Here is a 61636-nt window from a genome sequence, read left to right as displayed (position 1 = left end):
AGGCGGCTCCGTCACGTTTTAGATTCTGTTCGATATACAAGATTAGCCTGTTTCTTCAAGGCAACAGTAGGCAAGTTTAGATCCTGTTCGATATACAAGATTAGCCTGTTTCTTCAAGGCAACAGTAGGCAAGGGAAGAGAGTTGGTAACCTACGGCAAGGGTCTTGGCCTGCTTGCATCAAGGTCATCACCATGGGATGTATGCATAGTCGTGGCAATGGAGGACACTAGATTGCGTGGCGACTCTCTTTGCAGCAAGTATTGATTGCCAGTGAAATCTAAGGTGGAGACTGCCTTAGCTTTCAAGGCGACTTCGATATTCTTGGGCCCCAGAAGTAGGCTGGGAGAGAGCAGCAGAGGGAGCATGGGCTGAGAAGAAAGGGGTAGGACGGGGCTGGTCGCGGACAGCAGTGAGAAGGCAAAGAAGTAGTAGAAGGCAGGGAGCAAGGTGACAAGGGAGATGGAGAAGAGACTGGTCATGCAGAGGGGGAGCAGCAGCAGTCCGCAATAATTTTCTGGGACTCTACAAACTTTATCCAGGATGACCAGGAAATGACTGCAATTTAAACCTCTTAATTGCTAAGATCAAAAGATTATATTTAAACGTTGCATGTGATCGGCCGGTGATAGGGACCCATATGGTGATGTGTGTGGAATTGGGCTCATTTATCAAATAGAAGTAGTGCAGAAAGTTGATTTATCTCCAAGATAAGCTTTGTCTTAAGGCTTCAATCCATGAAGATAATCACAAAGCAAAGTAAAAGAGTGGATGTAAAGGTCCAAGGTCCCATTCAATCTCATTGGCATCCAATCGGTCTTTGGAAGCAAGGTTCTATCTGGTTCTATCTGCGAGTTGATGGTTGCTTGGAGGTTGTGATATCTACACATTTTATTGTTGTATTTTCTATAGTTATTGGTGGCTATCAGCATATGGTATTTCTCAGTCTTTCCCAGTTCATGGTGTTTTGAGTTCATCTTAGGATTGTGTTTCCTCTCGATGTGTTTGCAAACGTGACTGTTCATCTAGCTATAAAGGCATTTCAGTGTAGCTCTGCCAGTCTATCACCGTGGAGATTGATAGATGGGCCCAGGAATTACACGTAAGAGGGTTTTGCTATGGAATCAGGCTTCATCAACATGTGTGTACTTTACAACCATTCATGTGTGGCCACAATATGTAAATACCAAAATGTTCTCCTACTATATGCCTTGCACCTCTAGATCTTTGAGCCCGCATGCTCCACTGAGCTTATGTAGACTCTCTTTTAAAAGGATCCCTTCCACCTTACTGTCTAGAAAGCCACCCTAGGTAGATAGCACTTTTAGCTAAGTCTGCAACCCTTGTAGGTCTCCTTTGCCTCCTGTGTATAGGCCCAAAGATGTCCTCCTATTGCTCCTTCATGCTCTTGTTTGATGCCCCAAGTGATGATCAAATGGGGTCAAATGCCCCTCCTTTTATAGGCCCCAAGGGCCTTAACGTAGATCGGCCCCCAGGGTAAAATAGCCGACTCTAGGAGCTGACTTATATGTCCATCCAGCTAACCATGTTGGTCAACTTAGTTGGCTGGCTCTATAGCCCTTCCATGGGCTATTGTTGCTAGCCCTGCTTGCCAGATGGCTGAGACACACTAGTATTGGTTGGTCCAGTTTATATCAAGGGCCCAAACCTACCCCATATACTACCCAAAGTCTTGCCCTATGCTACACATATCCTCATCCCCCATCAGCCCTTACACTTGCACCCTCCCTTTTGGCCTAGGATCATATGTGGATACATCCATATAGCCTTTCGTTCCTTTTGACATCAGTGCTGAGTCATACGCCTCTAGAATGCTTGTGCAACCTGGCCCCTGCTCCATTCACGGATAGTTTCACCTCAATTTTGCCCTCTTGGAGATGTGGCAACACCACATAGCCACTCTCTTGTGCTGCTTTCATGGTGGACCATGTGCTACCCATGTGATAGCCCAATGCCTATTCCTATTCTATGGTCCACCCCCCGATGTACTACTCATATAGGGGCTCACAAGTAGGGAGGTGACCAATCCTATTCCAACATCCTCTCTCACCTACCCACATTGGCCTAATCCAAACCCATCGATGAAGATGCTCCAGTAGCTCTTGTGTCATAGCCCTCTAGAACACTTTGGCATCGTCATAGTATTCTCTTGGCTTTTCAACTAGTGGCTCCTTCTCCATCAGGTTTGGTTCCACTCTTGCACACAAGTCTGGTACACAAGTCCATACTTGGCAGCACCTCATGGCACCACCACCTTCAGTCATGAACCCACCTTCAAACTTGAGTACTCTAGGTACCAACATCCTCCAATTGTCCCCCTCATGTTAGGTGAATAGCTTGAAGCCCTCCAGGGTTTGTTTCAACCTATCCTTCATCTGGCTAGGTCTACAACCAAACAACATACTCGAGACATCATATTCCAAGCATAAGTCCAAATTTCCTAGACTGTCAAGCTCCCACTGTGGTTGTGTATTGTTGTCCCCCTCCAAGTCACAACCTCCATCTAACCCTGAGTCCTCAGGTCCCGTCGAAGTATCCCCCTCTACTTTAGTAATACCATCCAAGCATCCATATGACTCTAGGCACTCATCATTATCCATGACCTTCACAATGGATCCCAACTCCTCCCCTAACCAATCCTCAATTTCATACATCTCAATAGTAATATCAAGGTCCATATACTTGATCTTAGCAACACTCGGAGTAGTAGCCACCCAAAAAAGTTACTATGTCACACCACCAGCTAAGCTGATTCCTCTAACTATGAGCTGGCCCCCTTCTTCTTCTAATTAGCCTTCTTTCTTTAGCAATCCTTAATAAAATGTCCTAGCTCATCACAATAGAAGCACTTTTTCTCTTTCTTTCTCTTTTTCATGTTGTCTTCATCTTAAGAGTTTGCTCCTTTATAAATATTTGGGCTTGCCTTTGATAGGCTTACTCTTGCCCTTGCTTGCTCTTGTCCTAAGCTATTAGGGTACCATCGTACTTCTTTTCTCAAGCTTCTTGTTGTAGTAGCAATGGAACCAAGGTCCTTAAAAAGTCACAGGTGCCATCCTTTGCCTTGTAATTATAGTACTCACAAAACTACCATAGCTTAGTATCAGCGTTGAGTCATCCACCTCTAGAATGCATGCGCAATACGGCCCTCTTCATTCATGGATAGCCACGTGATACTTCAGCCTCAGTTTTTCCCTCTTGGAGATTCCACAATTTCCAAGTACCCATGCTCTTGTGCTGCCCATGTGGCAACCCCATGCCTATTCCTATTTTATGATTCACCTCCCATATACACTCCCCATATCGGGGCTCACAAGTGGGAAGGTGACCAATCCTATTCCAACATATCGTTCATCATTCACATTGGAAGGTCTTTGTGTGACTCCCACCACGTTTGGCATGGTTAGTGTGATAGGTCCTTGTGTAGATGCCGAAAATGTCACTAAGGAAGCTCTTGTGTAGCTCCCAACCAAAGTAGATTCTATGCTCCTTTTAGCAGGTTCTTGTGTTATTGCCTTCGTATTTGAGATATGTTCATGTGTAAGTGTCATTTGCCTTGAAGATGATGTTGTAGAATTTTGATAGAATTTTGATAAAATTTTGGTCAAGTAAGTTATTGTGTTACTCTCTTTTTGAGACAGGTTCTTGTGTAACTACGCAATAGGATGTCCTTTGTGGGTGATCCTCCTTTATTGACACTTTTCTCTTGTCCTTGGCAAGCAGGTTCTTGTCGTTCTACTTTTTTACAGGTAGGTTCTTATGGTTCTTCTCTGCAATGTTTGCCTTGATTTTTCATAGTCGATAGGCGTGAATTTGATGGTTGCCTCTCATTTGTTGATGATGATGATTTTAGAGGCTTTGGTCTCCATTCATTCTCTTTCTCTTTATTGAGCACATTGTCATTATTGCTTGAAGATGATGGAGTTAATCATGTTACACATAGTACCTTGGCACCCAAATATAAGAATTTCTGAGGTAATCTCCCTAGGCCTCTAGTATTGTTGTGGGAACCCAACACTATTATACCTTTCTTGTTGGATTGCATCCTTTTGTTCTTCAATGTCAACATTTGTTGTTTACATGATGGGTGGCTTTTGATGTTGTCGTTTCGTCAGAACCCAAATATACGATTCACCTTCAAAGTACCCTTGGGCATGTAGTATATCCTTTCGAACCCATGCTTGGTTGCTCTTCAGTCTTTGTCTTCTTTGTTGGTGAGGTGCTTGCAAAGGTCAAGTGGTGCGAGTAGATGTCGATGTCAATGCTTGAATGTTGGCTCGACTGGCAGTGATCAAGACATCTTGATGGGTTGATTCGTCACCAAACAACCCTTTATAAGTGGCTTGGATCCAGCTTTTTCCAAGGAGTGCTACGACTGTTAAGGTGCCTACAAGAGTTATAAAAAACTTGCAAGGCACAACGTGGTGTTGCTTGCTCAAGCATTTGCCACAACTTGTCTTGGGCATGTTGCACTACTCTCTAGACAAAGTTGATAAGAAGTTATACTTGTCTCCCTCGTATCATGGAATTATCAATGGCAATTTCAATTTCATTAGGTAGTACCACCCTTATGGTGTAAAAAGGTGCAATGGCGGTAGATTTATCATTGTCAAGGTCTTAATCTAAGTTCCTTTAGCAGTTGGCATATTTATTGTGGCAAGTGTATGCATACAATTTAGTGAGTCTTCTATCTCGGGTAAAGGAGCAAACTAAGAGTCTTTAGGACTCTTCTTGGTGTCCTAATATCTATAACCTCTAAACAAATTTACCGACGTTGACTTATTGGTGGTGTCAAACTCAACTGCAAATAGATTTTGGGACATGGGGTGAGCCTTTCAACTTTAGAGATCCACCCTCATGACTTGCCCATCCTTTCATAGGTAAATAGTACTAGAGCGCCTGGACCAATCTCGCAGTACACATGAATGATCAGTCCAATATGATGTCATTGCCGTCCAATTGATTGTGGAAGTCCATTACAACAAACTCCACTCAGTAGGTCATACCCAAGGTCTCAATCTCGATGTCCCTGATAACTCCTACTGATTGGGTTGTTGCTCCATCAGCCAATTTGACTACGATGTTTGTGCTACTTGAAGAGGTGAGTGGGATAGAAGAAGTGCACACAATGACACAAAGGGAGAGCTTAAGTGAAGGCAAAATCAAAGTGTATTGAGATGAAGGGAGAACCTCCCTTATATACAGTGGAGAGGAAGGTGTCCTAGATCATAGGCACCTCCCCTACATCAATGGCAATCAGCCCCTACATCATAGGAATTGGCTAAATCAAAGGAACCTCCCATGTGGGGGACTTTGCACTTACATCATCACTTATGTCATGGTCTAGACACGTCATAGCACTAGGTGTGCTTCTACTACACATGTACACATACACACATATGACTCCCCTAGATGCACACATGCCCCTTAGAGCAAGCCCTTGATCACATTTATCCCAACATACCTCCCCTCAAGGGTTTGCCTCTTGCTATGTCAAGGATACATCTAGTCACATAGTTTCTCATGCCATCTCATGGTGGTCAAGGATAAATCTATGGCTAGGATCTCATGCTAACAAATGTGCCCAAGGGTCTAGGTTTACAAAAATGGGATAGACCAAACACATATCACATGGCCTACATCATATGCGTAGCCATGAGAGGGTCTTACCTTTATCAGACAGTGTTTACTCTCTTACAAAATGACTAATCTTGCTAAACAAAGAAATCTCCCTCACCATATAAATGTAGATTGCTAGAGAGAAACTCAGAAAAGCCTAGTTGTTTAGCATATGCATACCCAGTTGGCTTCTCCCAAAGCTTCTTAGCCGGGGCCTTCTTTACCTTGTACTTTGTCCTTCTTGTAGTCTTCTTCAAGTGCTTAGCATTGGAAGAGCATTGAGAGCTTGGCATTTTGACAAGATATCAATGCCAACTTAACTTCAAACTGAAAGAGCATTCTCTGAACTGTAGTTTAGCACCACTTCATATCTCAACACACATTTGCACTTATTTCAAGCATGAAACCTCTCAAACGGTTTTCTTCTTCTTGATGTAGTTAGAGTTTCATTCAATTCCAACAAGAATTGGGCATATTTCCTTCAACTATCACTTCAAATTAGTCAATTACTTGCAAATTAATAAAATTCTTGAACTTCCAACACTTGCTCAAAGTCAATGCAATGGATTCTTCAACAAAAACTATCAAAATTGGAAGTTGGAGACCGAAAATCGCACAGCTCATAGCTCTATCCAAGGGGATTTTTATGCAAAAATGTAGGCCGCATACCAGAGATTATCTTCAATGACTCTTAATGTATAGGGTTTATGTAACACCCGCAAATAGAAGGTTGTGTGGGCATATGTCAAATGATTTTGCAGCTTGATATTGTGACCTTGCAAGAGCACAATCAACATATGTATGCATGCGGGACAGTAGGAGAGTACACACACACACATATTTTTTGGGGAGGATCACCAAAGACATAGTGGAGTCCTTCCATAGGCTCAGGAGATATCCGTGGGCTTGAAGACTCCAGAAAACCTCACCCACACGCACGCGCGCGCACGCACACACACGTGCCATCCCTAGGAACGGCATCTCGTTGTATGGCGATTTAAGATACGCCTGCGTTTTCTTGGCTCGCGGGTTGCGTCCTCTTCTCGCATGTCCTTGTAGTGTATTTCACGTCTCTGTCGTTGGAGTGAAATTGGGGAGGAGAAACAGGACGAGGAGCGGCGGGGAAGAAGGAGATGCATGCCTCTCAGTTCGGCATCTGGGAGAGTACTCAGTGTGGACTTCAGCTGGCAACTTTCCAGGATTTGTCTGGTATGAGAGGCTCTCTTTAACAACGAGCCCTACTTTCTCCTCAAGCTAGAAAGGGAACGTGAGCGAGGAGCTACCTTTGGAAAGAGGACGTTAACAGTCTGTGATTTGTTAAGCTTACGCTGAAGTTCTTGCTTAACTGCGGCCGCGTTTTTATCACGTTTTGTGCAGTGATTTGTACAGGTGTCTAAAACTGTAACATTCTAGTATAAAAGCATTGAATCAAGATGAACAGGAAACCGGGGGACTGGAATTGCTCTTCCTGTGATCATCTAAACTTTAGCCGGCGGGATTCCTGCCAGCGTTGTGGTGACCCAAGGCCAGGAGGTGGATTTGGAGGTAGATCGGAAGATGGGGGTGAATACGGGAGCTTTAGCAGAGGTGGGGGATCTTATGGTTTTGGATCTGGTTACACAAGTAGAGGGTTTGGGTCTGGTGGTGATTACAGGGGAAACTATGGAGGCGGTGGTGATTATGGGAGAGACTATGGAGGGAGTTTCGGATATGGAGGGTCTGAAGTCAGACCTGGGGATTGGTATTGTCCCGCCAGGAGTTGCGGTGCTCACAATTTTGCAAGCAGGAGCAGCTGTTTCAAGTGTGGAGAAGCTAAGGAAGAAGGTGTAAATGTTAGAGGTCGTAATTATGATTCAGGAAGGGGTGGTGGATATGACTCGGAAAACCGTGGCTCAAGAGGAAGCTTTGGTTTTGGATCTTCTTATAGTTCTGGAGGAGGAGGTGGTCGTTCGGAATGGAAGTCAGGGGACTGGATTTGTCGCAGGTACTGTCACATTGAAAGGCCTTATTTTGTCCCATTTCAGTTTGTAAAATTAATAACAGGACAGTATTTTGGCTTGATTTAATTGGTAGGTAGGCTAACTTTAAGGCCCGAAGCCAGCTCTTCCAATGTCATTAGTGTCCAAAACATCCCGCCTTGTGCACGTGCGCATGTGTTGTAGAGTTGTACTTTGGACTCTTTTGTGTTTTTATTGGTTAGTGCACATAGGTTCACCCTCTCATATTTGTTGTCTCATACGCCATTTTGGTTTTTGAAGTTGTTAACAAACCTACCCTCCTCCCTCTTAAGGAATATTTTACGTTTACATGAAGATAGATTTTTGCATTTGGTGTGCCCGGTGTCTTGGTGCTTACAAAGGGGAACATACTTTTCCTAAGCGAGTAATGTGCCAGGTGTGTTGGTTGTTACTAAGCGGATTATGCTTTTCCTATGCGAGTCTCATGGTTTGTCAAAACTGCAGAGAGAGAGAGAGAGAGAGAGAGAGAGAGAGAGAGTCATATTAATGTCCGCAGGAGACCTCACGGGTCTATGGGACAAAGTACAAAATAGACTTACAACATTTGGATAGGCCAAAGGGTCGAGGAGTGCACATGGCATCTCAGCTCGATTATTATATCACACCGATACATACTAGGACTATAAAACTAATAGAAGTGGCCTTCATAACATCAGTTTAAGACTGAGAGTCTTTAGGTTTAGATTTGAAATCCCTAATTAATGTTGTTCCATCTTGATATACAGCCCATTTTCCAGCGTTACGTGCATCCTTCATTTTGGTGAGCTCGATACTCCTTTGTTTGAGCTGAGTTAAAGTGAGTTCCTCGGAGATCCAAATCCTTGTGCTCTTCAGCTTGTTTGTTTGTTGAAGAATCTTAATTCTCCCTGCTCTCTCCTTGAAAAACACTTGTACTTGCATTCCTGTTTCCTTCTTGAGACATGCAATCCTCTCGTCTGCTGTGTAATCCTCTTCTTTATTAAAAAGGCCAAGGCAATCCTTGGGCAGCCCTCCAATGCGTAGTATCTTCTTATTATGTGCTATAGCCTGCTGCTCTTTTACTTCTGTGTACAGATCTGCTTCATTAAGTTTGCTGTCTGCAACAATGGCCATCTCTTCCTTGGCTGAACTCACCTGAGTGTTAATAATTTCCTTGACCTTGGAGACAAGAGTTGGTGCTGGTGGAAATGTGCTGAACTTCTCCATAGCTTCTGCAATAATTTCCTGCTTGCCTTTGTTCTCCATCTCGTTCAGCTTTTTGCCAAGAGCTGCAACGAACAGCCTGAGCTCTCTGATTGCATGCTCCAAGTGGTAAATGTGCTCCAATCCTCTTCCTAAAGCATAGGGGCTGGGTGTTGCTACAATGTCGGAGTAAGAGGGCTTGCTGATTGGGGTCGTGGCGAAAGGCTTCACCTTCGGGAAATCCATGGTGGCCTTGCAGTTTCTCCAAGCCCTTTGCTGACGCTAACCCCCCAGTGCTGAGCCAAGGGCTCAGCTCAGCCGGGGGCGTTGTTCTTGTTAGACTGTACGGAGGAGGTGGTACGGGCTAGCTGTACGGGACCTTGTTGTACGGTGAGGTACGGGTGAGGTATGGCACGGCGGCTTGTTGTTGTACGACAAGGTACGGCAACCTGCTATATGGCGACGTGTGAGAGAGAGCTATGACCTGACGGGCTGTACGGCTGACGGGAGGGAGAGTTATGACGGGGAGAGAGAGAGAGAGAGAGAGAGAGAGAGAGAGAGAGAGAGTGTGCGCACACTGAAGACCTAAAAGGGGTAGTGGAAGACAAGTACATCTGACACCAGATAGTAATGGAAAAACAGGCCCCACGAAGACAAACCTACAATTGTATTAGACTATGTGATATTTTGTATTCGACAAGAAAGGTTGAACTTGAGATCGGGCAAGTTCACTTCATAAGTCTATATTACATGGATAATGAAACGTGTAGAGAAATTGTGAGTTTCATTGTGAAAGAAGTGGTTTTTTTTTGAACTATGAGCCAATTTCAGTAGAAAAGACTCTTGGTCTTTAAACTTAGCAGATCTGCAAGTTCTGTATGTTTGTTGGTCATGCTTTTTTAACTCTTGCAACACCACTTTGAGAAAGTTTCGCCTTGGATTGTTCAACCTGGGCCTTCTTAATATGTTCTTTTACCTGCTAATTAACCTGTGACATATCCTCAGCAAACTGGTCAGCAGCAAAAATTCGCTCCCCCGAGTGTGTTATTGGAGTGGGTAAACATTGCCCATAGATGATTTCAAATGGGGCTTTCTTGGTGGAAGTATGTACAGTGTTATTATAACATGGGTAAGAACTCTGGCCACCTTCTAGGTTGGTCATGGACATAAGCTCAAAGTAAAGTAATTATGGTTTGATTGGCATTCTCACTTTGTCCATCTCCTTGAGGATGGAAGGCTGTAGTAAATTTCAGTTTGGTTCCGAGATTCTCTAATAGGGCTGTCCAAAAGTTGCTAATGAAACGGCCGTCATTATCGGATACAAAAGATTTTGGCAACCCATGTAACCTAATGAATAACCTTGCTCTCTCAGGAGCAGACAACTCTTTTTTATAGGGATTAAAGTGTGTCTGTTTACTCAGCCTATCTATAACAGTGAAAATCTGCTCAAACTGACTAACCTTGGGAAAACCTGACACAAAGTCCATTGTAATGTGTTCCCACCTTTTAGAGGGAATAGGCAAAGGCTGCAAAAAGACCAGCAGTCTTACTTGTGTCAGATCTAATGCGTTGACATACGTCACATTGTTGAACAAAGGTTGAAGCTTCTTTGCTAAGGTTAGGCCAATGGAAGTCTCTCTCGATATTGTCAATGGTCCTTTTAATGCCTCTATGTCCAGAATATGGACTCGCATGTAACTCACTCATGACTAGATACTGAAATATTTTGGGTACACATATGGCACGTCCCAACAATAAGTATCCATCCACGATGGAATAAGCCTCTAAACCCCCAATCTTCCCATAAATGTCAGCAAAGTCCTCATCTAAAGGATAAGCTTCAACCATTGCTCCTAATGATTTCTCCTTAATCACAGAAATGTGATTAACTTGGGGCCGTCTGTTGAAAGCATCAGCTACTAAATTCTTCTTTCTTGGCTGATATTCAATATTTGGTTGCCCAAAGGATTGAATATATTCAGCCCATTTGATTTACCTTGAAGAAACAACGGGTTGAGAAAACAAGTGCTTAATACTTTGATGGTTAGTCTTAATCTTGAAAGCAGAACCATATAAATAATGCTTACATAACTTTAAAGCATGAATGACTGCCAGTAACTCCTTCTCATACTTGATATATTTCAATTCAGCCTTTTGAAGTTTTCTACTCTCATAAGCAATGGGATGCCCTCCTTGCATGTAAACTACTCGGTGCTTTGCCAGCTCAGATTCCAAGTAGTTTGCCACGTGTCAGCTGCCATGTGTCACTCCCCAAAAATCCTAAAATTTCAAAGTTGTCAGAATTCAATTCTGATCATACCCACGGGTTCCTAACAACTTAGACTATCTATTGACGTACTCTAAGGTCATAATTGAGCCATACTGAGCTCATTTGTTTGTTGTCTTATCTTGTATCTCCATTACTCTTGGCATGCTGCCACGCCCACACCCAAAGCTCAGGGAACATTCTCTTGAATGGTTCCTAGGTCGGTATGCAAACTGTTCATTTGATTGGTCCCATGTTTGGGTACTGAGGTGGGGTGTGGTTTCCAGATGTCTGTTTAAAGAGAGGCCATCACTCTTGTGGGTCACTAATGCTCATAATCCCAAGCAAGGGGGTCCACCCTCAAATGCTAGACCTAGTCCCCATTGTCCGTAACTGAACAATAGGAAAACATTTTATTTCTGAATAAGCATACTATTGAAAAACAAAAAGAAATAGTACCAAGCAAGTGGATACATGTTGAAGCAGGATGACATTGCATCAACACTTCCCCAATCGTGGTACCACTCGCATCCATACATACAACAAAGAACTCTTTGTCCATGTTCGGAAGTGTTACACTGGTGCAGTGACCAATGTTCTCTTAAGCTCCTCAAAAGCTACGTGGTGAACCTCTCCCCACTCATACAAATTTGTTAGTGGAGAAGCAAGACGTGCAAAATTCTTAATGAATCTGCGATAATAACTACACATCTTTAGGAAGGATCTCAGCTCATGTATATTTTTGGGTATTGGCCATTCAATTATGGCCTTGACCTTTTTAGGGTGAACCTGAATTCCCTTAGTTAGACACAATGTATCCCAAATAGTCTATTTCTGTCTTGAAGAACTCACTCTTCTTGGTATTTAGGAACAATCGATCCTTCCTTAGGAGCTCCATCACCTTAGCAAGGTGATCCTTATGGTTCTCTTGAGTCTGGCTGAAAACTAAAATGTCGTCAAAGAAGACTATGACAAATTTCTTAAGTAGGGTCGCAAAACCCTTCTCATCAGCCTACTAAATTGGATACCTGTTCTTAGTCGTAACAATAAATCATCCACTCTTAGAATCGGATACCGGTTCTTATTCAAAGCACGGTAATCTATACACATATAATATGATGCATGCTTCTTCTTGACTTATAATATACGTGGTCCAAATGGAGAATTGCTTGGTCGAATCAGGCCTTTTTGCAAAAGATCTTCAATTTGTTTTTCTACCTCCTCTATTTCTATCTTGTTCATCTTGTATGGGGATCTACATGGAGGAGAAGCTTCTGGGTCTAGGTCTATGGCACGATCGTCTTCTCTCTCCATAGGCAATTCGAATGAGTCATCTGTTGAAAATCGATCCTCACAAGCTCTAAGAAACTCATTTCTCTCTCGATCTTTTTTTGAGATATGAAGATCTCGTGAATCCCGTATATACACAAGATTACAATCTATCCCTCTTTTTACCAATCTTTTCGCTTGGGCAGGAGTAATCAATGGAATTGTGTACATGTCTCGATCCCCTACGATCCTTATGTAAGAAGCAATAATGATGAGTGTGAGGATGAATAGCAGGGTTAAAATCATACCGCCATGGTTTACCTAGAATCATGTCAATCTCTATATTTTTGTATACGAAAAGGAATATTCCGTACTATGGATGTGTCTTCTTCATTGTGTCCCCTAAAAGCTCGTGAGAGTGACATGTTTTTTATAGGTTTTGGTTTAAGATGGAGTAATTTTACCAATTTATCACTCACTAAGTCATAATTACATCCATCGTCTATGAGAACCACTATTCTCTGATCATTCACGAATCCATACATCTTAAAAAGATCATGAGGCCCAAAGGTATTGGCTGAATGCATAGCATTCACTATTGGCTCAATAGTCACGGTAGATTTCGAGGGTGACAAGGTAGAAGCCTCACCCTCCTGCTTGGATGCCTTGGCTTTCCCTTTTACTGAATTTGTCTTGGCAATCTTAGCTAAGAGAACGGGACACTTATGCCATACGTGCCCTGGCTTATGTTTCTTACACTCCAAACATTTTCCTTCCTTAATCAACGTCTTCTCTTCGTCCGTCATAGAAGGAAATGGCACCCATCCAGGACGTGATTGGCTGTTCACATTCCTTACAAGGGCTTTACCCTTCCCTTTATTATTCTTAAACCGGTTTGGTTTCCTTAAAGTGGGTATATTGTTGGTCTTAGATGTCGACCGACCCTCTTTATTGAAGGGTTTAAGAGGATTCAATTTCCTCTCGGCTATTTCAGCTAGCTTGGTCCTTAAGTGTGGTCGGGTTAAACATTTCAACCTCGTACCTTACTTTTGGGCTTAAGGCTGCTAAATACTTTTTTCTCCTATCTTCCTCACTCTTTTCGGGTAACTCTAGAGAGAGTTTCCAAAACCTGGCTGCAAAATCTGCATTACTCTCATTATCGAACTGCCTAAACCTCTCCCAATGAAAGATTAGGTTCTCTTCATGCCTCGGTGGCATGAAAGTGGCTTTCAGTTGCTCCACAAACTTAGTCCATTCATGAATAGGCTCTTTTTCTGTTGGTGACAAAGACCACCACATTAGAGCATCCTTTTGCAGATGCAATGTGGCAAGAGCAAGGTTCTCTTGTTGGGTCTTCTCTTGATGGGCAAAGTATAGTAAAAAATGGCGAATCCAATTGAGGATTTTGGCAGCGTCCCTTGCCCCATCATATTTGGGGAACTCGATTCTCTCTTGTGGTGCGAATTTGGACCTCTTAGAATTAGAAGTGGTACTCAACCCTTCATCCCCAAAGTTTAGAGTTCTCTTAGTCCCTAATGAACTGCTCAATCATATTGTTAAGCTGGAAAATCAGCTTATCAACAGGAGTCTCCTCTCTTCCTCTTGCACTTGGATTATAATCCATGTGTGCTCGGTTTGGAGTTGAAGGTGTAAACTCATCACCTTGTTCTTGGCTGGTCTCATTTCTTCTTTCATTATGAAATGAGAACTCCATATCAAGAGCTTCTTGAAGGAGAGATAGCAGGTAAATCTATTTCTGGGTTATCATACTCGAGATGTGCGTGACTCTCACCTAATCCATTGTCTTCAGGAGGGGGTGAAGGTGTTCTTTCTCTCTCTCCTTCGGGTAATGGAGGAAAAGGAAAAAGTTCATGGTTATATCTTCCTTCCCCTTCCATTCTTTCCTTTTAGTAATACAAGAGAGAAAATGACTTGCTGTAATTTCTAAAAAAAAGGGTTTATTTTACAGCAAAAGTCAAGTGTTGTAGAGTTGGTGGTACTTATCCGACTCCCGCTTCGCTTGTGTCCAAAACCTCTTCACTGGAAAGGCTTCAATAAACTCACATGAAAGGCATTGTGTATGGTCCAAGTGGCAGGTAGCTTCAGCCTGTAAGCTACATCATTGATGCATTCAAAAATCTGAAAAGGACCATAATACCGCATTTTCAGCTTTGTGTACACTTTCGTCTTGCCTTTCATCTTTCTGAGTCATGCTTTTTGAAAAGGCAGCAGCACCCAATCGTCCTCTTTCGAGAGCAACTCGTGGTGATGCTTATCGGCTGCCCGTTTGTGCTTCTCTTGGCTTTTCTAAGGGCTGTTTTGACCTTCTGGTAAGCAACATCCAAACTTTCCACAAATCTGTCCGCTTCTAAAATCTTCTCTTTCGTATGCAGAATGGGAGGTACCTTCCGTTCTCCTGCCACAATTTCAAAGGGGGCTTTCCCCGTGGATGAGTGTACAGTGTTGTTGTACGCGAACTCAACAAGTGGCAAAAATTGCTCCCATTTCGATTGTTGATCCGAAACATAGCATTTGAGAAGATGAAGGGCAGTGGAATTGGCTTCTTCGGACTGCCCATCAGATTGAGGATGGAAAGAGGATGAGAAATTCAGCGTGGTACCCATATTCTCAAAGATACCTCTCTAGAAAAGACTTGTCATCTGCGGGTCTCTATCACTGACAATTGATTGAGGCATCCCGTGATGTTTAAACACATGAGACATAAAGAGTCTCGCCATTTGGTATGTTGTAATTTTCTTTCTGACGGGAATGAAGTGGGCCTGCTTGCTGAATCTGCAATTAATGGTCCATATCCCATCCTGTCCAGATGGTGTAGGAGGAAGATCAAAGCTAAAATCCTTGGCAATGCTCTGCCAAGGTCGATCGGGAATAGGTAGAGGCTGTAGCAGTCCAGACGGCTTCTGCCTGTCATATTTCACCTTTTGGCAGGTGATGCGTGTCCTGACATATGCCTTGACATCTTTCCTCAATGATGGCAAAAAGAAATAGTGCTCCACAGCTTTGATGGTGGCATCAATGCCTCTGTGTCCTGCATAGGGTGGAGCATGACTCACTGTCAACACTTTGGGCCTCAACTGTTTCGTGACACACAATCTACCATGCATCATCAGAAATCCGTCTTTGAGAGTATAGTGCTCATGCCTCTGTCCATCAACCAACTGATCATAAATCCGTGAAATCAGCGCTGGAAGAATTTCTAATAGTTTGGAAGACCCCTTGGTTACCCATAGTCTCAGTTGGACCCAAAATCTGCAAAAGTTGAAAAGTGCAGTACACCCACAAGAGCACATCTTAGATAGGTCATCAACCACAATTTTCTGAACCAAACTGAACGACTAGGCCTCTACCAAGGTGTAAACCAAGAGTAAAGGGCAGCAGCTAGAACAGAGAGCAAGCCGCTTACCTTTCACCATTGCCAAAAAGGAGCTCTTTTGAAGAGATTCCAGCCAACAGAAGAGAGAGAGAGAGAGAGAGAGAGAGAGAAAGAGAGAATCCATGTGTTGATCCTTCATGGCATCGAGCTCATCATGATATGCAATGGTCACTGCTGAAACTTGTGGCTTAACAGACACTGCATCTGGAGTGGGCTTGCGTGACAGTGCATCTGCAACAACATTCTTCTTCCCAGGCACATGCACAGTCTAAAAATGAAATTGCCTACCTCATATGCTTCTTAGACAACTTTCTCCGAGTGAGAAAGTACCACAGTGATTGATGATCGGTTTGAACATGAAAATCAGCACCCAAAAGATAATGCTTCCAGGTTGAAAGAGCATGTATGCCAGCCAACATCTCTTTCTCATAGATGCCAAAATTCATTTCAGCATCCTGGGGCACTCTACTCTCGTATGCCACGACTCTTCCATCCTGCATAAGTACCCCTCCTACGCTGTTCCCACATGCATCTGCTTGGACAGCGAAGGGTTTGCGAAGATCTGGCAAAATAATCACAGGATTTGAGCAGAGTCGCTCCTTCAGTAGGTCAAAAGCTGCAATTTCTATGGGACCCCATCTGAAAGTGACCCCTTTCTTCTGTAAGGCATGTAAAGAAGATGCAATCTTTGCAAAATACCGAATGAACCTCCTGTAGTAGGAGCACAAGCCCAGAAAGCTACGTACTTCATGGATGTTCTTCAGGTGTGGCCAATTCGCGATGGCCTCTACCTTGGTAGGGTCCATCCTAACTCCATCCTTGGAAACAATGTGCCTGAGAAAATGGATCTCATGCATGAAGAATTCACTTTTCTTGACATTAACAAGCAGCTTATGCTTCCGTAGGTCCTCGAGAACAATTGTCAGGTGCTTCCTATGTTCAGCCTCATCCTGAGAGAACACGATGATATCATCGACGAAGAAAGTGCCAACAAAGGTGCGGTGCTCTCTAAAAATCTTGTTCATCATTCTGTTGAAGGTGGCAGGTGCATTAGTTAACCCAAATGGCATGACAAGAAACTCGTACAGACGAAATGTGGTATGAAATGCTGTTTTGTGAACATCCTTTGGCTGAATTCTGATTTGGTGATAACCACTCTTCAGATCAATGCAGTTGAACATTCCATACCCCTGTAACCTATCCAAAATATCATCTATCCGAGGTATAGGGGATCTGTTCTTAATGGTAATCTTATTGAGGGCTTTATAGTCAATGCACATCCGCCAGGATCCATCCTTCTTCTGGACCAAGAGCACGGGTGAGCAGTAAGGTGAAGAGCTGGGCTGAATCAGCCCCTTCTCCAGCAGGTCCTTGATCTGGTTCATAATTTCCTCTTGTTGGGCTGCACTGACCCTGTAAGGAGGTCGGTTAGGAGGACTGCTACCAGGGATTATATCTATCGTGTGGTAGAGGTCGGTTAGGAGGACTGCTACCAGGGGATTTTGTCTTGCTGCCCTTTGACCTTGATGTCTCCTGTGAGCTTCCTTTGAACCTAGAAACTTTCCCTTGCATTAGTGCATAAGCTGTAGTGGCTTTCGCAACCAAGTGAGGCATATTGGAAACCCTTGTCTTCGTGCAGTAGTCCTGAATCTCCTTTGGCAACCCGCAGCAATATCTTTCAATTTGCTTGGACAGCGGTACATGTCTGTAAGAATTCATTTGGCAGTAGGGCTTCCCAAAACTTCTTATTGTAGTCCTCCAAATTTTTGCAATTTGCAGCATCGAACTTGTACCAGGCGGTCATGATATCCACCTCAAAAGTGGTAGTGAGCCATGTTGCTGAGAAGACTTGCTTGAATTTGACCCAAGTGGTAGGTGCTCTGCCTTGCAAGAGGAGGTTGGTCCACCATTGGAGCGCATTGCCCTTCAAAAAAGTGGCTGCCTTTCGGACTTTGGAGGATTCTGTGAAGTGTCCACCTGAGTAGGCAGCATCAAACCGTTGTACGAATGTCAAAGCCTTCAATCTGTCTTGCATCCCATTGAAAGTCTCAAACTTGACAGTTGCCCCTCCCTCCTTGTAATCTTTCAATTTGCCTTTAGAGGTGAGATTGTCATAAACGGGGGCTTGTAAAAACGGTGGGGGCATCACTGCTCCCGCATTCTGAGCCATTCCAACCGTACCCATGGTGGGGTTTGGCATTCCAGGTCCCACTCCTTGCATCTGTTGCATATTCCAAGTATTGCCCATTGTCCTAGGCGTTCCTGTCTGCATTCTAGGCTGCATCCCAATGTTTGAGTACATCATATTGGCATTTGCAAGGGGCATTCCACCCATCATAGGTTGCTGGAAATTTTGCATTCCCGGCTGATTGCTGCCCATAAAGCTACCTTGCATTCCGGGTGCCTGTGCGGATGGTGCCACCATTGCCTGAAAAACTGATCCCCCTCCGAAATATCCTGGATGCATCGTGGGCTGAGGAAGGGCTTGCTGTCCCTGATTGACTGAATCGAAGTTATTGGCATTATTTGCTATAGGGGTGATCGAGGGCATCTCTGACAGCTGTCCACCGAAAGAAACATGCCTAGGGGTCTTCTTATGCTTCTTATGTTTCTTCTGAGATGACTTTTTGCTTCTAGGGGAAGCAACCATAGGGGGAGGAGCTTGCATAATCTCCGTGACAACATGTTGCAACTGCCACAGGGTTCCCACTACACTTGGCAATCGTAGCTGAAAAAGTGCATTGGGATCAAGCTCCTCTGCCTCATCTACCTCATCCTGTGAGTCCTTTGTGGCATGCTTAGGAGAGACTGGATGAGCCCCACTGTCCTGTTGGTCATCACCCCCGCTGGTACTGTGCTCCTCTTCAAAGCTCTCTGATGCTTTGTCTTTGTCCTGCCCCTCTTGCTCTGAAATGGTCAATGACCTCTCACGGTGTGACATGCTTGCTAAGATTGATGGCTATAGCAACAATTGCACTGAAGGTGTCCTTCACCCAACACTACCAGGGCCCACCTCTGTAGGAAGATGGTGACGATCCCGGCAATGGAACCACTGAAACCGGCCTTCGATAAACAAAAGGGCAGTGATCTTCTTCTACTTAGTCATAAACTTCATAAATAGCCACAATGCAAGCTTCAGTCACTTAAATCACTTAGCACAACTTAGATGTAGGCCATGCTCTGGTGGTTCTAGTGATGCTCTATAGGCCATGGTATGTGCCTTGTAGGCATAAATAAAAACACTTATAGTGTTAGTGTCTTTTAGGCCACATAGGACACTTAATCCTATGTGACACCTAGGACACTTAGTCCTAGGTCTAGGTACTGTACCTTGTATTCTTTTGTTTTGGATAATCCAAGTTTGACGTGACGGGTGTTCTTCTGCGACCCTTTGCTACCTGCACTCTCTCTCTTCTATACGATCCTACAGTGGTATCAGAGCTCAAGGCTTGACTCGTCTTCCTGCTGCAACTATCCGTACTTCTTCCGTACATCTGCCCGTACATTTGACGCCGTACAACAGTACTTGTGCCATCGTACGTCCGTACCTTCACTCGTACAAGACTGTTCTTGCATCGTCATACGTACGTACATACCTGCTCACGGAAGGTGGTGTAACTGGTCCGTACACTCATCGTACAAGGCTGTACCTGTGCCGTATAGTGGTCCATACTGTACTTGTGACGTACAGTCACGTATCTGCGTTGCTGTACATTCGTACAGATCTGCACCAACACTCCGTACTTGCCCGTACAGGACATTGGGTCAGTTTACAGGACATTGAGTAACTTTTGCAGGACTTTGAGTTAGATTTACTTCAAGGGTGTGCTCATCCTTGTCTACATACATTGGGTCACATTTGCAAAAATTTCAGCAAAATTTGGGGCTTTTTTGTATTTGCCCTCTTTTTGGCCTATTTGCCCTCAATAAATTTGGGGCTTTTGCTAGATTTGCTGTTTTTGCAGTGAACATTGCTTGTCACAGTCACATTTGGGTCAGATCTGCATTTGCCCTTTGATTTGGGTCAGAAATTTGCAGATATTTGCTGTCATTTTTGGACAGCCAGCTTTTTGCAATGATAGCCTTGAGGCTTTTGGGTTTTCGGGTCTTTTTCAGGGTATCACATTTGCTATGGCTGGGAACAATCAAGATTTATTTGGAGTTCTTCGTGAAGATGATAAGTTGGATGGCACCAACTATCCGATGTGGTCTTATCTCATGAAACATATTCTTGTTGCAAAGCATTTGTGGAATATTGTTTCTGGGGCTGATCTGAGGCCAGCCAATGCTACAGTGGTTGCCTCTATTGCTGGTCCTTCTGCAAGGGGTACTCCTCCTGATGCCTCTTCCTCTAGCACTCTTGTTGCGGCTCTTCCAAGTGAAGAACAGTCAAGATGGGATGCCAGAGATGCAAATGCACATTCATGCATTGCTTTATTATGCAAGAGAATCATTATTCCACACATCCGGTCTTGCAGCACAGCAAAGGATGCTTGGGATATATTGGCTTCTCTCTATCAGATTCGCAATGAAGCTCGTGTTGCATATTTGAGAAGGCAATTACAGGAAGTTAGTATGAATGAAGGTGAGTCTATGGATGCATACCTGACAAAGGTCAAGGATCTCATGGAATAGCTTGCCAACATTGATGAGGTGGTGCCAAATTCACAGCTTGTCAGTACCACATTGAATGGATTGCCAGATACATATCAAGGGTTTGCTACAACCCTTCGATTAGTGGCCATGGGTAATCGAGACCACTACTCTTTTGATCAGCTAGTGACTTTGCTTTTGCAAAAAGAGCAAAGTAGAGCTAATAGACAAGCCATTATTCCTGATCATGCATTTGCTTCACAGCAGACAGGAAGAGGCAAGGCTTCCATGCCTATGGGCAAGCCAAAATCTGCGTATAGCAGCTGCAATTCCTCCCATGCATCTAAAAATACAGCAGATAAGTCAAAGAAGAAAAGATGCAACTATTGTCGCAAGCTTGGACATGACATTTCAGAATGTAGGAAGCGCATTGCTTCGGAGAAAAAGGAATCAGGATTGACAGTTAATGCCTCACATGCTATTGAATCCCATGAGCCAGAAGATGCTTCACATGCACATGCTCTTCAGGATGATTGGGCATGGGCTGTCCATTGCTCATTTGATCCCTCCAAAGCTGATGCATTCTTTACTGCTAATGATGCTCAGTCCTACTTTGATAGTGGTGCTTCCAAGCATGTCACATCTTGTAGACAGTTGTTTCATTCTTTAGCTGATGCACCTCGAGGGGGAACTGTTACATGTGCTAATAATGCTTCATATGCTGTAAAAAGAGTTGGAGATGTGCAGCTCGCATCCATTTCAAGCCATCCTGTCACTTTGACAAATGTTCTTTTTGTGCCTATAATTGAAGTCAACTTGATTTGAATTTCAGCAATTGCCACTTCAGGTTTCAGAGTGATTTTTGATGGCTACAGATGCCTAGTTTATGATCTTCGTGATGACAATGCCATAGTTCTCACTGGCACTTTGCAAAAAGGGTTTTATCACCTTGATCATCATTTAGCTGCACTTTCTATTGAAGCATTGGCTATTTCAGATTCACAGCTTGCTGAAACTCATCTTTGGCATGAGAGAATGGGCCATCTCAACTATAGAGCTCTTGCAAAGCTACATTCACAGCAGAGGGCAAATGATGTACCTCAGACTCACACAGTTTCCAAACATGTGTGTGAGGGTTGTCTTTTGGTAAGATGCATCGATTTCCTTTTCAAAAGAATTGTCCAAAACTCTCACAAAGGAAATTGCAGTACACAGTGATGTTTGTGGCCCAATGAGGACAAATGCCATTAGGGGGTATAAGTATTTCATGACTCTCATTGATAATTTCACAAGATATTGTTGGGTATATCCTTTAAAAGCCAAATCTGAAGTTTTCTTATGCTTTCAGAGATGGCTGAATATGGTTGAGAATGAATCAGGATGCAAGCTTGTCACCCTCAACACAGATAGGGGGGGAGAGTATATGTCAAAGGAGTTTTATGCATTTCTGTCTTCATGGGGCATTATTCACTCATGCACTACTCCTTACACTCCTCAACAGAATCCTATTTCTGAAAGGAAAAACAGGTCCACAATGGAGATGGCCAGATGCATGCTTAAGGCCAAGTCTTTGCCCAATAAATTTTGGCTTGATGCAGTAATGTGTGCCAACTATGCGCTGAATAGATCATCTACACGGGCATTGAAGACTGTTACACCTTATGAAGCATGGAAAGGCAGGAAGCCCTCACTTTCACACATGAGAGTTTTTGGGTCTCTTGCATATGTTCAAGTACCATCTCAGTTGAGACATAAGCTTGATGACAAGGCAATCAAATGCATATTTATTGGTTACAGCCAGGAGAGCAGAGGGTATCGGTTATATCAACCAAATACTGGGAAGATTATTGTCAGTAGAGATGTAATCTTTGCTGAACATTCAGCTTCTCCTCTTGTGGACTGCAAAGCAAAGCCAGATGTTGACATGTTTGATGCCTTTGAATCTTGGTTACCTCTGCCATCATTAGAAGAGGATTTTGACCAGCAACATGAGCCTCCTGCAGGCCCTCCACTAAGCAATAATCAGGCACAACCTCATGCTGATTTGCAGGTTTCCCTTCTGGCACAAAATGATCCCACTATTCATGATGCAGTCATTGAAGAAAGAGCTGTCAATAGACAGCAAAGGCAAGTTCCCAGATGGCTTCTTGATACATTGAGGGACAGCAAACAAGATCAACCTTTTGCTGCCCGGACAAGATCAGGGAATAGACAGCATGGTCACTTTCTTGAGTTTGCACTCCTCGCTACAGCTTGCAATGAAGAGCCTTTGTGCCATAAAGATGCTTTTGACAGCAAAGAGTGGATGGATGCAAGATCTGAGTTACAATCTATTGCCAAAAATGACACATGGGAATTAGTAGATCTCCCTCCCGGCAAGCATGCCATTGGAACGCGGTGGGTCTACAAATTAAAAAGGAAATCTGATGGCAGCATAGATTGATACAAAGCCCGTCTTGTTGCAAAAGGGTATGCCCAACAACAAGGCATTGACTTTGAGGAGACCTTTGATCCCACATCCAGGATTACTACCATTAGATATGTCATTGCCATTGCAGCCCATCATCATTGGCAAGTGTACCAGCTTGACATCAAAATTGCTTTTCTTCATGGGGATCTGCAGGAAGAAGTCTATGTCACACAACCTCCTGGCTTTGAGGTTGTTAATTCTGAAAATATATGCTTGCTTAGAAAAGCCCTTAATGGTTTGAAGTAGGCACCCAGGGCATGGTATGCCAAAATTCATGCACACTTACTATCCCTTGGTTTTTAGAATAGTTCCACAGAACCCACTCTTTATGTCCGTGGGAGTGGATCTGGTGCTGATTTTATACGTGGATGAGATGCGCATCACGGGCCCAGATACTCAGCAAATTGCAGCTTTCAAAGCTGATTTGCAGCAGATTCTTGACATGTTAGACATGGGATGGCTCCATTATTATTTGCGCATTCAGTTTGCTATGTTGAGGGGGGTATCATGATGTCTCAGTCCAAGTATATTGGACAGCTCCTTGATCGTTTTCAGTTTGATGATTGCAAGCCAATCTCTACTCCAGTGGACCTTGGCTTCAAATTCTCAGCTCTTGATGGGAGCCCACCATGCGATATCACTCTTTATCAGCAGGCTGTTGGATGTCTTATTTATTTATGTCACACCAGACCTGACTTGCAGTATGCAGTATCTCAGCTCAGCAGATTCATGCACATGCCCAGTTCACAGCATTGGCAGGCAGTGAAGAGAGTCTTCAGATATCTCAGAGGCACTCAGGATTTATTAGCCCTCTTCTATGGTGATCAGGGTTCACTTACCATGCATGCTTACACGGATAGTGACTGGGCAGGATGTTCCAACACCAGAGTATCACATACTGGCAATTGTTTTTTGCTTGGCAATTCATGTATCTCTTGGCTCAGCAAGAAGCAACCAACAGTTGCCACATCTAGCTGTGAGGCTGAGTATAGGGCAGCTTTCAACGCTACAATAGAGTGTGTTTGGCTTCGACAGTTACTTACAGATCTTGGTATTCACCAGACATCCTCCACTATGGTCTACACTGACAGCCAGAGTGCTTTTGCCATTGCGTTTAAGCCTGTGTTTCATGCGCGTACCAAGCATATTGAAGTTCACTATCATTATGTTTGGGAGCGGTTATTAGCAGGAGACATAGAGTTGTCCTATGTTCCCACAGAGGACAACATAGCAGATATGTTTACAAAGGCACTTCCTCGTCCCAAGTTCGAAGTCTTTCGACAGGCTTTACACTTGGTTCCCTTTGTTACGTGATTTGACATCCTTTGTACATTCATAGGTGGCTATATCCTTTTGGATGAACATGTGCCACCATGACTAGAGAATACCAGGTATTCTGAGATGTTTCCAGAGTACTTCATCCCATCCCAAGGAGGGGTTTGTAGGCCATCATCTGGTGGTTCTAGTGATGCCCTATAGGCCATGGTATGTGCCTTGTAGGCATAAATAAAGACACTTATAGTGTTAGTGTCTTTTAGGCCACATAGGACACTTAGTCCTATGTGACACCTAGGACACTTAGTCCTAGGTCTAGGTACTTGTACCTTGTATTCTTTTGTTTTGAATAATCTAAGTTTGACGTGACGGGTGTTCTTTTGCAACCCTTTGCTGCCTGCACTCTCTCTCTTCTATACGATCCTACATTAGAAACAAGCTTCAACAACAACAAAGGTGAGGCCTAGAATGCCCCTGCCCAATGAAAATAGTACATAGTGCACCCACTGGCCCCAAATGCCTTGGCGCCCCTTACGGTATTCATTTAATGCTTCTGAATGGCAATGCTTTACAACTAGGGTTCAACCCTGCACTGTTCCTCTTTGCAAATCCTCTACTTGTCTTCAAGGCATCTAATCCCAGTGCACGACTAGAATTCCCACTGGCAAGGCATACTCTGATCTGACACAACTTAGAGGCATTCAGGCATCCAAACCAATGGCAAACTGAGTTCAAGGCAGCCTCAAGGCTATCACATGCATCCACCACCAGGTTTGTATGCTGCACTCTCTGCTACATTGTCCTTAGGCCTTTCACAGGATCACCCTTGCCTTTAGGTGCTTCCTAGAACATGTTGGAGTCCTGAAAGGACTGCACACAACACGCATGCACTGCAAAAAGCTGCAACGCAAGAAAGAACAAGGAAAAACCGAACCTGGAACCAACTCCTGCTGTCTGTGGCAGAGGGGCGAGCTCCTTCCTCGCACCTATCCTCTGTCCAGGTTCGCCGCAAGGTGCAGGTGTCTTCCAGCAATCAGGAGAAGAGAGAAATGAAGGTAGAGAGTGGAGGGTGAACAAGAAAGAGCTGTAGAGGAAAGATGGTTCACAGATCTGTCCCGAAATGATTGCCTCGGGATCTGTGCCTGAGTCCTCCTAAGAGAAGGTGCCAAAAGCAATAGGGAAAGTCCTCCTGCAGCCTGCACTGGTCCAAAACAGCTCCAAAACAGCTCCAGAAGCCACCGCGCAGACAAAAACATGTGCACAAAGGTCTAGCATAGCAAAAGACAACCCCAGGTACCTGCTGGAGGCAGTTGAACACGTTTGTACGGACGTCCGTACAGTTCGTACGAAAATTTTCAGAAAGTTCAGAAATGACTTGTGGCACTTCCTAGAAGTGCGTACTAGCCATGGAACAGTCAAAAGAGTTAAAACGGCTGAAAACAGGCTTGAAACAGCTCAACAGCTCAAATATTGCACACGAACAACTGAAAACGTCCAACACCTCCGGGAGAGTGAGGGGAGAGAGATGGAAGGTGGGAGAAGGGCATGCATACACATGCATGACAAATGGCATCTCCTCCTTGCGATTTGCCCCTTCATTAAAGTCCTAACCCCCATACCAAGGACAACGTTGGTAGTCCTTGGGCCCAACTTTTAGACCCCTCTTTTAAAGCCTTTGCCTTGCCCCTAGGACCTAGTGGTGCACCTAGACTTTGCCCTTAGGAACTTCTAGGAAGTGTGCACTTCCTCTAGCCAGTCCCTCACAGCCAAACCATTACAACACTTAACCATGGTTAACCTTGGGTTAAGAGTAGGTTGAGTTACGAAGATACTTTACATCTCTTTTCACGTCCTCGTGACATCTTCATCATGCCTTTGGTGGAGATATTGAGTGTGGGCTCTTTATTGAGTGTGATGAGGGTTTAAACACTTATCTTGGTTGAACTGAGTGTGCAAAAGAGCCTTTCAAGGCATTTATGACAAATGTATGTTGATGAGGTTAATTGGTTGAAGAAACTATGCATATACAGGATTAGGCTCTTATACTATGCTAGAGTCCAGGATCTAGCTTTTTGAGAGCCTAAGCCGAAGTGGGAGATTTGCTACTCTTGAAGGTGTGCACAGAAGAATAACACACACAGACGTGCACATAGATTTGGAGGGATATGAACAGCATGCTGAATGTCTAAACAACTCAATATATATTGCACCAAAAGGAGGTCAAAACCTTCACACGAGCTTCCTCCTCTGGCAATGTGCTTGAGTGTCTAGACTCTTGCTCCTGTGCTGTTGCAAAATCTCTCTCTTTCCCTTTTGTTGTAATGCTCCTTGATGAGCTTTGTTGGCGTTAGTGTAGGAAAAGTTACCTCCCTATCTGTAAGCCCCCATATGTAAACTACTCAGTGCTTTCTATCAATTCAGACAACGGATTTTGCAGAGGCGTTTGAATGAAATGATTGCGAGTTGCCAAACACATATACTTGAACTTAAGAGATTGCAATTAAGCTGGAATTAAGACTTATACAGCTTAAACACAAAGTGACATCATTGGAAATTGCAATATGATTGAGGGGCCAAGACGGCCCCCCCCCCCTTATCGAGGCTCACTTTATTCTTGAAAATGGAGATACAAGACCAAGGTGCAATGCACCTTCCAAACTGATGAACTCAGTGAAAACCTAGGACCTAGATACAAGACTCAAGAGCATATGTGCAAGGTAGACAACAAAAAGGAGGACTCCAAGCTCAGGTTTCAACTCTTGGCTTGCCCAATCCACAAGGAAGAAGCCTGAGATAAACTTGACAATACAGGCTCCCTTCGTGACTTGACCCTTTTGTAGATGAAGTCCTTGATGCCTCTGAAGCTACCTTGGGTGAGGAGAGTGTGGAAATGGGGCTGGAATGAGAACAGCTTAGAAAAACAGCCTGTAGGCTAGAGAGAGAAAGACTTTATGGAGTGATAGCTGTAGAGAGAGAGAGTGCCAATGCTGATCCCAAGGGAGGGGATGTAAGAGAGGAGCTGCTGCTGTTCCAAAGGTGCACAGAAGGGCAGATTTCTGCAAGGGGAATGGGTTGGAACAGTAGAGAGAAAAATTCTGCAGTAGAGAGAGAAAGACTGCAGCAGGAGAGAGAAGGGGCTGTGGCTGCTCCAGGCTAGGAGAAGGAGGGAGGATGCTGCTGCTGTTCCAGAAGAGCTGAGAGGGGGCAGATTTTTGGAGAGGAGGGGCTGGAACTGTAGAGAGAGAAAGTGCTGTTGAGGTGAGAGAATGGCCTGGGAGTTGGAGAGGTTCTGCTGCATCAACCAAAAGGAGAGAGAAGAAAAGTGATGAATTTTTCATGTAGGGAATGAAGGGGAGAGGCCTTCTTTTATAGGCCCAGCCCCCCCCCCCCCTCGCCCCCCCCCAAGGCCTAGAGTGGAAGGTGGACACTTGTCCCAGATTTTTGGTGGGCTGCAGTCCCAAAGAGGACAGCCCACAATCTGCCCCAAATTTGCCAGACACTTGGCCTGCATGCCCTGCCACTTGCCATGCATGCTGCCACATGTGTGGGACAGGTGGACTGACCTGCCAGCTCAGATTCCAAGTGGCAGTCTGCCACGTGTCACTCCCAAAAACCCTAAAATTTCAAAGTTGTCAGAATTAATTTGTGATTGCACCCACAGATTCCTAACTGCTTGGACTATCTATTGACGTACTCTAAGGTCATAATTGAGCCATACTGAGCTCATTTGTTTGTCGTCTTATCTTGTATCTCCATTACTCTCGGCATGTTGCCACGCCCACACCCAAAGCTCAGGGAACATTCTCTTGAATGGTTCCTAGGTCAGTATGCAATCTGTGCATTTGATTGGTCCCATGTTTGGGTACTGAGGTGGGGTGTGGTTTCCAGATGTCCCTCTCAAAGAGAGTCCATCACTGTTGTGGGTCACTAATGCCCATAACCCCAAGCAAGGGGGTCCACCTTCAAATGCTAGACCTAGTCCCCATTGACCGTAACTAAACAGTAGGAAAACATTTCATTTCTTAATAAGCATACTATCGAAAAACAAAAAGAAATAGTACCAAGCAAGTGGATACATGTTGAAGCAGGATGACACCATATTAGGAGAGCGTGGGGGAGGTAGACTTAGGGTTAGGATTGCCACATGGGCAGCTTATAATAGGCTGCCATGTGGGTAGCAAACTGAGAGGGAAATGAAGAGAGTGGGGGCTGCCACATGGGCAGCACACAGGCTGCCATGTGGGCAGCAGACCTCAGGTCTTACTTGGCAAGGCAGCTTGGAGGTGGATCTGCCATGCGGCTGTTTGGGGGCCTGCGGCAACATTACAGAGCAGAGAAGCCTCTGGTACAGGACTAGGACACGTGTCAAAACGCTGGAGCAGTCCCAGGACAGAATGCGCACAGATGGTGGGCTGTTTGGAGAAGATCAGGGTGCTGCACAGGCCCTGGATCAGGTCGTCCAGAAGGGTACAGATGCAGGGCAAAGTATGGGCCAGGTACAGCAGGGAAAGGGGCTGCAATGGGCAGTTCCCTTGCCCTTATATAGGGCCTGGACTGGCTGGTGGGATGACCAACCAGAGTCTTGAATATATAATATGCATGGCAAATCTCCCTCGAAGCCCCATCATCAGCTCATGTAATGCCTATCTCAAGGTTTCCAGGGAAATTCATGTTTAACAATGTTGGAGCATGTGAAGTAGTCTGGTGTTTGTGCTGAAAAATTGCCTCGAATTGGGGGAACCCGTGGAAGCCTTTTAGAAGAAAAGCTAGCCCATGTCTTTTGTCTGAGTTGTGCTCATGCGGGAGCGAAGCATGTCACAAGAAACTGAATTTGACAGGCTTTTCATCTAGAAATGGGTAAGAATATTGTATATCATATAAATATATATACTCTATAAATACTTCATAAATAATTATCTCCAGACTCTCTCTCTCTCTCTCTCTCTCTCTGTGTCTCTCTCTGTCTCTCTGTCTGTCTGTCTGTCTGTCTCTCTCTCTCGCTCTCTCTGCGGATCGCTTCGGATAAGCCTGTTAAGGCTTCTTGGCATTGTTGCTACGAAGTGAAAAACTCCTCTCTCTCTCTCTCGTGTATAAGCCATCCTTCCCCACCAAGTTTTGTAAAACCCGCGTGGGTCTTGGTGGTTGAGGCTCTGGTTCATGTCGTGGTGTGTGTGTGTTCGATCCCTGCGGGTCGCTTCGGATAAGCCTGTTAAGGCTTCTTGGCATTGTTGCTACGAAGTAAAAAAACTCCTCTCTCTCTCTCTCTCTCTCTCTCTCTCTCTCTCAAAAGAGCTCTCAGATACACATTGTGCACACACCACACACACACGTTCTCTCAAAAGACATAGCCTACAGGCAAAGAGTCGACCCGTTTGTACCCAGGGCGTTTCGCCCTATGCTTGCACATTTTGCTGAAACGTTTCTTCACGTTTCGCATGCCGGAAACACATTTTTTTGTAACACTAGAGCAAAGCATGATTTTTAGTGATTAACTTGATTCTACTTGAACTTCAATAGCCATGTAAAATTGAAACAAACTAAATAACAGGGGAGCATGAAGCTGATAGAGTGTACTTGGAAAACTTTTGCCGCAAGCATTCCTAAAACATTGTTCGAATCTGTTGTGTTGTAGTCGCAAGTGTGGAAACATATAGCATGAGTTTGCACATGTTTGTGGATCCATCTAGATGTTGGAAAACACACCTACACTTGTTTGGAATATAGCAAAGCTAGCCCACTCTAATTCTCATTGACAATCAAAATGTCATTCAATGGTGTGGAATCTTGTATTTCATGCTCGTATGAAATACATTGAAATTCATTATCATTATGTCAGGGAGCAGCTACATGCACGAGACTTCAGCTTGGTCTTTTGGCCTACACACATAAGAATGTGGCCATCACGGCTTGGAACATTTGGGTGGCTCGTTGCAGTCTCGTGATGGGAGAGCATCCGGTTCCACCCTCGGCTACCTTGGTTGCCAGCTGGCAGGATATCATTTACACTCTACGGTCCATCTGGGAGCGTGGGACTCCAGGCTCTAGGGTGACTATTGAGAAGTGTGCTCGTTTCTGCAAGGCTTGGCCTGCAGGTGTTTTCTACATTTTCACTCTGCGAGGGATTGGTTGGCTGTATAGTCCCCCCCACTTGGTTGTTAGCCCTAGTTCCCGAGATCCCGTAGGCAGTGAGATGGGCTTTGTTGGAACAGGCGGGTTTTTCTTTCAGCCTTTTTTGGCTTTTTCATACTCAGCACCTTTGGGTCTGTTGTCTTGTATGAAATCTTTCAAGTATTAATAGAAGGTTCCTTTCTTTGAAAAAAAAAGAAGAATGTCTAGAAGACCTTCAGAAGCAAAGGTTTGCTCGGCAGATTGTCACATTTCAGCACCACAGGACATTGGTAATATGTGCCTTTTTTTTTAATGCTAACACTATTGAACACTGATTATAAGTCCTTGACCTAATTCTTAACTATGAGATTCTCGGATTCAACCCTTTCTTCTTTTCTTGTATTCAAACTTTCAACGTGGTCACTTGACCTAAAATGTATATCTTGGACTTGCTTGGGCATTGATGATGACATAAGTGTTGCTTTGGTTGCTTAGTATGTCTTTCATAAAAGTTTTTGTTTACCTCTTTTTTCTTTTCTTTTCTTTTCTTTCATTTTCTCTTTTATTTTCTGGGTCGATTTTTGGTTTTTAGAACAACAAAAACTCTAAATTTGTATGATTGGACTTATTCTAGTCTTACAAAGGTATATTGCATTTGTGGTGACGAAGCAGTGAAGGTTTAGCTGAGAGGTACCATATGCTTTTATGTGCTACTTATTCTATAACTTTCTAATGTAAAATGTGGCATTTTGAACTGCAGACCTGGATGTAGTGAACATAATTTTGCAAGTCGCATGGAATGCTTTCGGTGCCATGCTCCACGAGAGTCAGGTACGCTCAGATAGAGCTCTGGAATCAGCCAGGCTGGTGTGGACTGTTAGTTTAAGCATTGCTTCTAAATTTTATGCAGTATCAGATGTTGTGTTAGCAAATATGTGGCAGCGTTGAGTGGGAGACGAGGCATGTATAAAGAGGGGGATGGCTGCCTCGACCATGGCTTATGTGCAGATAATATATAGATCATGTATAAAGCTTTGTGATTATGTAGCAAAGGCTAAATATATATAAAGGTTATGTTGAGGGTCATGCACAAATGATGGTGACTCTGTACGAATGGTCTTCAGAATGGGAGCACCATGTATAAATATTTTTTTGACAAAAAAATGGGAGCACCATGTATACATCATGTATACATAAACCATATGTAGCAAAGGCCAACCACAAAGTAAAAGTAGCAAAGGCCAACCTATATAAAAGCTGTGTTGAGGATCATGTATAAATGACCTTCAATATGGCAGCACCATGTATTAATTGAAGGATCGAATGAAAGAGAGAGAATGCAGGTTCCTCTGTTCTAACATGTGCTGAATTCAGTATATGTTTTAATTTTGAGGGAATATTGCATTTCTGGATCAAAAAAACAGTGAGTTCTCTGCTTCTATAATGCCTATGAATAACCACTTCTTGAGAGCGTCGGAGTATCGCATGTCCTCCAGATACTAGGTCTGATGATCACTCACGGTAGAACTGGGTCTTGGTGGGGAGCTCCTGGTCCACAGTTGTTGCACAAAAACCATTTGAAAAATGGGGTATTGACTATGTGGGTCCCATCCATCCAGCAGTAAAAGGAACACAGGCACGCTACATCATTGTGGCCATTGATTACTTTACAAAATGGGCTGAAGCGAAAGCTAGTCAGAAAGGCAGATGCCAGAAGCATAGAAAGATTCTTATACAAAAATGTGATCACCCGATTCGGATGCCCCATTGAAATTGTGTCGGATAGAGGCACACATTTTGTCAATGAGGTAATTCAAGAACTCTTGTCTGGCTTCATGGTAATCCATAGAAAAAGCACACCCTACTACCCCCAAGGGAATGGACAGGCCGAATCCACCAACAAAATAATATGCATTATCCTCACTAAGGTAGTAGAATCACAACATTCTGATTGGGCAAAGAAACTGAGACCGCCATGCAGGTTGCATGTAAAGAAAGAGCCACATGTGATTGCATGGCTGAATGTTGGAAATAGAGGATAGAATCACTCACACCTCACACTCCCGATCTAGCTCAAACAACACTCAAAGAGACGGGGAGAGAGAGAGCAAAAACTCAGATATAGTCCGCCACAATAGTGGGCAGACAAAAGCTCAAGAGATGAGCGTATAGAACAGCCGACAGATGCTGTCCAAGATCCTGAGCCTACTCCTCTTCCTGCGCGCTTGCCTGTGCAAGGCTTGTCTGTGTAGGTGATGAGGAATGAAGGAGGATTGGAGGCGGTTTTATAGGAGGGCCTGGTGCCCTTAAAATGGCCGACTAGGCCAGTCCGCTGCAACCTAGTGCACTGACTCCTAAAGGGGCCAAAATGGCCAAAATGGCCGTCCCTAGGTCGGTTTCTAGGCCAGCCTCCTAGCCTATCTAAGGCCCCATGTGATGGGCCTTTGAGCTGTTGCTGACTGGTCCTGGTATTGCTCCGTACGCCCTCGCATGGTGCTGGCGCAATCTTCCACGCAGGCTGCTGGTGCAGTCCTCCACAAAGCCAAGTACCCTCAGCCCCTTTTTCTCCCTATAGTCTCTTGCCTCCTTGTCCCCTCCAATCGGGGGCGGACAATGACATTTCTAACACCCCCTCTTAATGACACAACTATGGGCCAATGCCCATGCGTTGAATGAGGTGTTCCATCAGCTCCTTGGGAAGCGCCTTCGTGAAGACATCCGAGATGTCGTCGTTGGTCGCATGGTTGTAAGACACGTTAAGATACGACACGATAGACACGCTTCAGACACGAGTGTCTAAAGTGTCTTAAAGATAAGACACGTAAGACATGCCATTGTGATTATAATAATAAATATTTAATTAATATATGTATAAGTATACAAACGTACAACTTGCTAGCATAGCTAGCTGCTAGATTCTAGAAGTACAATAAGCTACACTTAAACAATGCAAGAAGTAACAAGGCACTTGTACGATGTAGTTAAGAGTCAAGACTCGTCACTCAAGACTTAAAACTTAATGTCTCGAGGTTGAAATTCGGCTCTCTTCGAGGGGTACTTAAATCGTCATCCCCAACATTCAGCACTCTCTTAGTCCCCAATTTTGTTATAATGGCTAAGCTGGAAACCAGCTTATCAACGGGGGGCTCCACTCTCCCTCTTGCACTTGGATTATAATCCATGTGTATGGGATTGAGTTAAAGGCGTAAACTGGCGCCTTGTTCTTGGATGGACTCGTTTCTTCCTTCATTTCTATAGGAAAACTCCCTATCAAGAGATTCTTGAAGGAGAGATGAAGGTAATTCTATACGTGGTTTATCATACTCAATTGTATGTAACTCTCATCTACATTATTCTCTTCAGGAGGAGGTGATGGTGTCCTCTCCCTATCTCCTTCTGGTAGTGGAGGAAAAAGGACAAGTTCATTATTAAATATCCCTTCTCCTTCTATCCTTTTCTTTTAGTACTACAAGAGAAAATGACTTGCTATAATTTCAGAAAAGGGCTTTATTTTACAGCAAAAGTCAAATGTTGTAGAGTTCGTAGTACTTATCCAACTCCGATTTTCTTGTGTCGAAAAACCACTTCAAATGATCTCTTCTTGTTCCTCTTTTAGCCTTTCTTGCTTGTTTTTATGCTGTAAACTGGTACACTCCGTTTGGGCTACTTGTTTTGAGCGGATTGGTGCTCTAGATACCGTAATGGGGGTCCTTGATGGGTGGATCACCCCCTTTTTCCGATCCGACTCTTCATTGGGGAGAACCCGGGGAGAGGGGGGAGAGTCTCTTTTCCTCACGGTTCAAGGATTTTAAGGGTCTATTCGCATGGGGGGAGTCACCCATTAGGACACCCCGTTCACCGTCCAAAGACCCAAAAAATTAGAAAAAGCCCTTATCTTAGAGACTCCAGAATTCAAAGATTGCAGGGTTCTAGAAACTCCTTGCTCCAAAAAAAAAAGAGGACGATCTGCGGGTACGTCGCAGTTTGCTGCCACCCTTCTGTTCGATTTTGCTAGCAGCCTTCAGCCTTTAGATCTTGTGATTGTTGTATCCGGCCTGGTCAAAGCGTGTCCTCGCCGTGCAGCATCTTCAGAGCGCTGCGCCTCTTTTGTCTGGTAGTCTATCTTTCGTGCACGCGTCTTCTCTCGCGCAGGTCTCCTTACACGTGGTCTACCAGTACGGAACGTCGTCGCTTGTTGTCACGCTCTTCCTGTATGGACTCTCCACGTTGCTTGCTTGTACGGCTCTCTCTCGGACACCCTTCTTTTGCGCTGTGGTTGCAGTCTGTGACTTTGTTTCGCGCGCTTTCGCCCTCTGTCTTGATGCACTCTTTCTCTTCTCCTGTTGTCTCTTTCGTGGATTGTTGTTGCTCTGATACCAAATGTGAAGAACCAGCCTTCTCCTACAAATGCAGATGTGTGCAATGCATGCAGAATTTGAATGCCGATTGATCCTCCAATGGGAATGAGCGCTCTTGTGACAGTACTTGTTTCTATTTCGATCTACATGCAAGGTGGGAGAGAGATGGCAGATGAATGCAATGTGGTAGAGAGACTGCTACGTGAGATTCACAATGAAAGGGTGATACCCTTTCATTAATGTCTCTTGAGATCACTCAAGTTCCATCTTTCCATTTACACCTACCCATATCCTATGACCGATGCACCTACCATTCAATGCACTCTAATGCACCCTTTCCCTTTCCTATTGCCCCTAGGACCTAGACACGTGTGTGCACATGTTTTATTACTAATCATTGGCCAATGTTAGATAGTTTTGGCGGTACTATTTACACCGCTTGATGGGCCTTCTTAATATGTTCTTTTATCTGCTCAATAATCTGTGACATATCCTCAGCAAACTGGTCAGGAGCAAAAATTCGCTCCCCCAAGCGTGTGATTGGAGTGGGTAAACATTGCCCATAGATGATTTCAAATGGGGCTTTCTTGGTGGAAGTATGTACAATGTTATTATAACATGGGTAAGAACTCTGGCCACCTTCTAGGTTGGTCATGGACTTAAGCTCGAAGTAAAGTAATTATGGTTTGATTGGCATTCTCACTTTGTCCATCTCCTTGAGGATGGAAGGCTGTAGTAAATTTCAGTTTGGTTCCGAGATTCTCTAATAGGGCTGTCTAAAAGTTGCTAATGAAACGGCCATCATTATCGGATACAAAAGATTTTGGCAACCCATGTAACCTAAAGATTTCCCTAATGAATAACTTTGCTGTTTCAGGAGCAGAATACTCCTTTTTATAGGGAATAAAATGAGCTTGTTTACTCAGCCTATCTATAATAGTGAAAATCTGCTCAGATTGACCAACCTTGGGTAAACCTGACACAAAATCCATTGTAATGTGTTTCCACCTTTGAGAGGGAATAGGCAAAGGCTGCAAAAAGACCAGCAGTCTTACTGGTGTGAGATTTAATGCATTGACCTACGCCACATTGTTGAACAAAGATAGAAACTTCTTTGCGTAGTTTAGGCCAATGGAAGTATCTCTTAATATTGTTTATGGTTCCTCTAATGCCTGTCGAGAATATGGACTCGCATGTAAGTCACTCATGACTAGATACCAAAATGTTTTCGGTACACATATGGCACGTCTCAAAAATAAGTATCCATCCACGATGGAATAAGCCTCTAAACCCCTGACCTCATTACGCTGAATCTTTCCATAAATGTCAGTGAAGTCCTCATCTAAAGGATAAGCTTCAACCATTGCTCCTAATGATTTCTCCTTAATCACAGAAATGTGATTAACTTGGGGCCGTCTACTCAAAGCATCAGCTACTAAATTGTCCTTTCCTGGCTGATATTAGCGGACATGCAAATTTCACCTTGTGAAGTTTTCGTCCAAGTTGCGACTTGTTGGTATCGCAATAATTATTTCTATCTTAAATGGTGCGTTGCCCTACCAGCTAGATTTAGATTTAGATGCTCGTTTGGGAGAGACTAAAATGAAATCGTTTAGACTTCATAAGCAGTTGTAGCTTGAATGAAGAGATTTGGACTACTTTTTGATTAGCCTTCTCCTTTAGTGCTAGCCTTTGTCATGGCTGAGTTTGCCCTTCACCTCCGGAGTGCTGACAGAAACTCAGTACGAAGACTTTATATAAATGGATGCTCAAGTATGTGTGGGTGTGTGGATTTGTATGTGTGAGAGCATACTTTTATACTATGGTCTACACCCACTGTTGGGCGCTGATGACGTTACTGGGGATGTCATAGTAGCTAGTCTTTGCTATGCATGATGGACTTTATGGTTTTTAATCTTATGAGTGACTCTCGTGAGATTGAAACTGCACTATGTTGTGTTTTTAGAGGATGAATTTGGGAATGTTCCTAGATTCATCTAGGTATGTGTCCTTTCCTGGCTGATATTCAATATTTAGTTGCCCAAAGGATTGAATATATTCAGCCCATTTGATTTGCCTTGAAGAAACAACGGGTTGAGAAAACAAGTGCTTGATACTTTGATGGTCAGTCTTAATCTTGAAAGCAGAACCATATAAATAATGCTTCCATAACTTTAAAGCATGAATGACTGCGAGTAACTCCTTATAAGTGATATATTTCAATTCAGCCCCTTGAAGTTTTCTACTCTCATAAGCAATGGGGTGCCCTCGTTGCATCAACACTGTCCCAATCGAGGTACCACTCGCATCCGTACATACAACAAAGAACTCTTTGTCCATGCCCGGAGGTGTTAACATTAGTGCAATGACCAATGTTTTCTTAAGCTCCTCAAAAGCTACTTGGTGAACCTCTCCCCACTCATACAAGGAATGCTTCTTCAACAAATCTGTTAGTGGAGAAGCAAGACATGCATAATTTTTAATGAATCTGCGATAATAACTACACATCCCTAGGAAGGATCTCAGCTCATGTATATTTTTGGGTATTGGCCATTCAATTATGGCCTTGACCTTTTTAGGGTCAACCCGAATTCCCTTAGCAGACACAATGTGTCCCAAATACTCTATTTCTGTCTTGAAGAACTCACTCTTCTTGGTATTTAGGAACAATCGATCCTTCCTTAGGAACTCCATCACCTTAGCAAGGTGATCCTTATGCTCTTTCTCGTTCTGGCTAGAAACTAAAATGTTGTCAAAGAAGGGTTTTGCGACCCTACTTGGAGAAATTTGTCAAAGAAGACTATGACAAATTTTTACAAGTAGGGTTGCAAAACCCTTCTCATCAGCCTAATAAAAGTGGCTGGAGCATTAGTTAGGCCAAAAGGCATGACCAGAAACTCATAATGCCAGTGAGAGTGCGAAAAGTAGTCTTATGTTCATCCCCACGTTTCATACGAAGTTGATGACAACGAAATTTCAAATCCAATTTGCTAAAAACTTTAGCACCTTTAAGCATATCCAATAAATCATCCACTCTTGAATATCGGATACCGGTTCTTAATCGTAAGTTTATTCAAAGCATGGTAATCTATGTACATACAATATGATTCATGCTTCTTCTTGACGAAGAATACAGGTGCTCCAAATGGAGAACTCTTGGTCGAATCAGGCTTTTTTGCAATAGATCGTCAATTTGTTTTTCTACCTCCTCCATTTCTATCGTGTTCATCCTGTATGGGGCTCTTCATGGAGGAGAAGCTCTTGGCTCTAAGTCTATGGCATAATCATCTTCTTTCTCCATAGGCGATTCGAATGAGTCATCTCTTGAAAATCTCGATCCTCATAAGCTCTAAGGAACTCATTGCTCTTTCCGATCTTCTTTTGAGATATGAAGATCTGGTGAATCCGGTATATACACAAGATTACAATCTACCCCTCTTTTTTCCAATGTTTTCGCTTGGGTTAGGAGTAATCGATGGAATTGTATACACGTCCCGATCCCCTATGATCCTCATGTACAAAGCAACAATGATGAGTATGAGGATGAATAGCAGGGTTAAAATCATACCGCCTTGGTTTACCTAGAATCATGTCAACGTCTTGTAAAGGAGCTACTAGAAAATCCCTTCGATCTCTATATTTTTGTATACGAAAAGGAATATTTCATACTATGGGTGTGTCTTCTTCATTGTGTCTGTAGGCTATCTCCTGGTGGTTCTAGTGATGCCCTATAAACCATGGTATGTGCCTTGGAGGCATAAATATAGGCACTTGGAGTGCTAGTGCCTTTTAGGCCACATAGGACAGAGTCCTATGTGACACGTAGGACACTTAGTCCTAGGTCTAGGTACTTGTACCTTCTACTCCTTTTTTTCATTATTCTAGTTTGACGTGATGGCTAATCCATCGACTCTTTTGCAACGTGCACTCTCTCTTTTCAAACGATCCTTCAATGGTATCAGAGCTGGGTTGACTCATCTTCCTGCCCCTGGACTCCTTGCTGTAGCTGTCCGTACTGGGTTTTGTACCTGCGTTGTACAGATATGTACATGTGTCGTACAGATCCATACCTACCATCGTACTTACGTAGTACAACTTTCGTATCTGCGCCACCGTACGTTGGACTCCGTACATAGTACTTGTTATGTACTTGCGTCGTACTTGTCCGTGTCGTACCAGAGCCACTATACCTACACTATTGTACGGATCAGTACTTGCATCGTCGTACTGTCCATACTGACCGTCGTACCTACTCTGTACAGTTTCGTACTTCAATCACCGTATAGATTCGAATCTGCATTTCGTACAGCCGTACAGATTTGAAGCTACATCGCCGTACAGCCGTACAATGTACAGCATAGTACATGCATCCATACAGCGTATATATATATATATATATATATATGTGTGTGTGTGTGTGTGTGTATCCGTACAGTCAGGTACATGCATCCGTACATTGCACGTACTTGTTCCGTACATTGCAGTCAGTACCTGCTCAGCACGTTGTACCTGCAGTCCGTACAGCTTGTACTTTACAGTACATTACCAAAATTTGGGGCTTTTGAGGATTTTTGTTATCCTTATCTTCCTTCTACTGTTTGAAATCATTTCAAGACATTTCAACAGATTGGAAAGCCTACATTTTTGAGGTCCATACCTTGGGACAGGTGCACTTTTGCAGTCATTTTGTGGACAGCAAGTCCTAATTCTGCAGTTGCAAGCCTTGAGGCTATATTTTTTTTGGGATTTTGTCTGCGATATCTCTTTTGATTGCAATACATTGGGACAAATTGGAGAACATTGAGTCACATCTGCAGGACATTGAGTCAAATTTTCAGACATTGAGTCTTTTCTGCAAGACATTGAGTCAGATTCGCATACATTGGGTCACATTTGCAAAATCTCATCAAAATTTGGGGCTTTTCTGCATTTGCCGTCTTTTTGGCCTATTTGCCCTCATTAAATTTGGGGCTTTTGCCAGATTTGCTGTTTTTGCAGTGAACATTGCCTGCCATAGTCACATTTGGGTCAGATCTGCATTTGCCCTTTGATTTGGGTTGGAAATTTGCAGATATTTGCTGTCATTTTTTTAGACAGCCAGCTTTTGCAGTGATAGCCTTGAGGCTTTTGGGTTTTTAGGTCTCTTTCAGGGTATCACATTTGCTATGGCTGGGAATAATCAAGATCTATTTGGCGTTCTTCGTGAAGATGATAAGTTGGATGGCACCAACTATCCGATGTGGTCTTATCTCATGAAACATATTTCTTCTTTGACTTATCTGCTGTATTTTTAGATGCATGGGAGGAATTGCAGCTGCTATGCGCATATTTTGGTTTACCCATAGGCTTGGCAGCCTTGCCTCTTCCTATCTGCTGTGAAGCAAATGCATCGGAATAATAGCTTGTCTATTAGCTCTACTTTGCTCTTCGTGCAAAAACAAAGTAACTAGCTGATCAAAAGAATAGTGGTCTGGATCACCCATGGCCACTAATCGAAGGGTTGTAGCAAACCCTTGATATGTATCTAGCAGTCCATTCAATGTGGTACTGACAAGTTGTGAATTTGGCACCACCTCATCAATGTTGGCAAGTTGTTCCATGAGGTCCTTAACCTTTGTCAAGTATGCATCCATAGAGGCACCTTCATTCATGCTGACTTCCTGTAGTTGCCTTCTCAAATATGCAACACGTGCCTCATTGCGAATCTGATAGAGAGAAGCCAATTTATCCCAAGCATCCTTTGCTATCCTACAAGACCGGATGTGTGGAATAATGATTCTCTTGCATGATAAAGCAATACATGAATGTGCATTTGCATGTCTTGCATCCCATCTTGTCTGTTCCTGAGTTGGAAGAGTAGTAGCAGGAGTGCTAGAAGATGAGGCATCAGGAGTAGTACCCCCTGCAGACTATTGTCGCAAGCTTGGACATGACATTTCAGAATGCAGGAAGCACATTGCTTCGGAGAAAAAGAAAGCAGGATTAACAATTAATGCCTCTCATGCTATTGAATCCCATGAGCCAGAAGATGCTTCACATGCACATGCTCTTCAGGATGATTGGGCAGGTGTCACATACGACTAAGTGTCCTATGTGGCCTAAAAGGCACTAGCACTATAAGCAGGATTAACAGTTAATGCCTCTCATGCTATTGAATCCCATGAGCCAGAAGATGCTTCACATGCACATGCTCTTCAGGATGATTGGGCAGGTGTCACATACGACTAAGTGTCCTATTTATGCCTACAAGGCACATACAATGGTTTACAGGGCAACACTAGAACCACCAGGAGAGAGCCTACAAACCCCCCTTCATGGGATGGGCTGAAATACTCTGGAAACGTCTCAGAGTACCTGGTATTTTATGGTCATTGTAGCACATGTTCATCCAAAAGGGTATAGCCACCGTTGAATGTACAAGGGATGTCAGATCATGTAACAAAGGGAACGAAGTGTAAAGCTTGTCGAAAGACTTCGAACCTGAGACGAGGAAGTGCCTTTGTAAACATATATGCTATGTTGTCCTTTGTGGGAAGATAGGACAACTCTATGTCTCCTGTTGACAACCGCTCTTAAACATAATGATAGTGAACTTCAATATGCTTGGTACATGCAGACATTTACTCTCCCCCCCTCTCTGTGTTGAGGGTGAAAAGCTTGCATCTTGATTCATTCTCAACCATATTCAGCCACCTCTGAAAGCATAAGAAAACTTCACATTTGGCCTATAGTCCTAGGTCTAGGTACTTGTACCTTCTACTCCTTTTTTACATTATTCTAGTTTGACGTGACGGCTAATCGATCGACTCTTTTGCAACTTGCACTCTCTCTTTTCAAACAATCCTTCAGTGTTCTCTAAAAGGAGAGCGACATGTTTTTTATAGGTTCCTGGAGAGCATTCACTATTGGCTCAATAGTCGTCAGGGTAGATTTCGAGGGTGACAAGGTAGAAGCCTCACCCTCCTGCTTGGATGCCTTGGCTTTCCCTTTTACTGAATTTGTCTTGGCAATCTTAGCCAAGTGAACGGTACACTTATGCCATAGGTGCCCTGGCTTATGTTTCTTACACCCGAAACATTTTCCTTTGTTAATCAACTTCCTCTTCTCTTCGTCCGTCATAGAACGAAATGGCACCCATTCGGGATGCGATTGGCTGTTCACATTCCTTACAAGAGCTTTACCCTTCCCTCTATTATTCTTAAACCAGATTGGTTTCCTAAAAGTGGCTATATTGTTGGTCTTAGATGAAGACGCACGCTCCTTATTGAAGGGTTTACGAGGATTCAATTTCCTCTCGGCTATTTCAGCCAGCTTAGTGAGGTCGTTAAGCGTGGTCGGGTTAAACATTTCAATCACGCCAAATACTTCTTTCTCCTATCTTCCTCACTCTTTTCGGGTAACTCTAGAGAGAGTTTCCAAAACCTGGCTGCAAAATCTGCATTACTCTCATAATCGAACTGCCCAAACCTCTCCCAACAAAAGGTTAGGTTCTCTTCATGCCTCAGTGGCATGAAAGTGGCTTTCAGCTGCTCCACGAACTTAGCCCGTTCATGAATAGGCTCTTTTCCTGTTTGTGACAAAGACCACCACATTAGAGCATCCTTCTGCAGATGCACTCGACTAGTCCTATCTACGGAGATGATCCACCGCCATAACTAATCAGTCGGTGTCCATCATAAATACATATACATGTAACACCATTGGCGTATAATATATAATAATGTTTTAATGTCTACTACTCACGGATTAGTGATTTCTCTTGTTATGACACTTATACCATTGTTGGGAATTTTGGAGAATCTAACACAGCGTTAATAGTTCAGCTATGAACTATCACTGAGAAAGAAGGATTATGAAGAAAGATTTGCAATTCTATAGACAACCCAAAAACTCAATCTAATATTATGCTGGATGATGGACCAAGTTTGTTGCTAGATATGATGACTCAAGGCACTGCTGCGAACCCAGGACAAGTGGCAATCTAGACTCGCTACAAGGCAGCTAGTAGAGCTCATTCGACTCTCAGAGCTTGGACAAGGAGGAAGAAACCACTGCTTGATATATAAGATTGTCTCACTGCGATGATTCGTTAAAATTCAAAGCCTCCATGAAATGATTGGACCGCCAGGTAGAAAGGTAAAGAGCATTCAAAATCTTCTCTCCTTAGAGAACCTTGTTGTTGTAAAAGTAAGAGATTCCAAAGCTTTATTGATGCTGATTTAGGATATGTAGTCATAGTTGATACTTCAATTTTGATTTCTAGTAACTTAAGAGACCTTTTCATGAAAGGCACGAAATTTCGATTGTATTCTTTTAAAGAGTCTTGTTTTATAAAGCTATTGATAAGGGAATCTCAAAGTTTCCTTTGCAATAGAAGAAAGATTAGAAGTTCAAAATATCTTATTAGAATGGAAAGGGGGATTTTGAAGAAAGCTTCTTTGAAGTCCCTTCGGTTAATTGCTCAAAGCAAAGTAACCATCTTTTTAAGAAGATGAAACTCTTCTTAAAAAATTCTTTAGGAAATTTGTCATTTCTTATATGGACAAATGTTCAAATGAAGACACGAAGAAGGCTTTCATTTATTCATCAAGTGTATCAAGGCGAGTGAAGTATAAGCCTTATATAGGCTACTCACTCACACTAGCACCTAGTGCATATGGGATAAGTCCCATGATGAGACGTGGCACTGCCTCGTATCTTGCTATCTGGCCCAGAAGTATCCAACGGAAGCCAAAGGCACTTCCCCACTCTCGAATCTCCTGTGTCTCCTCAGATCCTATGAAGAAATTGCTCACACAAGACTCACACTCATAGACTAGTACTAGATCACCTAGTACTAGACACCAACACACTCTTTGACTATGATATCTCCAACACCCCCCTTCAGAGCAAAGAGTGTGAGACCCAACACACAAAGAGTAGACCAATCCCACCTCCACCGCAATACTGAAAAGGGCAAGTCCAACTATCCAACACCTCCCGTGTGATAGTGACTTCTCAGTCAGCTTGCGACCGGCAAGGGAAAACCATCATTCGTCATCCCTCCTTACTTTGAACTGGGTGGTCAACACCATCAACCAAAGTAAAACACAATACAATCATTTTTGGGGGACAACTTAGGGCAGAGGACCTCTTATTGACTCCAAATACATTCAATCAATTTAGAGGGACAACTCAAGGCTGAGAACCATTATGTGACTCAACATAGAAATATTTTCATTCATTTTATGCATAGCAAGGACAGAGAACCCATGATCCCGAAGTAGCTACCACACAAGAGTGGGCACATTGTGATGCGAAGAGGTAGGTCGGTGACGAACCAGGCAAGGATGCCCTTGAATGATGTGTCGATGAAGGCCATAGGAGCAGCTACCAAGGGACATCATATCATGACTCTCAATTTGCCGATCGGAGAGTCACCGAATGCGAAGAAGAGCCTGGGAGGCTCCAAAATGTAAACCCTGATCAAAACACAGCAAGAGGGTGTCCGGAAAGGCAAACCCTAATAAAAAAACAGCAAGATTACACCTCGAAATGACGCAGGACAGCTCCAAAGTGAAAAGCAGCTCCCTCGAACAGCTCCAATGCTTCAGAGCTCTTGTAGATGTTGGCAGCAGATAGGCGGTGGCTGTAAATGCTCTAAAATACACACAGCAGGGCCTAAAGTCCAAAGGCGGTTGCCGTAGGTGCTCCAAAGGCAAAGGCGGGTCTCGAAATCTGCAAATGGCTGCAGCAGGTCACCACAGTAAAAGTTGGCTGGTATATGTATCCTGGAACGCTGGAAATAGCTCGGAAGTGGCTCTGTTGAAGGCAGCTATGCAGCAGCAGCACATAAAAGTTGATTTTGGTGATGATGAACTTCGAAACAGCCCTGAAAGGTCCACACGTGCAGGCACAATGAGATGACCAGCAAGTAATAGGCTGCCAAGGGCACGTAGAGCTCCAAAAACTCCCGAATGGAGGTGGCAATGAAGGCAGGTTGTGAAGAGGCTCTAGTCGGGTGCAAACAGCTAGAAAATGGAGGTAAAACAGGGTGAAATGAAGCAGGGCTGAGGCGGCTGCAGGGTGCAGGAAGAAGGGCTGAAGCAGAAATAGGGTTAGGGCAAGGGTGACGTGGCAGCAGCTATGGAAGGTGGCTCTGATACCATTTAGAAACATGGTGAAGGGAGAGAGAGAGAGAGAGAAGGTTAGGGTGCGAGGAAATGATGCTCAAATGAAGACATGAGTTCTGCTCCCTGAGCCTCTCAATGGAGGCGAGGGTTCTCCTCAAAGCCCGCTCTCGCTACTGAAGGGTACTCCGCCGTCGAAGGGCGTGAGCCTGCAGCTCCTCACTGCTCCTCTGAATCGCATTGGCCACCCACGTAGCCCAGCCCTCACACGGTGCCGTCTCTGACTGCTCCCAAATCCCTGCCATGACCTGTTGAATGTCCTCGTCTTGAAGGCGGTCCTCTAGAATGCGGACCCCCTTCTGGGGGAGACCTCAGCGGGGCTGAAGTACCACTGGAGAGTGGTATGACATCGTGGTACCTGCGAGAGTCCCGGTAGATCCGCCTCTGTGTAGTGCCCAGTCCCCAACATAGAAATGGTCTAGTGTCTCTAGCAGTTTTATCGTGTCTCCTCTGTCCAAAGGAGATGAGAAGGCTGCCAGGTGTCCTGCGGAAATCTGCCTCTCTCCACAGGTCTCTGCCACTGATCATGAAAATGAACTGCTCCCACGTGCTACGCTCTGTTGCTGGCATCTCAGAAAAAGAGGCTCCGCCCTGCTTGTCTTCCCCAAACTCCAGGTTGTTGAAGTCACCTCCAACAATCTAGGAGTCTACATCTGGAAGACACTCTGACAGCCTTCTCTAAAGGCCGGGCGGTGCTGTCTGCACGTTGGGGCATACACGTTCAGGATCCCGAGCGTGGACTCTCCCTTTCGAACTCCCATCCAGACTGCTCGTCTTGGAATGAGCTCGCCCTGATCGTAGACCTCTGGGGCCAAAGTCAATGAGACTGAGATGCAGACCCCTCCATTCCATCCTCCCGCAGGGGACCACTCCTCTGGACCTCTCCTTGGGAGAAGGTGATGGTGTCGTCTGATGTCTGAAGCTGAATACATGTGCTTCTGAATCATAAGGATGTCCACTGCCTGTCCTACCACTGCCTCTCTCAACAGGTCTCAGCCACTGATCATGAAACTGAACTGCTCCCATGTGCTACGCTCTGCTGCTGGCATCTCAGAAAAAGAGGCTCCGCCCTGCTTGTCTTTCCCAAACTCCAGGTTGTTAAAGTCACCTCCAACAATCTAGGAGTCTACATCCGGAAGACACTTTGGCAGCCTTCTCCAAAAGGTCGGGCGGTGCTGTCTGCACGTTGGGGCATACACGTTTAGGATCCCGATCCTAGACTCTCCCGTTCGAACTCCCATCCAAACTGCCCGTCCTGGAATGAGCTCGCCCTGATTGTAGACCTCTGGGGCCAAAGTCAATGAGACTGAGATGCAGACCCCTCCACTCCATCCTACCGTAGGGGACCACTCCTCTGGACCTCTCCCTGGGAGAAGGTGATGGTGTCGTCTGATGTTTGAAGCTGAAAACATGTGCTCTTGAATCATAAGGATGTCCACTGCCCGTCCTACCACTATCCTCTGCAACTCTTGCCGGAGTATCAGGTACTGCGATTGGCTACGAACATGGTCGTGAAGCCCGTGTACGTTCCAACTCACTATGGTCCAGCTCATGAGGATGGGGGAGTCGGGAACAAGGCTCCCATGTGATTTTGCCGGGGGTTTAGAGGGCGAGTAGTCAGTATCTGTGCGTCGCCGTAGTCAGTATTTGCTAGAGCCGTCCCTGGCGAGGACTCAAGCACTGTGCCAAATGCTCGACCAATGGGAGAGAGGATGGCTCGATACTCCTTGGGGAGCCCTGGGAAGCGGAGTGTAACCGAAAATGGTGGAACATTGTGTGTCGTATCCATGTCCTCGACTGTGAACCCATGATACCAAGGAAAGAGGTAGACAACATGTGGGCCAAGGAGTATGGGGCTCTGCTCCACAAGTGTCGAGGCGGTGTCGGGGAGCTCAGTTGGATGAGGAAAACGCCTCGTCCATAGGTGGTGACCTCCTGGATGTGGTCTCCCTCTAATGCCAAGCTCGCCTGGTTCCACTCTCGCACCTGTCTCCGTGTAGGCGTGAGGCCCACAATTCTGCCCACAAGCGCCTTGTCCGGGAGGGATTGAACTGCCTGCTGTACCTGTTGCTTGTTAGCTTGGGAAAGAAGAACCTTAACGGCTGTGGGATTCGAGGGTTCTGCCATAGAGCCCCTCTGGCCAGACCAAGGGTCACCACTAAGGTTCTTCTTTTGCCTTAACAAGCACAAGTGCTCCCGCTACGGGGAGGAAGAAAAAGGAGGGTGCGGAATAGAGGCGTCAGAGGGGGAGGCGGTGGCGAGGCAGGGTGAAGGAGGGGGCAAGGATAGAAGGGAAAGGAGGAGGGTGGAGGGCGAGAAGGCGAGGAGGGAGAAAAAGAGGGAATGAGAGGGCAAGGGAGCGGAGAGGAGGCGGGAGAGGGGGGGGCCGACAGGGGAGAGGAGGAGGGCGCCGGGGAAAAAGAGGAGGTGGCGGGGGGGACGGTGGTGGAGGAAAGGAGGCAGAGATGGAGGGAGCGGGCGGGGCTGTCGGAGTTGGAGGCATAGGAGGAGGAGATGGAGGTGGCGGAAGCGGGCGGGGCTGGCGGGGGCGCAGCAGGCAGAGGGGGGCAGTAGAGGCGGAAGCAGGAGGGGCAAGGAGGCGGGAGCTGAAGGGGCGGTGGAAGCAGGAGAGGGGGGAGCAGACGGGGGGATGGAGAGGGCGAGGGTGTGCAGAGGGGGAGCAGAGGGAGGCGGACAGGGCGAGGCAGCAGGGCAGCCAGGGGGGGGCGTCGTGGCTCAGCAGGTGCTCACAGGGAGCTCTAGGCACTCAATCTTAGGTGACATATTCTAGTCTTACAAAGGTATATGTATGTAGAGAAAGAGCCACGTCTGTTTATATTGCCTAACCCCCCTCAATGTTTGGGCAAACTGTACCATAAACCCCTTAGAGGATTCTCCCAATCAGATGTTTCTACAAGAAGCTGCTGGTTATCAGAGGGTGTGCAGATGGGTTGGAGTGTCAGAGGAGTAATATGTTTTAGTCCTGAGAACTGTAAATGTGCTGAATGTAGAGAAATCTGTGTTGTTCCTGCTTTAATGTATGAGTAACCTTTGCCTAATCTGCTATAGTGGTTTTCTTGGAGTTTTTTTGATGATACTGCAGAAGGAACTGCGTCCCTACAATGTTTGGTAGTTGAGTGAGGCTTAAGGTTGTATATGATCTGTTGCCGAGTGATGTCTCTGCCTGTAGACAATTTTGTCAATCTGTGTCTACAACCATGGGATATTAAAATCGGCACCCTTTGGTGCTCAGGACATGAGTAGGGATGTTGTCATAGAGGTTACATGGTGGAGTCTTGTGGTCTAATATTTTGTGACCAGACTTGCATGGACATGTACTATTCACGTATGCTTCTAGACATATGATTTGTAAATGCTGTCCCTATTTTGACAGCAGCAAATATGCATTGCTACTGCAGATCTTAGTGCAAAAACCATGCACAGATTGCGTATTGAATAACACGTATCATATACATCAAGATTCCCCTCCAAGAGGATATTAATGCTTTACTGGATGTCTATTTAGGATATGCTCCTCGTATGCTTATCACCATTATGTCAAATTTATCTATGGCTAGTATTTGTCTGACTTATTTTACCTTTTCAGGTACTGATGTTTGACGTCGGAAGGGCTGTTGTGTTTTTACCGTGTACTCTGTTCTTTCCTGTCTCACGCTTGAAGTACGTTACTTTTTGAAAAAAGAAAAGTTACTTGAAGACACACTGCTACCAGCAATGTTGACAGTCTCTTACAGTTCAGTTCTAGCATATGAAACTCGGGCCCTTGTGGTTTTGATTTTGAAATTGCCCAGTGGTTATTTTTGGCGCCTTTGATAACTGCGGTGCAGTCCTCACAATAGTGAAGTCCTAAATTGTGTAGGCTGAAGGTTTTGGGAGCTGACTGCTGAGCGCTTGCCTTATATGCAAGTTTGCTCGGAGTGCTACTGAAAGAACCTCTGAAATATTAAGATTTTAAATCTCACAATGAATATGTTATATCGGTTTCCAGAATGATTGGCTGTCAAGTGGTACCTGTTCGAAGTATACCTCTATCGGCCTGCTGTGGCGTCATGTGCTCTCTTTTTGTTTAAGAGGGGTTTTCGTCTCTGTGAAGGTTCAATAACATAGGATCATGTAGTACACTAGAAAGGATAATCCTCCAATAATAGTCCTTATGTTTCAAACCACTGGTACTAGTTTACTAATCAACCAACCAAATAACAAAGAAATAGGTTTCAAACCTACTAAGGCAATATTTTTCATGGTTTCATAGGTCATGATATTGAGTCTCAACCCATTACTTCCTCTTCCACGGTAGGAGCCCCTGTATCCACTGCATGAGGTAATACTGACAATTGAAGTGCTACATCCCTACTCTTAACTATAGATAATGCCAATACTCACCAACACTTAGGGGAAGAGTCACTAGTTATAACTAATTAATGTTTGGCTTAATATGCTCTATATCAGTCATCAAACAAGTCATAAGCATGTGGCTGCTTCTTCAAACCTAACTCTCATTGAAATTTTTGATGTGGGTAACAAGCCTTATCCCACCTAGATAGTCTCCTTTTATTTAGGACACACTTGAAACTCTTTAGAGGTTTAACTTCCTTTAAAAAAGACCATCGCTAATGGATGCTCTGCGTCCACATCCTTAGGCCATTATGGTTTAGTTGAGTGAACTACCTTACAATTGGCAGCCTCACCAACCCGTGACTTTTGCATTTTCCTTATGGGACAATCTTCTGTGATGCGAGCTTGTCCATGACATTCTCCACATAGTGGTATATAGTTTAGTGCATTCTTAGCATTAGGGCGGCATGTCTTACTCATATGATTAGGATCTTGAAAGCAATAACAAATGATAGTCTTGCATGAACTCATAGCTAGTTGCAACCTTGCATGGCTCAGGTTATGGATTGACCACACAAGTTTGATGTTCATTGGGTGAATTATAGGCCATCACTTGCATAGGCATAGTCTACATAGCCTTTCCTACAAGCTCATTAGGGATTTGAGGAGCATTATCTTTAAGCCTTAGGCAATCCTTAGTGTCATGATCAATTATATGCCAAAGAGTACATATTCTTTGATTGCTTGACTTAACCATTTCCTCAGGGTTAGGACATTCGTTTTAATGTGCTCATAACCTTTACATTTTACACAATAGGGATTACTATGTATTTGCTGGGTGAATCCCTTTATTCTTGGTTAATTCTAGTTAAGTTGTATTCCTTGACCTTACCCCTGGAGTTAATTGATATAACATTAGGCACTACCTTGCATCATAGACTGACTTCTTGGAGTTTATATAACTCCAATACATGGACATGTTGGCTAAGTTGTCATAGGTCGTTGGGCAAAAGGGAAAGATTGTTCGCGGGGCATAGGATCGATTATAGCGGCTTGAGGCATTAGAAAATGAGATACTTGAAGCTCTCCACTCATCCCCACTTGGCTTAGACTATCGGCCACATATTCCATATATAAGGATTTTGAGCTCCATTGACCCATATGGTTTATAGTCATCATTGGTGGTAACCATGGACTATACCCATGATTTTGGGATGACCCAATTGTGACATATTGGAACTCCCATTTCAACAATTTCTTAATTCCTTGAGATAGCAAGGGCACCATCTAATGTAGCTACTTCTTGTGTCCTAACATGGAGGCCACACCCATTGGTAATCCTTTTACAAACGAGTCTGCTTGCTCATTCTGAGCTAGTGGTTGCGGTTTCTTACGAATAATCCTCTTTACCCTATTGGCATAAGTTTGTATTGTTTCACAGGGCATCATGGTAAGGTGGAATAATTTCTCTTTAACTCTACCGACATAAGCCAGCTCATTCTGAGCTAGTGGTTGCGGTTTCTTACGAATAATCCTCTTTACCCTATTGGCATAAGTTTGTATTGTTTCACAGGGCATCGTGGTAAGGTGGAATAATTCCACTTTAACTCTACCGACATAAGCCATACCTTGGTTATTAGCTATGACCACTAAGTTGAACTTGTTAATGTGCACATTGTGGTCCTCTCTTGTTCTTTAGAAAATACTATGATGAAATCTAGAGTGTTTATTGGCCATGACTAATAAAAAGATAGTACTACTAGCACTCGTATTGGTGGTTTTGGGCCTAAGTCTTGTTTGCGAGCTTGCCTACTTGTGTATGACTCGTTCGAGTAGGGGATTCTCAAGACTTCACTTAGTCCTCACTGTATCCATGACATGAACAACTCATTTCTTACCCATGTATGGAATAAGTGCTCTTAACTTTAATTAGACACGTAGAATTAGCCTCTATCACCTTTTAGTAATCAAATACTCTAATTTCAAAAGACACCTTGCATTTCCCAATAGAGGTGCCAAAAATATATGTTGTGTTCAAGAATACACTCAAATCAAGGTCACAACTCCACTAAATAAGAGTAGTATGCATTACAAAAAATTGACCCCAACATGCTACACTAACATGGAGGAATTTCTTGTAGGAAAGTATATCTCATAAAGGTGCCTTACCAATGAGCAACAACTATCATTGAAGTATAGTAAACCAATAACATACACATAGCTTATCAAAGCCTTAAAACTATCTTAACATTCTTTTGTCCAATTCAATTCATGCATTAGCCTATGAAAGTTGGAAATGAATGTTTTTGTAATCACTAATCTTTTTGAGATACAAAATCAACTCACTTTGGGTTGATGAATAATGAAGATCCTTCTAGCCACTAATAGAGCCCACATATGATTGTTCCCATATTACTCCTTAATTCCTTTCCTTTCTAATCGCCCCTTTATGCTAGATAATGGTCCTTTAGTTTATGCGTATGCACAAACACACTTTTGATTGCTTGTAATATTAAGATTAACTTCTAGCAATATGAAGATCCAAGCAGGTTGTCACCAAAATATGTGACAAAATATTCTTGCTTTTTGAGTATTTTTGCTTTGAACTAATTGATTTTGAAATTACAACTATAGTGGACAACAAAGCCAACGCATGCAACATATATGGGGAGGTAGAAGAACAAGAAACTAGGGTTACCAATACTTGGTCAATATGCATAGGAGACCTGCCTAAAGGCTCGTCTATGGAGATGTGAGCATGAAAGAAAGGATTGATCATATATCAAGGAAACAATACCCTAGATTAAGTGGTATATATTGTGTCTTCCAAAAGGGGGCACAAGCACGAGTAATTTTCTAATGACAAGATGGCAAGGGCAAGGTTCTAAAGCAAACTAACAGGATGAGAGGCACCAAGACGTGGACCTTGAAGGAGCTCACCATCCCTCTTGGGAGGTAGGTGATGAGGAAGATAAGCAAAAACATCTACAAATTGCTACAACTCCTCTTAATCCTTGCTAGTAATAGCCCATTGCTGTCCTCTAATTTTGCTAAATTTATGGCATTGCTAAATGTATGGCATAGAGTTCGCAAACACCTTATGGTTCGTAGCCAATTTTCTTGATGATGTACTTATCAAATTAAGAGATTTGAAGCTAATCACTCTAATGTATTTTGCGAGAATGCAAGATCTTCATAATCATACCCTTACAAGTCCTCTCTCTTTACATGTGTATAAACTAGGCGTTATTTGACTTTGCGTGATTTGGCAGACTGGCCTAACTGTTCGATTCTTGAAGATCGCCGTCGCAGCTAGCTATTCACAGCCCTACACTATATCAATAGGCCCCATATCAAGAATAAGTAGGCATTTAGTGAATGTGTAGTCTTTATCAAGTATATTTGAGTGGCTTGACAATATTGTTTGCTAATGAAGTGCTCACCATTAGCCACTTCTACTGTCCACTATCTAATGTTAACGCATGCAATGCGTGGATAGTCTTGGAATTGATTAAGTTATTGGTACTCCCACTATCAACCAATACATGGACAGATCTACCTTGAATAGCCCCCTTTAATAGGAGAGTTCGTGCATCTTTGGAACCCATTACAGTCTTTGGACACATGATGTATGGAATTGATTGAGTGTATTTGAACCTTTGTCAACACACAAATAATCATCAACAACTTTGACGCTCCATTATTGGCAGGCTCTTTGGTAGTTTGATCGATAGGCTCCGGTAATCATGGAGTTTCCCAAGGTAGAACCACCTGGATCAAGTGGAAATGAGGTCTCCTGTTTGGATCCACGAGGAACTTCATAATTATCTTTGCCATCATTCTCACAATCAAGAAATTTCGAATTTTCTAATGGATTATCAGAGGCAGGTTCATTGGTGCAACGTGCCCAACTCACAACACAACAAAAACTTGTGTCTAGTACATGACCCTCAATTCACTACTTTCTTAACAGACTATAATCAATAATTGAAATAACGACTGGCATCTTCCCCATGCAAAGATAAAAATGGAGCACTACAGTGTAATCAACCACCAATTTGACAACCTTTCATGATTTTTTTTGCCATCATTCTGACAATCATGAAATTTCGAATTTGCTAATGGATCATCAGAGGCAAGTTCGTTGGTGCGACGCGCCCAACTCACAACACAACAAAAACTTGTGTCTAGTACATGAACCTCAATTCACTACTCTCTTGACAGACTATGACTCAATAATTGAAATAAGGACTGGCATCTTCCCCATGCAAGGATCAAAATGGACTACTACAATGAAATCAACCACCAATTGGACAACCTTTCACCATAGAGTAATCTCACGAGAGAAAGAAAGATATAGATAGATAGATAGATAGATAGATAGATAGAGAGAGAGAGAGAGAGAGAGAGAGAGAGAGAGAGAGAGAGAGAGAGAGAGAGAGAGAGAGAGAGTCAAATAGGTCATCCTTTTATCGGCATACTCAAGCCATTTGATTGAGCTTTGGCGTGAATGTCTTCCATCCATGTATGGACCCTTTGGACTACAATAAAACTCCAAAGGTGATGAGTTCTGAGGATCGATGGCCTTTCCATGTCTGGACCCTTTGGAGTACAATAAAACTCCAAAGGTGATGAATTTTGAGGATTGATGGCCCTTCCAAGTTCTAAGAGGATCCCAATTTGGTCAATTTGTCGGATCATCCAATGATCCCATGCCATCTAAATGCAATCTACTAAACGGCCAATAGTCAGCCATGTCGGCTAAAAGGACTAATTGTGGGAAATAATTTCATCATACTTGATGTAATCCACATACATTGGTACCTTAGGTTGAAACCTAAGGTATTCTTACTCACTTTGTGTATTTAACCAACATGCGGTAATAATCACAACCTTACAAACTACATAAATAGAAAACAACCATAAGGTTGCACAGGTAACTCAGATGAGAGTGATCCAAAAACAAAGAATGATTAGCATTATATCCTATAAAATCTTGTAACATCTAAACAAACCATCAATGGTAGTATTAAACTAGTAACATAAAGAATAGACTCATTCAAGCGAGTTGAGACCCCTTCACACATTAGCATAAGACCATACCACGTCTTAAACAATGCCACATCACCTAAATAGGCATAGCAACCATCCACAAATTGATTAGATGGAAACAAAATCATCCTCATCTCAAAAAAAGGTTTATGGTATCTCTAACATGAGCACAAGTGCTTCAGGTGATAGTCCATAGCTCCAACTTTTGAGTGTAGGTGAAGGAGCATGCATGGCTTCTCACAAGTGAGTGTAGCATTATTAATTCCTTCTGATAGGTTGTGAATATCATGAGGATAAATCCCCATGGAAACCATTCAAACCATAACCAACATGTAAAGCACAAATCCTAATGCACTCAACACTCCATTCCCTAACCAATGGCCAAAGCAGACTCCACTTAAGGAATGTTACCATCACTTAATGCAAAAGCCTAACCGTATTTCACCACTCAGTGGAAAGGCTATTTCTAAACAACACCCTATAACAAATCCCCAAAGATATAGGTATCTTAGTGCCCAAAGACAAGTGAGTGTTACCCCTTTGTATTGGCATGGTAGAGGGAAATTTGAATCTCCGAATGTTTCTCAAATTCCTTTTGTAGACATTCCAAGTGTGTGCTTTGTGCTATATATTGATAAATCATTGAAGATATGAGAAGGTTTCCACCGTGAAGCTCTGAAACATGGCCAGTGCATTCTTTAACTCAAATAACATCACATGTATTTGAATATTCCCCAATTTGACGATCAACATCATCTTTTCTTGATCAGATGTAGTATACCCATTGTATGCATCCATGAATGAATACATCTTGTGCTCCTCTACTTGTCTAGGATGTTGTTCACGAGTTGTAATAAGAACATTTCTTTGATAGTCTACTCGTTTAGCTTTCAATAGTTGGCACAAACTTCTAACTTGCCATTCTTATTTGGCATGTTGAGGATTGGGAGCAACTAGTTTCTTTGGTCAACCTGAAAGATGAATCTTGCTATGAGCAGCTCTGGCATGGTTGGTGTACCTCTATTGCCGAAAGGTTTTGCATCTAGAATGAGGGGGATTTGATGCTGGATCAAAATTGGTAGTACCCCCTCAAGTCTTGCATTCCTAGGTAAATACTTTCTTGTACTCCATGAATCCTACTTTGGCTTCTTTGAGGAATTAATTGGGGAGTTCATTGTTGATTTGGATCAACTTTTGAAGAGGGTCATGGAAACCAACATTGATTTCTCTAATTTCTTTGCCTTTGGTAATTTTCCAACTATTGTTGATTTAGTAGATTAGGTTGTAGGATCTTCTTAAACTTCTCTTTGTCCTTTTTTGTATGCTATGAAGCCCTTTAGGAAGGCCATGTGGAGCTACTTTTCAGAAGCCATTTAGTGCTACTTTCATTGTGTCAACAATCATTGTGATGTGCACAATTTTGAAGACGCCTTCTTTTTCCTCAATGTTTGACATGTAGGCCTCTTTCACTGCATTCAAGATTGCAAATTTTCTTGATAGTGACTTTCCCATCAATATCTACACATCCTGCTTGTCATGCATGAGGACCTTGGAACCATTCAACCATGGTCATCCCAACAGCATGGGTTACCCATGTTCCTTCGCCATTTTGATGATGACGATGAAAGTGAGTGTGTGAAGTAGGCTCCATGATCTTGATGATGCAAATGCCCTTAAGCACACCCATTGATATTACCAATCTCTAATTTGAAATCTCTTTGACAAGTGAATTTTGAATGGCATAGGCTTTCAAGTTTTCCAACTTAAGTTTCTTTTGGAATGCTTTGGAAGTTATGTTTACTTTTGAGCCTCCACCAATGAGCACTTCATCACTTATTTTTGATTTTTGTGTTGATCCTGGAAAATTCTTTATCCTAGATTGTCTTTTTGATCTGTTGCTAGGGCTGCAGCCACAAATTGTAGGGTAATTACCAAACTTTGTAATAATTTTGCACAATGGGGATCGAGTTCCAGTAGTTGCTTGATGGAGAAGCTCATGTTGAGTTCTTAGAGTTTCTTCTAGGCCATGTTGATTCGATTGTATACCACTAGACCTTCTGATTTGTATTTGGTCCCAAATTTATTGCTACCCTTTGTTCCTTTTTGGCGTCCCCATGATCAATTGTCACCAACCTGATGAAACCCCCTATATAAGTGAGGGATTCTCCTTGCTTGAGGTTATTGATGATTTTCTTAGCCATTTTCTTTCTCTTTCTAGCAAAACCTAGGATCTATCAACTTCTTGGGACTCATCTTGTCTTCCCCTTGTGAAGTCTCCTAAAATTTTGACATTACCTTTTGCACAACCAATTTGTCTACTATATGCATCATCATGTGCTTCTCTACCTGACCCATACTTGATCACACGGAGCTACTAAATCAATCAAGAATTAATCTAGCTACTCACTAAATCATGAGGCAATGTCTATTTAATTACTAAATTGATGACTAAACTTGGGAAAGCCATTTCTCTTCTATGTGTATGATCAAGTGTTACTCTACTTGATTACTAAGTTGACTTTGAATCCAAGATTGATTTTGTGGATGCCGCTGCTACAAAGGTTCAAGTTCAAGATCATCCAAAAACCTAGTATTGCACTTCAGAGCCAATTACTTGCCTCTCACCAAAGATAAAAAATTCAATGAAGGGATACACGATGATAGTCTACCCAATGCTAGCCCATTTGCAGCATTGATGTGCACAGAGAAGCAAGAAGGGATCATGCAGTATCTCTCAACGGCAACATTCACCAAAGATGCAATCATAGACAAATGAAAAAGGATAGCACTTAAATGTTGGAGGTATACATTGATACGTGGCTACTTGTATAAAAAAGTGGGGGACATGCTTGTCGGAGCAATGCATCCTTCTACACATGAAAGAGCAATTGTCATGGATCAAGCCCATAATTGTGTGGCCGATGGCCATTTCTCCAGTGAAGTGGCAATACAAAGATGTAAGTGTAGGACTATTATACATAGATAGTGCAAAACAATAAAAGAATTGTCATGCACTTCAATAAGGTAAAAGGCCAACATTCCAATATCAGATGCCATTATGACCGACCTACCCATGGGAACCATTCCAAAATTGGGGATTGGATTTCATTGGTGTGTTCAAAGTGGCCACGCATCCTGGCAAAAACAAATACATCATAGTGGCAACCAATCATGTCACCAAGTGGAATGAAGCAAAATCCCTATGGGACAAGTCAACCTCAAGCACCACAAGATTCTTGTATGAGAATATCATTTACAAATTTGAATGGAGATTGGGTGTCCCATTGGAATCATGTCCAACCGAGGGATTCACTACATCAATTGATCATTCATAGCATGATGAAGGAATGCTTGATTCAACATAAGTATTGTCCATATGCAAATGGTCTAGACAAAGCGACCAAGAGTTCTCAAAACTATTGTTCATAAGGTGGTGAATGAGCACTAAAATGATTGGGATCACAAGCTTCAAATAACACTATGGGCTACCAAACAACATTCAAGGTCACAAGGAAGCACACTCCATTCCAACTGGTATTTAGTCTTGAGACAATCATACTAGTGGAATTTCTTGTGCCAACCTAAGGGTGGTCATCCAACATACGAATGGAGCCCTCTTTTGCATGACAATAGGGAAAGATGGTATGAAAGGTTTGGTAAACTTTGGATCAAGCAGCTCCCTAAAAAGATGTCCTGCCTTGCTTGGCTCATTCTACACAAACTTGTGTGGACCAATGTAAGAGGACTTAGAATAGGGAAGGGGGATGGTAAATGCAGAAGATGCCCTGGTGTTCTTGAAGATATATTTCACTTGTTTGTTGCTTTCCCACATGATAGAAAAGTGTGGAAGCTCATTTAATTGGAATGTGGAGAGCTAGTTAATTGAAAGGCCATTTTATTAGGAGATGCATGCAAAACGAAGTAGGAGCTTGTACTGATGCCTTGTTTGCTACATGGTGGGATAGGAATTCCAGATAAGTGCTTATAACCTTGAACACACCAGGTTGAGTGCAGATTTGGCTGAACATTAGGGGAGAAATGGGGTCTCAAAAGGGCCTCCAATTAGTGTTTCCTAATTTCAAGGGATTAGAGAGGGATTTGAGGTGTACCAATGAGAGTGCTAGAAGGTGTGGGGCAATGGTATGATGAGGTAGAGGGTGGGCAAGCATGCAATGAGCCCTTATTGGTTGTTCCCCTTACACTAGGGACCACCCAAACAACCCCCCCCCTTAATCCATGTTTGACCCTCCTCCTAGGTGCATCTCCCCCACATGAGCCCAAATCTACTTTCAATGAGCCTGTGGGCCCCTGGTGGTGAGTTTTCTCTCCCCCCTCTTTTTAGGTCCTCTACCCCACTGTTCTGGTCTAGCCTGCCATTCCCTCCATTTTAAAAATTTGAGGCTGCCCTCCCTTACATTTGCCCTCTTCCCCTCTTTCTCAGTTCCCAAGGGTGCCAACTCCCTTTAGTTTACAAAACCTATCAAAATCTTGATTATGAGATGAATTTAATAATATGCCATGTGTAAAAATTGATTAAACTAACATGGTTGTGTTCTACACTAAAAGAACTTCAAATATGTCTTTACATCTTGAAATTTAGGTAACACATGAAAAAGTTACATTAATTTGAAAGGAGATGGGTTTTCATATTTTAGTGTAGTTTTTGTTTCCCCCCCCTCATCTGAAAGGCCCCCTCCTTGGGCCTCACATATTATGAAAGATATGTACAAATCTTAAAATTTTGCATATTTTTCAAGGTATATGCCTTATATTTTGTGGGAGGGGGGACATGAGATTTTCATATTTTTCCCTTGCATATTCGAATTTTTTAAAGGAAATCCATGCATACTCTATATGGACCTTGTCCCCCCATACCTTGGATTTTGGACGAGGGTAGTAATATAATACATATTGAGTTGGCACCCCAAGCTCTGCTCCCTCTTGGTCTGGCTTGCTTATACTGCAGCTCCTCTCTTTCTCTCTCTCTCTCTCTCTCTCTCTCCGCCCCCCTCCCCCCCTCTCCCCTCTCTCTCTCTCTCCAGTGCTCTATTGGTGTTGCTCTATCCCTCTTCCTCTTATGTGCCTCTATTGAAGCTACATTGCCCTGTGTAGGAGTCCCATTCTTGTTGTTGCAACTTCTACAAGCATGGTGAGGAGTAAGGCTATAAGAACATGCAATGCTGACACCTCTTGTCTCTTCCACAACACTAGAAATGCATTGGATGAGTGGATCCCTTGCACCTATAGCTTGAATTACTGGATAGTGATGAAAGGATCGACCAAAGGTCCACATAAGCTTCCTAGGAGCAAGAGAGGTGATATCTTGCATGAGTGGAAGGACTTCATCTTGAAGTCCAAGTTTGGGAAGAAAGGACGGTTCACAAAGTGCAACATGTCTACATGGGAAAAGAATGCGGCTGCCTCCATCATTCAATCAATCTAGCGGGCAATGGCGCGCGCCATTTCGCCCAACCTCTGTGTTGGATCTTCTCTGGTATATGAGCTTTCTTTTGCTTCACATCACACTGTGAGCCTTTCTATCTATCCACCTTTTTCACTTGTAAGTCTAATGAGTCCATTTGTAAATTTTATGTTTAGTTCCTAAGAGCTCTTATTCATGGCTAATGTTTTCCCTTCGGGCTTTGAGGAGTGGGAACTAGTTGAGTCCTTCATAGGCAAGTTCACTACGATTCATGAGGATTTTGGTAAGCAAATGCATGCAAGGGAGAAGTTGGCCTTCTTGCAAAAGAAGAATGTGTATTGGTATAATGCAAAATACATCAATCCAATGACATTATCAAGCTATGGTTGTCTGCAAAGCATTGCAACACCACAACTACAAGAAATGGATTGTAGCATTGTGGACTCTAGGACATTGCAATCGTACAAGGATTGCAAAGGATGTGGGCATGGCCATGAATTGCATATTTGGATACAAATATGCAAGATTATCTTAGTTTATGCCTCTACACATTTTGGCTTCTTGTTTTCACAATATACATATGCATAGAGTAGAAAATTGTGGTCCTGCAAGCGTGCAGATGAAAATGCTCTTGAAGATTTACTTGGGATGAATTGCGAAACTAGGTCAGGTAGCAAAAGGGTGACGTGTTTCAATGTCATGCATGTAAAGACAATGTGGTTGTTAGATACCATATATCATGCCAAATGTTGTATTTAGCTTTTCAGTATCGGCAGTGGAAGAAAACAAATGGCCGGTGGCTTCCCGATGGACATTCAAATTGATGTGTTATTTCTTTTGATGTTTTTTTCCTTTGAGTTCATGGTAAATGTTTTCCAAAAAATTTGGGGATTTTATGATTTGTTTTGATTTTTAGGGTTTTGATATATACAAAGGGGTAAGAGCCATTTTTACATTACATTCTCACTTTCACTTTTAGAGAGCCATACAAACTCCCACCCTCAAAACTAACTCACTCCATTAGTCATTATTTGCCATGGATTCAGTAAGAGCTGCGTTCCACGAGTTCATCTCACAAATTGCATTTGTAGGTCGCGAGGAAGAGTTATTTTGTGTGTTTGATAGGACTTTAGATGTCCTAGGCACATATATGCGAACCAAGGATGACTTCACAGATCTCATAAACTTTATGCAAGATAATTTCACTAATTTTGCATATACACTTGAAGACTCTTCAAAGAGATGGTTCCAATAGAGTACATCAAGTATCTATTCTTAGACAACCCAAGTTTGTGAAGCGCTTGGCTGGCTTTTGTGATAATCTTACAGATGAAGGGTTTAGGATGGTAGAACTGAATGACCTCCTAGAAGCAGGGATCATGGGAAATATAGACATCAAATTCCTTTCATGGAAGATGACATTCATCTTTATTCTCCAAGAAGGAAATTTAGAGGAAAAGGCCTCATCATCCAGCACCCCCTCTAGCAGAACTAATGATATCCTCATCCCTAGAGTAGACTCTGACATGTACATGGAAGAGAGTCTTGACCATGCAAGGGAGGACATGGAGGCAACTGATGCATTGGGCCTACTCCAAGAGCCCCCAACAAGAGTAGAGCAAGTATCTACATCAAAGACCGGTGACCCAGAAGCAAAAGTATGGTCCTTGTCCCCTCTTATCATTGATGGAGAAGAGAATGTATTCCTCCATGACATAGAGGTTCTTTTGGACTAAGAGAGGACGAGGCACATGGAGTCCTAGCTGGGTTCGATGTTGATTCAAGTGTAAAAGATCTCGGGTTTTTAGGTTCCAAAGACCAAACAATGGAAGACTCTCTCTTGACGATGCTGGTTTCATTGAGGGATGCAGACATGTCAATATATGATGCACATCCCTCTCATGCAGAAGCTTCCACCTCCACAATAGGACATGAGAAAGCTTCCACCTCTCAAATGGAACATCACAAAACACCTAGATCCATCAACATTGCAAATGAGGAAGGGATAGAAGCCAACGATGTTGTAGTTGTAAGTTCAAACAATGTTTTGTATTTTGATGGTCTTTTGACATAATTTGATTTGTTGGTCT

General features: G+C 43.4%; 1 protein-coding gene across 3 annotated transcripts; it reads left to right on the top strand.

Annotated features, from left to right (window-relative positions):
- The first annotated feature begins 6543 nt into the window (after window positions 1–6543).
- Window positions 6544–48711, top strand: LOC147898421 (Ran BP2/NZF zinc finger-like superfamily protein). 3 transcript variants are annotated; one of them, XR_015541506.1, is made up of 4 exons: window positions 6544–7619; window positions 8379–8449; window positions 30950–31020; window positions 48324–48342. XR_015541506.1 is itself a non-coding variant. In XM_087379021.1 (4 exons), exons 2-4 carry the CDS (start codon window positions 7069–7071, stop codon window positions 48335–48337), a joined length of 636 nt encoding a protein of 211 aa, XP_087235147.1. In that variant the 5' UTR covers window positions 6544–6844; window positions 7025–7068; the 3' UTR covers window positions 48338–48711. The 3 variants fall into 3 exon arrangements, 2 of the variants coding, with proteins under 2 accessions (XP_087235147.1, XP_087235146.1); XM_087379021.1 differs by lacking the exon at window positions 8379–8449 and having other exon boundaries at window positions 6544–6844; window positions 7025–7619; window positions 48324–48711; XM_087379020.1 differs by lacking the exon at window positions 8379–8449 and having other exon boundaries at window positions 6544–6844; window positions 7013–7619; window positions 48324–48711.
- Window positions 48712–61636: the final 12925 nt, after the last annotated feature.

This window comes from Dipteris shenzhenensis, chromosome 9 (genome assembly GCF_047967505.1).
Source record: "Dipteris shenzhenensis isolate YYH24624 ecotype China chromosome 9, Dip_SZ_1.0, whole genome shotgun sequence".
Classification (NCBI taxonomy): Eukaryota; Viridiplantae; Streptophyta; class Polypodiopsida; order Gleicheniales; family Dipteridaceae; genus Dipteris; species Dipteris shenzhenensis.
The sequence above is the reverse complement of the archived record's forward strand: the minus strand, read 5'-3'. Positions and strand labels throughout refer to the sequence as shown.

Bases quoted from the DNA above. Each gene is read 5' to 3' on its own strand.
- LOC147898421 (XM_087379021.1), top strand. From the start codon at position 7,069: ATGAACAGGAAACCGGGGGACTGGAATTGCTCTTCCTGTGATCATCTA. The intron at 7,620-30,949 runs GTACTGTCACAT...TTTGAACTGCAG, and splicing joins GGGGACTGGATTTGTCGCAG to ACCTGGATGTAGTGAACATA.